The sequence below is a fragment of the Ornithorhynchus anatinus genome, chromosome 2, assembly GCF_004115215.2.
Source record: "Ornithorhynchus anatinus isolate Pmale09 chromosome 2, mOrnAna1.pri.v4, whole genome shotgun sequence".
In the NCBI taxonomy this organism is placed as follows: Eukaryota; Metazoa; Chordata; class Mammalia; order Monotremata; family Ornithorhynchidae; genus Ornithorhynchus; species Ornithorhynchus anatinus.
In genome coordinates, this window is record NC_041729.1 from 26,396,337 (window position 1) to 26,458,179 (window position 61,843).

Here is a 61,843-nt window from a genome sequence, read left to right on the forward strand (position 1 = left end):
AAAGAGGAAAGAGAAGGGAGAGGAAGGCACGGTGAGGAAGTGTCAGAGGAGCGAAGCGTGCAGACTGGGCTGTGAATGGGAGAGGGGTGAGGATAGGTAGGAGGAAGAGAGCCGATTGAGTGCCTTGAAGCCGAGGGGCAGGAGTTTCTGTTTGACACAGAGACGGATGGACGGCACTTGGCGGTTTCTGAGGAGTGAGGAGACGGGCACGGAACAATTTCTTCAGAAAAACGATCTGGGCGGCGGAGTGAAATATGGACCGCAGAGGGGAGAGGCTGCAGGCAGGGAGGTCGGCGAGGAGGCCGATGCCCGGTGCCTGGACCGGAGTGGGTGTGGGTGGAGAGGGAGGGGTGGATGCTGGAGATGACGTACTGTTATACTGGCAGAACTAGGTGAATGAATATTCGTCATGGGTTCTAAGCCCGGCTTCGCCACTTATCTGCCGTGTGACATCATTCACTTCTCTGGGCCTCAGTTATTTCATCTCTAATATGGGGACAGGGACCGTGTCCAACCCGATTTGCGTGTATCCACCCCCACGTTTAGTCCAGTGCCTGGCGCACAGTAAGCACTTAACCAGTACCACAAATATTATCGTTATTATTTCGATGATGATTCATGTGGAAGGAAAGATGTGTCAAAGACCGTAAGACTGTAAGACCTAGACATGTTCCCTGCCCAAAAGGAGTTTACGGTCTAACAAATCTCTTATACTGTACTCTCCCAAGTGCTTGGTACGGTGTTCCGCACCCGGGAAATGCTCAAGAAATACCACTGATTGAAGGAAACTGGCCAGGACGTGGGCTTGCGAAATGGAGGACGGCTGTGGTGTCAAAAGTGACGGGAAAGTCTGGAGGAGGAGAAGGTTTGGGAGGGAGAGATGAGTCCGGTTTCGGATACGGGATGAAGCCGATGCTAAGGAGCTTCTGTATGATGCGGAGGTGGATGGGCAACCACTGGAAATTCTTGAGGAGTGGGGAAATCTGGGCTCGTTGATTTCCTTCAACCGCGCACTTCGCTCCTCTATTGCCGACTTACTCAACGCATCTCGATCCCATCTATCTTCTAGGCAATGCTTTGCCCATGTCTTCCCTCTGGCCTGGAATTCCCTCTCTCTTCCTACCAGAGAAACCACCATTCTCCCCACCTTCAAAGCCTTATTAAAGATCTCATCTCCTCCAAGAGGTCTTCCCTGCCTAAGCCCTTTCTCCCTCTCCCTTCTGCGGGCCCCAAGCACTTAGATCTGTCCCCTTGAAGCACCCGAGAGTCACCTCAGCCTCACAGCACTTAGGTCCATAGCCACAAGTTACTGATTTTAATGTCTGTTTCCCCTTCTAGACTGTAAGATCCTGGCGGGGCAGGAAAATGTGTACTGACTGCGGTATTGTCCTCTCCCAAGCACTTTGTACGGTGCTCTGCACACAGTAAGCACTCGATTAGTATTAGTAGTGTGTTAAGCGCTTACTGGGTTCTAGCACTGGGGTAGATTCAAGTTTATCAGTTTTGGACACAATCCTTGCCCCACATGGTGCTCACAGTCTCGGTAAGAGGGAGTAGGATTGAATCCCCACTTTACAGATGAGGTAACTGAGGCGCAGAGAAGCGAAGTGACCCGCCCGAGTTCACACAACTGACAAGTGACGGAGCCGGGGTTGGGACCCAAATCCTCTGACTCCCAGGCCTGTGCTTCCTCCGCTAGGCCACATTGCTTCGTCTCCACAGCTACTCCATTCTGGGCCTTGGTGTCTTCACGTACCACGATAAAGGTCATTGCCATCAGACATTCCCAAGTTTGGAAGGGAGCAGCCATGGACCCCTCTAGAGCGTAAGCGAAGGGAACGTGTCTACCGACTCTTGTTATGGTATACTCTCCCAAGCGCTCAGTACAATGCTCTGCCTGCAGTAAGCGCTCAATAAGCTCCCTCTCCTTTCTGCGTCACGCTGATTTGCTCCCTTTATTCGCCCCCCTCCCAGAGCCACAGTACTTATGTCCATATCCCTAATATTTTTCTATTAATGCCTGTCTCCTCTAGTCTGTAAGCTCTTTGTGGGCAGGGAATGTGCTTACCAACCCTGTTCTATTGTACTCTCCCAAGCATTCAGTACAGTGCTCTGCCCACGGTAAGCGCTCAATAAATACAATTGATGGAATAAGTGCCAACAAATGATTGAATGTATAACGCTAGGCAGGGCCCTTGTAATTAGAGAATGACCCTAAAGATGAGCTTCAAGCAGAAGCAAGAAATACAGCCTCCAGAACGTGGAGAAATAGTGTAGTACCTGAGCAGTAGTGATGTGCTAATTATTCATCAGGTTCCTGAGCAATAGTAATGTGCTAATTATTCATCAGGTACTAAATTTAAATAGTCGGCCCAAGGATTCACAGTCGGATTCACGGCAGATTTTTGAGTTCTCATTGTTCTCGTCTGTCCGTCTCCCCCGATTAGACCGTAAGCCTGTCAAAGGGCAGGGACTGTCTCTATCTGTTACCGATTTGTACATTCCAAGTGCTTAGTACAGTGCTCTGCACATAGTAAGCGCTCAATAAATACTATTGAATGAATGAATGAATAATGCCTACCTGCCCGCATTTTTTTAACAACATTTGTGAAGCGCTTACTAGGTGCCAGGCACTGTAGTAGATACTCCTTCCCTTATCCTACCCTGTGGAACGCGGTTGGCCTCTAGCCTTTGCTTCCTATATTGCCATAAGCCCCAGAGCTACTTCCTTCCTTTGCACAAACCACCTGAACTATTTTCTATTTTGTTTCACAGACTTACTTCATGATCCGACCACAGCTTTTGCTTTTTTTTTTTTTTTTTAACAGTATTTGTTAAGCACTTACTGTCAAGCGCTGTTCTAAGCGCCGGGGTAGATACAAGCTCATCAGATCAGACACAGTCCCACTCCCACATGGGACTCACAGTCAAGTAGGAGGGAAAGCAGGCATTGAAACCCCATTTTACATTTGAGGAAACTGAGGCCCAAAGAAGTGAAGCGACTCACCTAAGGTCACGCGACAGGCAGGTGGCGGAGCTGGGATTAGAACCCAGGTCCTCCCAAGTGCGGGCTTTTATCCACTAGGCCACGCGGCTTTCCGGAAATTGCGTTGGCACCGTGGACGGCTGGCTCGTCGAGTTCACTTGCCCGTAAGCTTGCATGCACTTGGATTCTGTTCCTCTGCACAGGCCGGATGGAATGGCCAAATGCTACATCCAGGTAAATAAAAATCCATTTTGGAATCATCCCTTCCATCTCCAACCCTTGTTCCCCAAGCCTTTTCTGGGACACAGTGCCCCACCTTCCCCTCCTGCCTCTCCAGCCCTTTCCCATGCTCCGTTCTTTCTCTTCAACTGAGAGCACACCCATAAATAATAATAACTGTGATATCTGTTAAGCGCTCACTACGTGCCGGGCGCTGTACTGAGCACAGGGGTAGGTACAAGCTAATCGGGTTGGACACAGTCCTTCTCCCACATGGGGTTCACAGTCTTAATCCCCATTTTACAGTTGAGGGAACGGAGGCACATAGAAGTGAAGTCACTTGCCCAAGGTCACACAGTAGACAGGTGGCGGAGCTGGGATTAGAACCCAGGTCCTTCTGATTCCCAAGCCCGGGCTCAACATTCTTAGCCCTGCCTTCTTTCCCCAGCCAGAGCTGCAGGAACAGGGTCAGTGATAAAGAGATGTGTGGTGACAGTAGCCATTTGGGAGGGAACAGTACGCTAGACTGTAAGCTCGCTGTGGGCACCGAATGTGTCTGTTACATCCCATCTCTGCCCCTTGTCAGCTTTAGGACTGCGGGCAAGTCACTTAACTTCTCTGTGCCTCAGTTTCCTCATCCGTAAAATTGGGATGAAGACTGTGAGCCTCACGTGGGACAACCTGATTACCCTGTATCTCCCCCAGCGCTTAGAACAGTGCCCTTCACATAGTAAGCGCTTAACAAATACCAACATTATTATTATACTGTCCTCTCCCAAGTGCTTAGAACTGTGGCCTGCACATAGTAAGTACTCAATAAATACGATTGATTGGGACCACACTGCTCTCCAAGTCCATTTCTTTCGGCATCTCCTTGGCTGTGGCCAGAGCTGAGACGCAGTGATCCTAAGCTCGTAATAATAATAATTGCGGTATTTAAGTGCTTACTACGTGCCAGACACTGTAATAAGCACTGGGGTGGATACAAGCTATTCAGGTTGGACACAGTCCCCGTCCCCCATGGGGCTCACGGTCTTAATCCCCATTTTACAAGTGAGGGAACTGAGGGAGGGAGAAGCAAAGCCAGTTGCCGAAGGTCACGCAGAAGACAGGCGATGGAGAGGGAATTAGAACGCAGGTCCTTCTCACTCCCGATCGCCTTGGGGAACGGAGAGTTGTATTAAGTTGTTTCGGTGGCCCAAGAGCTGTGTGCTGGCCACACGGGCTTCAAGGCAACATAATGAGGGCCATGGTCCGGGGTATGAAAAAGTTGAGGGAGTGTGACGGGGCTAGCAGAGAGAGTGTCTCTTAGAAGTTATCTGCGACTGGTCTAACCTAACATTTTCACCGGACGTGTCTACTTGAGGACAGCTCGTTTTGGGGGAACGCTTTTGCGGCAGAACGTTATCTGGACCCTGATTCTACGACACCAACCTAGGCTGGTGACCATCCGATCCCCCAGAGACCGACTGACCAGCAAGATGGCAGGTGTGCCCCACTCATCCTGCCTCAGGCTCCTCCAGAAAGGTTGAAGGTGAGCAGCCCCAGGAAGCAGACGACAGCGTTTCGTACAGCGCATTTCCCCTTCTCACCCGACTGCCGATTAATAAGAGTAATAATGATAAATGTGGTATTTGTTAAGTGCTTCTACATGCCAGTCACCCTACTGAGCGCAGGGGTGGATACGAGCAAATCGGGTTGGCCCCAGTCCCTGTCCCACATGGGGCTCACAGTCTCAGTCTCCCTTCCCCAGGTGAGGTCACTGAGGCCCAGAGAAGTGAAGTGACTTGCCCAAGGTCACCCTGCATGAGGTGAGAACCCGTGACCTTCTGACTCCCCTGCCCGTACTCTATCCACTAGGCCGTGCTGCTTCCAGAGGCTACTCGGGGAGACGGAGGCACAGGAAGGCGGCAAGTGGCCGGGTGTGCGTGTTGTGCGAAGGAGAGGGAGACTGCGACCTGTGAGGTGTCGGGCATCAACCGTCAATCAAGCGCTTGGATCCTCCAATCCGAAGACTCGTACAAAGGAAGTCATTGCACAGGCAATCGGCCTACCTTCCAGAGCCAAACTTACAATCTAAACAAAGTTTAGATTGAATTGCAACCAAAAAAGCAACAGATACCAATTACCCCCACTATTTTTATTCAATTGCAAATATGGCTAATTGCTTTTGCACCCATTAAGCAGCAGGCGGGTCCCAACAACTTCTTTTTCAAGTTGTTTTTCAAACTATCACAGCTTTTTTCATCCGAAGCTGCCCCTAGGGGACAGAGGACCAAAGAAATTACCCCGAGCCCTGGGTTTTGGGTGGGGAGGTGGAAGCCACGAGGGAGTCGAGAGGTACTCGGATCTGGAATAAACTGGTCAAGGCCAAAACCCCCACCCCCCTCCCTCACAATCCTCACAGGCTCACTGGATGGGAGAGACTTTAAGGAGAGGAAACTCTGTACTTACAGGGAGGAAGTGCCCACTAGCTTAGGAAAGCACCTGCCCTCAGACTTCCCAGTTGCCACCCTCAACTCCCCAAATCCTCTTTTTTTAGTCTGTTTTTACGGTATTTTGTTAAGTGCTTCCTAGGCGTCAAGCACCCTACTCGGCCCTGGGGGTAGATAATAATAGTAATGATAATAATAATAGTGATGTCTGTTAAGCGCTTACTACGTGTCGGGGTCTGTACCCCATACGCTGGGCTGGATACGAGCAAACTGGATCGGACACAGTCCCCATCCCACTTGGGGCTCGCAGTCTTAATCCCCATTTTTCAGGTGAGGGAACTGAGGCACAGAGAAGTGAAGGGACTGGTTTAAGGCCATACGAGTGGCGGAGCCGGGATTAGAACCCATGACCTTCTGACCCCCAGCCCAGGGCTCTATCCGCTACGCCCTGCTGCTTCCATTAGATACAAGCTAATCAGATTGGACATAGTTCACAATCCTCTAGGGTCTTACAGTCTATATCTCCATTTTATAGATGAGGTAACCGAGAAGTGAAGTGACTCATCCAAAGCCACACAGCAAAGTGGCGGGGCTAGGATTAGAATCCAGGTCCCCTGACTTCCAGGCCTCCGCCCTATTCACTAATCCACGTTGCTTCTCAAAGATGAACACGATGATCCCCCTCTTTTTTTTTTTTTTTAAGATCAATCAGTGGTATTTATTGAGCACTGTGTGCAGAGCACTGCACTAAGCACTTAGGAAAGTACACTACGACAGATTTAGCAGACCCGTCCCCTGCCCATAACAAACTTACAGTCCACACCCCCCCTCGGCTCCCGTGGCAGGAAATAATTACAGTGCAGACACTAAGATCCCCGTGGGCAGATATCGTGTCCCTTCCAAGTGCCTAGCTCAGTGCTCTGCACACAGTAAGCGCTCGATAAATACCACCGATTGCGTGAGAAGGTGGGCACTCTGGCCGGGCTGCCGCCTCAGTATCTTTCAGATCAGTCGAATCTTGTAGGCCCTCAAACCCGGTAGGAATCTGCAGATTGTCAAGCCTGGGTTCATCGGTCAATCGTATCTATTCAGCCGTTACCGCGTGCTGAGCCCGCCATTCGGGATAGGGGAGAGAGCAAGTAGAATAGAGAGAAATTCAGGGAGAGAAAGATTAAGGGTAGGATTAGAGAGAAGATTATAGTTTAGTGGGTGGAATTATGCTAGAGATAGGATTACGGAAGTGAGAAAGTCACAGCTGAGCCCATGGTGTTTACTGAGCACTTAGCTGAGCACCGTACTAAGCACTTGGGAGAGTACGACTTGGGAGAGGCAGTATGGCGTAATGGCCTGCGAGTCAGAAGGTCACGGGTTCTAACCTTGGCTCTGCCATTTGTCTGCTGTGTGACTTTGGGCGAGTCACTTCACTTCTCTGGGCCTCAGTTCCCTCATCTGGAAAATGGGGACAGACTGCGAGCCTCCCATGTGGAAGAGGGACCGTGTCCGACTCGGCGCCTAGCACAGTGCCCGGCACACAGTTAGCCCTTAACAAATACCCCATTTATTATTATTATTATTATTACAACAGAGTTAGTAGACACGTTGCCTGCTCCACAACGGGCTTACCGTCTAGAGGGGGAGAACCATCCCCAGCTCCTTGGATTCCCGACTTTTGCTCTTTGGCTAGCTCCATTGTGAAAAAGCACAGTGGGGAGAAGACAAACAAAAACCCACCCGAAAAAAAAGGCTTCAGGGAAACTACACTTTGAGGTCTTAGCCGGGGACCAACACTAGATTTTCCTTCTTTTAATGGGATTTACGTGCTTACTCTCTGCCAGGCACAGTATTGTGCACTAGGGTAGATAAAAGAGAGTTAGGCTGGCCATAGTCCCTTTCCTACACAGAGCTCCCAGTTTAAATTGGAAGGAGGATTTGATCTCCATTTTACAGATGAGGTAACCGAGGCACAGTGAATCGCCCAAGATCCCGCAGCGGACAAGTGGCCGAGCGGTGATTAGAACCCAGGTCCTCCGGCTCCCAGTCTCTTTCCATCGGTCCCAACTGCTCCGTCGCCCAGTGGCCCGACGCGTCTTCTAGTTGGGGTGATGGTTTAACGCCCACCAAGGAGCCGATCTACCTGGATTAGCACCGCCTTCCCTGGAACGGTGCCAGTTGCGGAATATTGTTCGATTGTACGGTGCCTAGTCCAGTGTTCTGCACACAGAAAGCGCTCAATAAATGTCACTGACCGGCTGAACTGAGGCGGTTTCTTTTAGAGATGGAGTAGTAGGGCAGTTGTAGGCAGGGCATGCGTCTACCAACTCCGTTACCCTGTACTCTCCTGAGCTCTCGTTACAGTGCTCCGCGTACAGTAAGCGCTCGGTAGATACCACTGCTTGATTGGAAGGCAGGGGCTGAAACTGTCTGCTGGAGTGGTAAGATGGTAATTATGGTATTTGTTAAGCCTTTACCGCGGGCCGGACGCCGTACTACGAGCTAACTGGGTCGGACGCCCACATGGGGCTCACGGTCTCGATCGCCATTTTACGGATGAGGTAACTGAGGCACAGAGAAAGTGACACAGCAGACAAGCGGAAGAGCCGGGATCAGAACCACCTAAGGTGGCCCGGTGGCACTTTTCCAGAGATGAGGGCCGAGGAGCATCTCGGGGCTGACGGGAGTTCTGCCCCTGCACGAGCCAACGGGCCCTAGAAGCCCTAGAAAGCTTGTCTTGGGAAGAACCACCCAGGCCTCTGGAAATCTACGAATTCACCTCCTGGGTGCAGGGCTGTGTTCAGGCGGAAGGCTTGAGGAAGCCTTGAAAATAGGGGAAAATAAAAAATCTAGCAGCCTAACGAGAAGCCGCGTGGTCTAGCAGAAAGAGCACGGGCCTGGGAGTTAGAAGACCTGGGTTCTAATCCCAGCTCCGCCTGCGGTGTGACACTGGGCAAGTCGCTTCTTGAAGCAGCAGCGTGGCTCTGTGGAAAGAGCCAGGGCTGGGGAGTCGGAGGTCGTGGATTCAAATGCCAGCTCAGCCACCTGTCAGCTGTGTGACTCTGGGCAAGTCATTTCACTTCTCTGTGCCTCATTTCCCTCATCTGTAAAATGGGCATGAAGACTGTGAGCCCCACGTGGGACAACCTGATCACCTTGTATCCTCCCGGGCGCTTAGAACAGTGCTTTGCACGTAGTAAGCGCTTAACAAATGCCATCATTATCATTACTTCTCTCTGCCTCGGTTCCCTCATCTGCAAAATGGGGATTTGATACCTGTTCTACTTAAGACTGTGAGCCCGTGGGGACCCGATTATCTTGTGCTCAGTCCAGTCTTTGACATATAAGTGCTTAAGAAATACAACTATTATTATTACTCGAACCTGAGATGTCACAGTCCTGAAAGGAGCCAATTGGATACCCAAATAGTCATCACTCCAGCACATCCCCCTTCAACTCTAGCGAACTCTCCGTGAAGGTGAATAATCTGCCACAGCCTTGACTATTTTTCTTCCTTTAAATCATATTCGTTAAAATAATAAAATAATCTGCCATGGTCTTGGCTATTTTTTTTCTTTAAATCGTATTCGTTAAGCATTGACAGCGCACCAGAAACTGCACAGCGTGCTGGGATACAAGTTAATTAGGTTGGACACAGTTCCCGTCCCACCAAGGGCCCACGGCCTTAATCCCCATTTTACGGATGAGGTGACCGAGGCGGACAAGCCAAGCGCCCCGCCCGAGGCAACACAGGAGACACGCGGCAGAGCCCGAATTAGAACCCAGATCCTTCCGACTCCCAGGCTCGCGCCCTCTCGGCTAGGCCGCCCTGCTTCGTTCTGTACCTGTACCAGTACCCAACCCCCTCAGCATGCCGAGAAGGGAAATGGGCCTTAACGTTTCCACGAACCCGCCACCGCAGAATTTACCATCGGGGCAAAAACCGGCCCCGGGGCAGGCTGGGAGAGAGTCGGGATCAGGTCTGGATTCGGGTTCGAGTCGGCCTGCGGCTCCGGGACGCTCGGTCGTCGAGCCCACCCCGCGGGAGCCGTCGGTCTCCTCTCCTCGCCCCCGACCCCACCGTCCAACCCCTTTCGCCGGCTCCTCCTCTGGGCCGGTGGATCCCGACCTCCGTCCCGCCTCGTCGTCGCGGTCTCCTTCCTCCGCTCGCCCGGCGGGATAAGGGTTTCCGAGATCCCGGGCCGGGCTTCTGAGCTCGGTGGGACGCCCGGGCCCCGGATCGGAACGCGGCTGCCTCCCGACGGCGAGCTGGATCTCTGGCTTCTACGAGAGGGAATGCCGGAGGCCGGGGGCCGAGTTCCTAAGACCCGGGCGGGAGGGCGGGGGGGGGGGGGCAGGGTGATGGTACTGGCCTCCCCCCGACACCTACCAAACTGGGGGCCTGGATCTCTGGTCCTAAAGGCAGAGGGGACTGGCGTTCGAGCCCACTCGGACTCATTCCTGCCACTGTCTCTCCTCCTTCCCACACCGCCGGCGGCGGCTGTCAGACGGCCCCTTCCCGGTGCCCGCCCACCCGTCCTCGCCCTCTCCTCCTTCCCCACCCCCAGGTTACGGAGGTTCCGCTTCCAACCTCTCCCTCCCCGGCTCCCGCCCCTGCACACAGAGAAGTGAGAGGCCGGGAACAGAGCACCAGTCTGAGGATTTAATTAATCAAGATAGGGCATCATAAGGGACAGGCGGAGGATGCCCCTGTAAAAATGTACAAAACACTTGGGGGGGGCCGTAAGGGAGAAAGAGATAAATATGTACAGGGAATCCCCCTGGACTCCCCCGAACCCGCCCCCCGCCCCCCGAGGATGGTTGGGGGTCGTGACTTAAAACGCCCTGACGGCCCCCAGGAGAGTGGGGGGGAGGGCCAAAGGCCTGGGGTCATGACCTGTACCTCCGACTCGCTAACCCCTCGGGAGGGGGGGGAGAAGGGAGGGGAGGGAGGGGAGGAGGGAGGGAAGGAGGGAGGGCCACCTGCCATCCTAGGGAGGCACAAGCTCTGCCTCTGGGCCAACCCAGTCTCTCGGCAGGCGGGGGGAAGAACAGGGCCACGGTCGGAGGTCGTGTCCTCGGACCTCCGGCCGTCCCCCCCGCCGTCCCCCGGAAGGGAAGGGCGCCGGAGCCGGCGGGGTTCGGAACCTCCACCGCGAGGGCGGGCCCGCGGCTCGCTCGTCGCTCGGCTTCGAGACGACCCCCTCGGTCACTCCCACGACCTCGAAAGGGCGGTGACCTCTGCCCACTAGCTCGGGGTCACAACCTCCACCCGGCTGCAGAGGGAGGGATGGGGCGGGGGCGGGGGGGGGGCGGGCGGGGGGGAGGAGAAGAGAAAAACAAAAAAACAAAACAAAACGAAACAAAACGAAAAACCCAAAGGAGCTCCGCCCCTAGCCCCTCTCCCCCCCCTCCCCTCACCTGTCGGCCCGGGAAGGCCCGGGGGGCCGGGGTGGGGATCCGGGGCGGGGGGCGGGCACCAAGGGGGGCGGGGCACCCAGCAGGGCCCCGGGAGGGGTCTTGCTGAGCAGCTGCGGGGGTCCGGGGGGCGCCGGCGGGGGGGGCGGGGCCAGGCGGCCGTAGAGCAGAGGGTGGGCCGGTTCCAAGCCGTAGAGCCGGGCCGCGGCCACGGCCCCCGCGCCTCCCAGCTCTTCCCCGGCCTCGTAGAAACGGGGGGGCCGGGCCAGGCGCGGGGGGGCCGCCAACCAGGGCTCCAGGAACGGGGCGCAGCGCTCCGAGGGGGCCGGGCCCAGGAACGGGGGAGGCCGGGGCCGCTCGAACAGCAGGTGCAGGCCGGGGGCCCCGGGGACCTCCTCCTTCCGCTCCTCCTTCACCCTCACCGGCTCCTTGGGAGGCCGCGCGCCCTCCTCCCCGACCCGCAATTTGGGGGCAGCCGGGGAGACCCGCAGCTGCTGTCGGGAGAACGAGAGGTCCCTGGAGGGAGAGAGCGAGGCGCGTCGGCGGGAGAGCCGCCCGCGGGAGGGAAGACCCGTTCCGGTGAGGGGAACGGGGGGACGGAAGGGGAAGCGGAGGGAAAGGAGGGACCGGACCTTGGGGTTTGGCCGGGGGCGGGGGGAGAACGTACCGGTCTTTCTCCTCTTTGGGCACGGGGAGCTCCCTCCGCTCCACCGGCCGTTCCTTGTCGGAGCCGGGGGTCCGGGCGGCCTCGGGGGGCCGGGCCCAGCTGGGAAAGGCGGGCGGTCCCCGGTGGAGCCGGGCCCAGGGATCGGGGGTGGAGGCGAACGCCGGAGGAGCCCCGGGGCTTTCCTTCTGGGCAAACACCGCCCCAGAATCTGGGAGAGGGGAAGGAGAGGCAGGCCGGCTCACCCACCGGCCGACGGGAGGCAAGGCCGGGCCGGGCGGCGGCCCGCGGAAACCCGGGCCCCCGCCTGGTCTCCCGGCTCCTCCGATCCCAAATGAGGCGCGGGCGTTCCTTCTGCCGCTCCCGCGCACCCCGGCTCCCTTTCCCCCCACCCCAGCCGTCGCCACTCACTGAACGTGGGGCTGCCCAGCCCCCCGAAGGCCCCATTGGAAAGTGCTGCCAGTGGGGCAAAGCTGGTCGGGCGCACAAAGGGATCTAGACAAAAAGAAGAAAGGGGCGGGGGGGGGGGGGGACCGGTCGTCAGGCGCGGGCTCCACCCCACCGTGGGCGGGCACGGGGCAGACGGGCACCGGGTAGCTCTTACCGAAGTGGGTCCCGGGGCCGAGGAAGGATCCGTGGGGTCCCGGGGCCGCTGCGAAGGGGCTGGTGGCCGCGTGGGCCGCACCTGAAGGAAAGAGGGAGGAAGGAAGGGAAGGGAGGGAAGGGGTGGGTCTTTAACGTGTGGAAAACGGGCTGGGGACAGAAGCAGGAGGAAACTCACCTGTGGCAGTGAAGAGGGAGGCTGGGTGGGAGAGATCCTGCCCCGGGGGGAGGCCTCCGTAGGCTCCCGGGAGGCAGGGGAGAAGGTCGTTCCGGAAATCCAGCTTGTGGGGGTCACCCTGCATCAGCTGGAGAAGAGACCGGGCGGGCTACGGTTTCCGAAGCAGGCGTCCAACCCCCGGGGCCCGCCGCCCACCCGGCAAACTCGGGCAACCCGCCCGTCGACCCCCGGCCTCCCCCCGCCCCGGGCTCCCAACCCCCAGGTCTCCCCCTCAACCGAACAGCTAACGGCCCCCGGGCCGTCCCTGGCATCCGACCCCCGGCCCCTCGGTCGGCGAGCGGTCTCTCCGGAGCGCCGACTGTGGGCAGAGCGCCGCTCTAAGCGGCTGGGAGAGCACGCTAGAGATGTACCTTCATCTTCTCCTGGTGCCTCAGGATCATGTAGGCCACTCGCACGTGCATGGCGCACCACTTCCCCGGTTTCTGCAAAGCCCCCGCCGGGGGTGAGAGGGGTCAGCCGCCCCCGACCGGACCGGAACCCCAACCGGCGATCGGTCCCCGGCCTACTCTCCCCTCCCCCGACCTAGCGATTTCTCCCGAAACCCGTCACGAGCGGAGCGGCCCCCCGGCCCGGCCCCCGCCCCCCGCCTCTGTCTCTCAGCCCCCCGACCTCCTCCGACCCCGCAAAGCCAGGCAGGCAGGCTCCCAGCCTCGGCACTCACCCTCATAGGGGGCCGGAAGTGGTCGGGAATCTGGGTAGCGGGGATAAAGTGAGAATGGGGGGGGGGGGGGCAGGCGGAGAGAAGATGTGTGCACCCCCCGCCCCCCCCAATCGATTTCTCCTGCTCCCCCTCACCCCTGAACCACCTTCCCTTCAACTCCCCTACCTCCCCCACTCCCTCATCCCTCTCGGACTCCTCCCCGGGGCCTCTCCTCAACCCCGCCCCCTCGGAGACCCGGCCCCCAGTTACTCGGAGGAGCCCGGCCGTCCACCTGGCCGAAACCCGGGCCTCGCGGCTAGCTAGGCGGGCTGGTGGAAAGGGCACCGGGCTGGCAGTCCGGGGCCCTGGGTTCTAGTTCCTGCTCTGCCATTAGCCTCCTCGGCCAAGTCCTTTAACCCCTCTGGGCCTCAGTTTCCTCCTCCGGAAGACGGGGACAAGACTCCCCTCCCCACTTCGCCGTGTGCTGTTGTGAGGGTAGAGCACGCTAACTGGCGGGGAAGCGCTTTACAAAAATTAATAACCAAAAGCTCTCTCCAAAAAGAAAGACCGATTCCGCTACCTATCTCCCCCGTGCCCCTCTCCTTCCCCCAACCTCCCCCTCCAAGCTCACCTGGGATCCCTTCTGGGGCAGCCCGCTCGGCACCGGCCCCAGGCGGGGGGGCAGCTCGGGGTTCGTGCCCTGCACAGAGACGGGGGTGCTTCGGGAAGGCTGGAAACCGGGGGGCCCGGGGTGGGGCGACAGCCGGAAGCAACGACTGTCTCGTCTTCCGGGGGGGGGCGGGGGGTCGGTTGGGGGGCGCGGGGCTGCGGGGAGGGGGTGAATTTGGGGAGCGGGAGTCGGACCTTTGCAATGGGGGACGGGAGACTCAGAGGGGGGGGTTCCGGAGTCTCACCTTGGGCTGGAACGCCCCTTGTAAGGAGCCAAAGGAGACGGCGGATGGGAGGCCGGGGGGCAGGCCCGGGACAGCGGGAGGAAAGGCTGCCGCGTACAGCTGTGGCGGGACGGAGAAAGGGAGGAGGAGAGGAAAAAAACCACCCATCAGGCCGGCGGGGGAGAGGGGAGTGGGTCAAGAGCTCTCAGTCCTGCCGGCGCCTTCTCCCACACTCGACCGGCCTGCCCAACCGCCCCTCCCACGAGGGACTCACATTATGCCGGAAAAGGCCTTCGATTTTTCCTGGATATTTCTCGAACTGGGGGGGGGGGAGGGGGGGAGAGGAGTGGCCGGTGAGCCGCGGCGACCGTCGGGTCCCCCCGCCTCCTGTAAGAGACCGCCCGCCGCGACCCGCCCGTCCCCGTCCCCGGGGAGAGAGGGAGGGTCTCACCATGTGGGGGCCGTGGTGGGGCAGCAAGCCGGGAGGGTAGGGGGTGAAGTGCTGGTGGGTGTGCTGGTGGGTGTGCTGGTGCTGGTGGTTGTGCTGATGGAACTGGAAGGCCAGGGGGCGGGCGGAGCCCCCCGCCCCCCCCACCTCGGGGGCACCCTGGGCACTCAGGAACCGAGAGCTCAAGTCCTGGCGAATCAGCTCCTGTTCTACAGAAGGCAGGTAGGGGGTTAACCCTCGACCCCACTCCCCCTCCCCTTCCAGGGGCCGGGGGGCACGTCCCCACTCCCAACCCCTCCTCCGTCCCCCACGGCCGCCAGCTGGGGTGACCCCCGGGCCCGGCCTCCAACGCCCGCCCTGCCCGCCTCCCTCCGCGCCATCACGCCTCACCCCTTCCGGACCCTCCTGTCCCCAGTCCAGCCGGGCTCCTCCAGAGCTACCGATCCTCCCCCCGACCCCGTCTGCTCTCCTTTCCCCCAAACCGTCCCCCAAGCCCCAACTGACGTCAACTTTCCCTCTCCGCGCCCCGCCCGCCACCCGTCCCACTTTGGCCGCGACCGCTCTCCTTTTGGAGGTGGCCCTTCTGGAAACTCTGTGTTATTTCCCAAGGACATTAAACGTCCCGGTTTCCAGTGAGAGCAACGGAGTGAACCTGCAGCCCCGCGGCAGCTCCAGTCCATTCTGCCCGGGGGCGGGGGGGGGGGGGCGTGGGCAATCCCTAAGATGTGGGGAGGCAGCGCCGGTCGGTCTCTTGCGGCCCCCCCGGCTGCCCGCCCGGGTAGCGGGGCGAAGTAGAAACAGGAGCCCCCCCCCGCCCTCCGGTCAAGCACGTCGAACCCCTTCTCGGGGAGCTGGCCCAAGCTCCTCACTCACCCACCGCAGGGCGGCCCTGACTCTGTGGGGGCAGCTAGAGGGGGTGACCTTCCTTCAAACCCATCAGCAGCCGCCCCACTACGTAGATATACACACACGCGCGCGCGGCATCCAAGCGGCAGCGGGGTCTGGTGCATTAGAGCACGAGCCCGGGAGTCACCAGGACCCGGGTTCCGATCCCGGCTCCGCCACTCGTCCGCCGCGTGACCTCGGGCGAGTCACCTAACTTCTCCGAGCCGCCGCTCCCTCGTCCGATAAAACGGGGCTCGAGCCCGGGAGCTCCGCGTGGGGCGGGGACCGGGCCCCAGCCCCGTTAGCCCGTCCCCACCCCAGCGCTCGGCCCAGCGGCCGAGCGCCCAACGAAGATCGGCAGCGCCGTCGGCCCCCCCCCCCCCCCCGGCGAGGCTTACCAGAGAGGGCTGCGGCCGCAGCGGCGGCAGCGGCGGCCGCGGCGGCTCCCGGATGTCCTGCCACCTGCAGCAGGGGCGGGGGCGGGGGCAAGGTGGGGCCGGGGGAAAAGAGGGCGGGGTGCGGAGGGGGCGGGGGGGCCCGCAGCCCGGCCGGGGGGAAGCCGTGGCCGGCCAGAGACAGGGGCAGGGAAGGGGTCGGGGGGCGGTGGGAAAGCTGGGCGGAGGAGGAGGACGAAGAGGAGGAGGAGGCCGACGAGGCGGAGGATGAGGAGGGAGCAGCCGGAGCCACGGGTGGGGCCGGGGCTTTGGGGGGTGGCCGCGAGGAGCTGGGGACGGGAGAGAAGTAGAGAAACGAATGGGTCGCCGCCCCGTAGCGCCCCCCCCGCCGCCTTCTCGGACCCCCGGGGAAGCCCCAGGGGGGCAGAGAGCCGTTCCCAGGCCCCTCCGCCGCCCCCTCCGCCCCGTTCCTCCCTCTCGGGATATCTGACGGTCAGGTCCGGAGGCCCGCTCCCCGCCGGACACGGAGACGGGGCGCGCTCCCCCCCCGGCACCCCCCCGGCGGCCGGCCCCTCCCCGCCCCGTCCCCGCCGGACGTCGGCGCGGCCGCCCCGGGGCCCCTCACCCAGCGGCGGCGCTGAGGTCCAGTCCGCTGCCGTAGGGCGACGAGCGGAGGCCGAAGGGGGAGACCCGGAGCTGCAGCTGCTGCGGCGGCGGGGGCGGCAGGCTGGGGGGGGCCGACAACGGAGGCGGAGGAGAGGCCAGGGGCCGGGGGGCGGGCGGGGGCAGCGGCTCCTTGGCGGGGAAAGGCACTAGCAGCGGGTCGGGCCCCGGGGGCTGCTCCTGGCTCCGCTCCAGCCCCGACACTTTGGGGATCACAGAAAGTTTAGCTTCACAGTTCCCATTGAGTGCACCGTGGGGGCCCGAGGCTGGAAGGGAGGTGGGGGGGGGCGGGAAGACGGGGAGAGAGAGACAGAGAGAGACAGAGAGAGAGGAGACCAGTCAGTCCCCGGCGAGGCGGGGGGGGGGGGGGGGGGGGGGTGGCCGCCCCCGCCGGCCGGCTCCCACCTCCCCCTGCCCGGCGGGGATGCCGAGCGGCGGCGGCGGGGAGCTCGCCTTCGCTCCCCGTCCCTCCCTCCCGGGCCCCGGCGGCGCGACGCTCACCTTTGCTGGTCGAGACAGTAAATGACGGGTCGAGGTCGTCGTCGGAGACCTGGGACGAGAGGGTCGGGGCGTTCGAGTCCCGGGCCCCGCGTTCTTCCCCCGGGGCGCCCCTCGGCCCCCCGGAGGGGGTCCGGGCCCCCGGCGTCTCTCTCCTCCTCCCGCCGCCGCTACTCACCCTCTCATCCAGATCGCTTTCTGCGTCGCACTGGGGAAAAGCAGAGGGGGGCGGGGGGGTCACGGACGAGGGACGGGGCCAGCGCGCCCTCCACGGCGGGGGAGACCGAGGGGGACCACTTACTATGTATCCGGCTTCCAGGGAGTGGCGCGAGGAAGCCTGCGGGAAAGGAGGGCGGAGAGGTGAGCGGGAGGGAGGGGGGGGATCGGGGCGGGGGGCGAGGCCGTCTCCCAGAGCCCGGCGGCGTTCCCTCGGCCCCCTCCGGCCCGGGCCGGGGGGCCGGGGGGCCGGGGGTCCGGGGGTCCGGGGCTCGGGCCAGCGTTCGGCCGGTCCCGGGCGTCCCCTCCCGAGGTGGGGACGGGACGGGACGGGACGGGACGGGGCGGGGGGAGATCCGGCTCCGGTTCGTCCCCGAGGGAAAAGGGTCCCGGGGTGAGGGGGGATCCGGGCGGGGGGACGGCCGGGCCGCGCGGCCCACTCCCCCCTACCCCGCGGGGGGTCCCGGGGCAGAAGGGGAGGGCGCGTTCTGGCCTCCGAGGCCACCTCACCTCTTTCCTCCTGCGCTTACTGGGCCGCTTGCGGGCCCGCTCCTCCCCGGGGGGCCGTCCGGGGTCCCGGTCGGAGCTGTCTCCCTGGTCCCCCCGGGCCCCCCCGGCACCCCCCCGCTTCCGCTTCCCCGAATGCTTCAGCCGGTGCTCCAGGCGCTCCGGGGGCTGCAGGGACGCGTCCTTCTGCGGGAGGAGACGGGGCCGGCGGGGGGGGCCGTGAGGAGGGCGGAGAAGCCGGTCCTTTTTCCGGCGGGCTCCCCCCCTCCCCGCCGCCCCCTTCACCTGCAGGGCCTCGAGGCTGGCAAAGCTGGCGATGGCGAAGCCGTCGATGAGGTCCTCCTCCTCCTCCTCCTCCTCCTCGTCGTCGTCGTCGTCCTCCTCGTCGTCGTCGTCCCCCTCGTCGGCGTCGTCCCCCCGGTCGGGGCGGCCCCCGTCCTGGTCGGCGCGTCCGGCGGGGCCCCGGGGCCTCTTCCTGGGCCGGGGCCTCGGCGGGCGGGGCGGGCGGGCGGGCCTCCTTCGCCTTCTCCTCTTGGGCCGCGGCCCGGCCGGCTCCCCGGAGGAGGCGGAGGACCAGGGCCGGCCGGGGGGCGGCGGCGGCGGCGGCGAGGACGACGAGGACGACGAGGACGACGACGACGAGGACGACGACGACGAGGACGACGACGACGAGGACGGGGCGGCGGGCGGCGGGGCGGCCAGCAGGGCCCGGGCAGGGGGGTCCCCGCCGCCGCCTCCCCCTCCTCCCGCCGCCGCCGGCCGCCGGCCCCCGCCCCGCCGCCGCCGCCGCCGCTCCCGGTCCCGCCGAGAGCAGCGGCGCTGCCGCCGCGGGGGAGGCCCCCCGTCCGGCCCCCAGCACGGCCCCGGGGTCGGGGTCGGGGCGGCGGCCGGGGCCGCGGTGGGGGCTGCCGTCTCCATGGCGACCGACCCCCCGGCTTCAGCCGCGCATCCGGGCCGGGGACGAGCCCCGGAGAAGGACCGGCCGCCGCCGCCGCCGCTGCCACGAGTCCACGGGGCGACGACGGGCGGGCCGCGGGGGGGGGGGAAAGGACCGGCGGACGACGCCGGGACCCCGGGCTGCAAGTTTGGCGGCCTGGAGGGGCCGAGGACGACACCCGCCCCGCTTCGGCGGCCGCTCCCAACCTGCCCGCAGAAAGGACCGACCCTTCGCAACAAATAAAACCCCCCCCCGAACAACCGGCGCGGGGAGGAAGGGCGGCCCGGGAGCCTTCGAGGGCCCTTCCGAGTCCTCCGGCCTCCCCTTCCGAGGGCCTCGCCGAGTCCTCCGGGAACAAAGCTTGGTTTTCTGGGGTTTTTTTTTTCCCTCTTTCCGCCCCCCCCCCCCTTCGAGCCTTATCGAAGGGGAACGGGTCCCGAGCGGGGGAGGGAAGAAGCCATCTTTCCCCTCAGCCTCTCCTCCGGAGTCGACGGGGCTTCCACGGCGCCGACCTGCCGGCCTCCCCTTTAAGACGGGCGCCCGGGTCCTCCGACCGGGCCGGCCTCCCCTTTAAGGGCATTTAAAGGGGCCGCGTCCGGGCCCCGGCTCCTTCTCCGGCCTCCGCCTCCGGTCGCCATGAGCGGCGCGAGGCGGGGCGGCGGGGCCGCCCCGAAAATCCCCGGACGCGAAGCGGCGGCGACGGCGGGGAGGGGGTTTCCGTTCCGCCGACGCAAAAGGCCTCTCTCCTCCTCCTGCCGCTCCTCTTCCCGGCCTGCGCCTTTAAGGACCCGGGGGGCGACGGTTGGGGGGAGCCGGCGCGCCCCGCCGCGCGCGCGCCCGCCCGCCCTCCTCGTCTCTGGGTCCGGACTCTCGGGGCTCTCGCTCTTCTCGCCTCCCTTCCCCTTCTCCTTCTCCTCCCTCCTCCTCCTCCCTCCCCGCCCCGCGGGGCCGGGCGGACATTTGATACGTCGGACGGAATTGCGCGAGGGGCAGGGCGGGAGCGGCGGCCCCCTCGCCCCCTCCCCCCGGTTCCTCCTCCGGCCTCTCCCATTGGCCGGCTCGGGCCCTTCCTCTCTCCCCGGGCTCCCATTGGCCGCCGCTGACCCGAGTCTGCGCCCTCCCCCTCCCCGAGTCCTTCCGCCCTCTTCTGCTTCGCGCTGATTGGGCCGCTCCGTGACGTCATCGGCAGGCCGCGAGAGCGCGGCGCCCGTTCGGCCGCGCGCCGCGGCCGTTGAGCAGGTTGAGTCGCCTTTCGCCGGCCGCGCGCTAGTTCGCGCACGCGCGGCGGTTGGCGCAGGCGCGCTCTCTCCCCGGCTCTACTTTTTTTTTTTTTTTTTTTTTAGGCCGGCGCAACCCGAAGCGGAATCCCTCCGCCGGGCGATGCGGCCCCGGCGCTTTACTTCGTCCGCCGCGCCTGGTGGGAGAGGAAAATGAGTGCTTCCGACCCTTCTGCCCCAACCGCCTCCAAAAGCGGATTCGTAGCCCGATCTTGAGGGAAGACGTCCTCCTCCCTAAATGTCCAATAAAAAGTTTGAGAAGGAAGCTGTCCCCTCGGTGGCCAACCTGAACTTGTCTCTCTCTGTGGCCAAATGGTATATTCCAAGCGCTTAGTACAGTGCTCTGCACATAGTAAGCGCTCAGTAAATACGATTGAATGAATGAACTTTGAGAGCTGGGGAGGAATTGACCTTCTCACCGTCCCTTCTGCCCGCAGGAAGCGCTCCATCAATACCATCGATCGGATCGATGAAGACGGGCCCGGAAAAATGCGTTTTCCCAATGGTTGGCCCGGCTGCCTTGCCAAACTGAAGGAAGGCAACTTGGCCTTCCCTTAATAATCATAACGTTGGTATCTGTTAAGCGCTTACTATGGGCAGAGCACTGTTCTAAGCGCTGGGGGAGAGACAGGGTCATCAGGTTGTCCCACGTGAGGCTCACAGTCTTCATCCCCGTTTTACAGATGAGGGAACTGAGGCATAGAGAAGTAAAGTGACTTGCCCACGGTCACCCAGCTGAGAGGTGGCAGAGCTGGGATTCGAACCCATGACCTCTGACTCCCAAGCCCGGGCTCTTTCCACCGAGCCACGCTGCTTCTCTTCCTCTTCTCCCAAGTGAACGTCACACTTCCAGGCCTTCCGGGGTTTAATCCCAGCTCCAGCAGTGAGTGGGGAAGAGAGAGAGAGAGAAGGCGAGCGCAGAGGAGACGAGAAGCATATCCAAAACTTTATTAGAAATATAGAGAATCAGAAAATGATACCCCACTGGCCTTGGGCTGCGTGGGGGGCGGAGGGGGAGGGAGGGGGTTTCCTTCCGGGGGACTGGGAGGGTGGACGGCGGCGGCGGTCCTCCGGGAGGCTGGACGCTAGCCGTCGTCCTCCCGGAGGCTGGGTGGACGGCGGCATCCGTCCTCCCAGTCTTCCCGGAGAGTGGGAGGGGAGAGAGTGGTTTCCGTTCCCCCGGAGACCGGGAGGGTGGTCGGTGGCGTCCGTCTTCCGGAGACCGCGGACGGTGGCGTTTGTCCTCCCGGAGGCCCGGAGGGCGGACGGTGGCGCCTGACTTCCAGAGACCGGGAGTGCGGACGGTGGCGTTGTCCTCCCGGAGACCGGGGGGGTGGACGGTGGCGTTCGCCTTCCGGGGACCGGGAGTGCCGACGGTGGCGTTTTGTCCTCCTGGACGCGGGGAGGGCGGACGGCGGCGGCGGTCCTCCCGAAGACCGGGAGGGTGGACGGTGGCGTTCAGCCCTGGACGGCATCCCCATCCTCTCGCAGCAGCAAGTCGTCCAGCTCTTTCAGCCGCTGCTGCAGCAAGGATTCCAGATCGAGTCCGGGGGCCGGAGGGGAGGTGGGGCCCCGGCCCGGGGCGGGGCGGACCCCCCGGGAAGGCCGGCGGGGTCGGGGGAGGCTGCTGTCTCGGAACTCCACTGCCCTCCGCAGCTTCCGGGAGCTCGTGAACACCAGCGATCCGTTCCGTTCTCGAGGCTCCTCAAAGATCGTCTCGAAGGACCTACCCGGGCGGGCGGGGAGGTCAGGCCTTTTCGGAGGGCTCTTCGTCCGGCCCTTTCCCCCCCATCCCCCAGCAGCCCCAACCCTACCCCGATCTCTGTCTCCGTTCTCGCCCGGCTCCTCCCGGCCCCCTTTCCCCCGGCTCTCCCAGCGCCCCTCACCGTTTGGCTGTGGGGGACCGGTAATTCTTGTTGGTGTAAATCTCCTCCAGGCTGAACTCCTTCTTGTTCAACCTGCCAGAAAGGAGGCAAGGGTCAGAATCCACCTTCCTCGCCCTCAGCTCCCTCTCCATCAGACTTGGTCTCTGACAGAAAATAATGATAATCGTGGTCTTTGTTAAGCGCTTGCTCTGGGCCAAGCCCCGGCCGTACCTGTAATCTGTTTCTTCACTCACGTCTGTCTCCCCCTCTAGACCCTAAACTCATCGTGGGCAGGGAACGGGTCTGTTAAACTGTTATCCTGGACTCTCCCAAGCGCTCAGCAAGGCGCTCCGCACACAGTAAGCGCTCAATAAATACGTCCGACTGACCGAATACTAAGCAGCGATCGGATCGGACAGGTTGCCCCGCTGCTGGCCTAGCGCAGAGTGCTGCTGTGGGAGCAACGGAGCCGCGGGAAGCTTCGACGGTATAAATGGGTCCCGCGGGTTTAAGGAAAAAAAAACTACCAAAAACACAAAAAAAAATGACAAAAGAAGAAGAAGAAAAAAAAACCAACAAGAACAAAAGAAAAAAATCAACAACAAAAAAAAGCGACCCCCTCCGCCCTCCGCCTGCCCTGTCTGTGCGAGGTGCTGCGCCGAGCTCCTGCCCGGCTACTTGCACGCTGCGCTCCGGGCCCCCGCGGGGAACGTGACTGACAGGGAAGGGAGAGAGGTGCCAGTGGAGCCGAACAAACCACTAGCGCTAGAATCAATTCCTCCACGCAGGTTCTGGGTCCTGAAGTCTCAGGACCGAGGCTCGTCCGTCGTTCCCGACGGCGGACTCCCGTCGCGTTAGCAAAATAACGGCGCTTTCAAGGAGAGGAGAATTAGCCCCCAGCCCGCTCCCGCCGTCCCGCCCCCGTCGGGAGTCCGGGCCGTTTGAATACCCGGACGCTCCGCCGAAAGACGGCTCCCAGGTAAACCCCGGAGCGACACGGGACACAAACCAACGGGTGACTTCGGGGGCGACACGTGATTTAGCGTCCCGGTCCGAAGAACCCCGAGGACAGGAGGAGGCAAGGTCGCTCGAGAGATTTCCGTAGCCGGAAGGACAGCCAGGCGGCGATGGCCCATCTCCCCTCTACTTCTCCCCCCTGCTCACCTGACCGGTCGGGGTAACCCCATTGGGGTGAGGCTCGGCTGAGCCCGGGCCAGGGTCCGCCGGATCCGGAACCGGGAGACCTTCCCCATAGCCTGGAGAGAAGGGAGTTACGGAGTCAGACCCCTGCCTCTCCAACCCGGCGTCCGTCATGCCGTCCTCCTGGTGGCGTCAACGCTGGCCTCGGCCTCTCTGCCTCTACCTTGGTCTCGGAGTCGGAGAGCCCCATGTCCTCTGGGGTCGGGTGTTCCTCCCCCTGCGGGGAGCCAGCCCTGGCCAACGAGAAGAAGAAGGAGGAGGAGGAGAAGGAGAGGAGGAGGAGGAGTCTCGTCGTGCTCCTCACCCTTGTTGTCCCGTTCCCCCCCTTCCTTTCCCTCCCCAGAGTTCTCCACGTCGGACGCCTTCCTCCACGATTTCGAAGCCAGCCGTCCCGTGCCCGAACCCTAGGCCGCCGGCGCCGACCGCCCCGCGCCTCCCTTCCCCTCCAGAAACCGGCAGAAAGGGGGAAACCTAAGAGCCGGCGGGGTCCGGGGTAAAGTCGGGAGACTCCGAGGGAGGTGGGCTTAAGGGGAGCGGGGAGACGACGGGGCTGCGGAGCTGGGGGTTACCTGGGTTGAGGCGGGTCGGGGAAGGAGGAGGTGGTGGAAGCGGCGGAAGGAACGCAGGCGCAGACGGCAGCGGTGATAGTGGGAGCGGAGCCCGGTCCCCCGAGGGGAAAGACTTCTTTGCGGAGACAGGGCCGGGAGGCCGGGGGCGCCCGGGCGAGCTCCCCACCCCCGACCGTGTGCCGCCGGGGCCGGGGCCCGACGGGCCGGGGCGGGGAGGCCGGCCAGGCGTCCCCTTCCCCCCCCGGAGCCCCCAGGTCCGGGCAGGAGCGGCTGCGTCCCAACGGGGGCCGGGGAGCCGCGGGGACCCCGGGGTCCCGCGTCCGCCACTGGCGGATGGAAGGCCGGGGACTCACCGAAGAGCCTCCGGGCTCCTCGCCCCTCCCGGCCTCCGAGATGGCGATCTTCAGCTCCAGCTTCACGGGGGCGGCCGGGGGCGGGGACGCCGCCGGGGGAGCGGGAGCGCTGGGGGCCGGGGAGGTCTTCACGGGGGTGAGGAAGATGTCGGCAAAACTCTCCAGCTTGGAGCGGACGGAGCGGAAGAGCGGGGCCAAGCCCCAGGGGCCCAGGCGGGGCCGCAGGAGGCTGGCGGGCGGTGGGGACGGGGACTCTGACCCAGGGCCTGTGGGGGCGACGGAAGGAGGGAGGAAGCCACGGGGTCAAAAGGTCCCTCCCTTTCTTGCTTCTGGGCCAAGTCCTAATTAGAGTAATCATCATCTTCATCATCATCTTCGTGGTATTTGTTAAACGCTTACTGGGTGCCAGGCACCGTACTACGCGCCGGGGTGGAGACCGGGTTGGAAAGAGTCCCTGTCCCGCTGGGGCTCCCGGTCATAATCCCCATTTTACAGATGAGGGAACTGAGGCGCGGAGAAGTGAAGCGACTTGCCCAAGGCCACACGGCAGACAAGCGGCGGGCCCGGGATCAGAACCCATGACCCGACTGCCAGGCCCGAGCTCCATCCACTATGCCGGGCTGCTTGTGGGCGGGGGTCGTGTCCGTCACACTGTACTCTCCCAACCGCTCAGTACAGCGCTCTGCACACGGTAAGCGTTCAATAAACACGACCGACCGACTGACTGGTTTAGGAGACCGATCCCTGCCCCTCCCCTGCCAGGGAGCGGTAGAAGGGGAGGGCCTCGGCCCGGTTCGACTTTACCACCCTGCCTTCTCGCCCCCAAACTCCCCAAACCCGGACGGCCCCCTCCGTCTGCAGACCGCTGATTCCCAGGGGACTGGCACGGGCCCTCACGTCATTAGAGCCCCATCCCCGAGGGGACGGTCGTCCGCCGACACCGGAGCCCGTGTTCCTGGGAAGCCCCACGTGAAGGGGTCTTGCGTGAGACCGATGCCACGCCCTCCCGTTTCTTCCAACATCCCAAGGGGCCGGGTGCCAACCCGCGCCGGGGGAGAACCGACTGCCCGCGGACCTGCCCGTCTCAGGCAGGCGAAACTCTGTCTCTCCTGGGGATCCTCCCTGCTTGCCCAAAGCCCGCCCCTTCCCGCCGAGCTCGGCCCAGCTCAACTCGAGATACTCCGCAGCCGTCTGAGTTAGGGCCGTGTCTGGTTTGCATTTCAGTCGGGGTGAACCCGGACGGCACCCAGCAGCAGTGCATTATTCCAGTCTAGTCTGCTTCACCTCCCAGCCCAAATACCCCAGTAACCCTTTCCCAAGTCGAACCTCACCCAATGAGACAGGAAGGCTCTTCAGCCTCCGTCTGGCTTCCACGGTTCCTTCAGCCCCGGCATCTCTGAGCCCCCGTCCTGTCCCTTTGCAAGTTTCGCCAAAGTAAACTCAGAGCCAGCCTGGAATTCTCACCTCAGGCTGTCACTCAAACTACCCTTTGGCCACCAAGCTCCCCCTTTTCTTTTGGTTAGGTGGGACGTCATTTGGGGTTTGTTGGCTTATTTGGCCCCAAACCAACTCCGTACCATGGTATTCATTAGACTGGTATTCACCGATTAGACTGTAAGCCCGTCAATGGGCAGGGATTGTCTCTACCTGTTGCCGAACTGCCCAATCCAAGGGCTTGGTACAGTGCTCTGCGCGTAGTAAGCGCTCAATAAATACTATCGAATGAATATTCATTAAGCGCTTACGAGGTGCCGAGAGGCGGACTAAGCCCTGGGACCCTCCGGCCCAGATGGGGCTCCCAGCCTGGGTGTATCGGATGGGTCCTTTCCACAGTTATACAAAAGCGCCCTCATTTCTCTCCTGGGCTCTTTCTTCCCTGGCGATTCCCGGGAGACAGCCCTCTGCGGTCTCGCGGTGCTGCCGCCCAAACTCCCCACCTTCCCCGGAAAGGCGGCCGACGGGCGTGGGGGTGGGGTTCTGGAGCCCACCTACCTGGCGGACTACAATCTGAACGCTCCCCGGAAGAGGCCGCCAGGAACGCTCCAGCCGGGGCCCGAGAGGAAGGTACCGATGGGTGGGGAGTCGAGAGGAGATCGACTCTGAAAGTCGAGGAGGAAGCAAGTCACGAAGGCCACGGCTGAACCCAGTCCTCGAAGGCCTGACCGGGCCCCCCGCCGGATGAGCACCTCCCTACGCGCCCCCCGCCCACCTCCCCAGCCCCATTAATCACCTCCCGGCATCCCCCATCTTTTCCCAGCCCCCTCACCTGCTACAGGTTGGGCGGCCCAAATCCGCTGGCTCCTTCCGGAGGGTCTGGGGAAGAAATACGAGCCCCTGAGGCGTGGGGAGGAACATCGCTCACGCCCCCTCCTCCTCCCGGGCTTCCTACCCCCAGCCCCTGGCTCCCCGCTTAAAACCCGGGCAGCCCGGCCGGCCCCCATCCCTTCTCCTCCCTGTCCCGACCCAGGTGTCCGGGGCTCCCGTTTTCTCACAAATAGCTCCTGGGTCTCGGCTGTGGGGCGGAGCGTCGCGATGTCCTCCAGGACCACGGCCAGGACCTGGCGGGAGGCCTTCTCCAAGGGGGAAGGGCCCCTGTCCGCCCCGGGGCCGGGGCTCCCCAGCTGCAGCTGTCTCCGCCGCCTTCTCGGTGTCCTACCGCCCCTTGGGGTTCGGTACAGCGGCTCCCGGCAGAGGGAGTGCCCATCGGGGGGGCTGGAGGGAGAGACACATGGGGTTGGGGGACAGTAAGAAGCCCAGCTTCCGCCTCCCCGAGGCGATGACCGCCTCCTCCCGGGGGCCGAGTCTGGACCCTCTCTCCAGACCCTCACTCACCTGGTTAAAGGATCCCAAGGGGAAGAGCCGGTCTGGGTGTCGGGGGGCCGAGGGCGGCCGGACTCCGGGCGGTCGGACTCCAGGCGGCCGCTGCGGCGCCGGGGGGTCAGGGCCGCCTCCGGGGGCGGCCCTTTGGACTAGGGAGGGGAGACGCGGAGAGACGGAAAGTCAGAAAAGCGAGGGAGTGGAGCTGGGGGAATAGTGTCTGGGGGTTTCTCTCAGGGAGGCAAGAGTGTGAAAAATCCCAAGGGGCATCACTTCTGAGCGCAGACTGCAGGCACCTAAACTTAGGGAGGGACGGATGGACATGCTGAGGCTGCGTGGAGGAGGAGGAGGAGGAGGGAGAGGAGGAGGAGGAGGAGGAAGAGGTGGAAGAGGAAAAGGAGGAGGAGGAAGAGGTGGAGGAGGAAGAGAAGGAGGAAAAGGAAGAGGAAAAGGAAGACGACGACCAACTTATAGGACTGGAGAAGCAGCGTGCGCTAGGGGAAAGAGCCCAGGCCAGGGAGTCGGAGGACTTGGGTTCAAATACTGACCGCCGCCCCCCACTTGCCTGTCGCGTGACCTGGGGCAAGTCACTCAACTTCTCTCTGCCTCAGTTTCCTCAACAACTGTAAAAGGGGGACGAAACACCTGTTCTCCCTCCTGCTTGAGACCGTGAGCCCCGTGTGGGACGGGGGCCGTGGCCCACCTGCCTAGCTCGCATCGACCCCGGCGCTTGGAAGAGCGCTCGGCGCACAGTAGGCGTCGCGATCACTATGAAGATTAGGACTCGTCGAGGAGGGTCCGGTTCTGCGGGGCAGATCCGAGGCCCCACGTTCCCTCCTTTCTCCCCTCCTTCCGGCACTCACCGTGTGGGGGACCGACACGTCCTCTAGCACCACGGCCAGGACCCGCTGGGAGGCCTTCTCCAGAGGCGAGGGTTGCCCCCCGGTCCTCTGCGCCAGCCCGGGGTTGTCCGGCTGCAGCCGCCGCCTCTTCGGGGAACCGGTTTCCCATGGGGACCGGACCAGTGGCTCTCGGCACAGGGAAGGGGCCCCGAGAGGAGGGCTGCGGGGTGGGAAATAAGCAGGAAAAGCGGGAGACGTCAGCAGGGCTCAGTCCAGGGTCCCCTTTCCCACCGGTCCTGACGGGGCCTCTGGCGAATGCGGCGTCCCGGAGTCCCCCTGGACCTGCCGCCCCCGATCCCCCTTTACCTTAGGGGCCGACGGAGGTCACCCTGAGGAAGGATGGGCAGAAGGGGCCTAGGGGTCAAAGGTCACACTCTCACCTGGAGTCTTGGGGCCAGTCCATGGGGGTGGCGGCGACTTCAGGGTGCCCTGAGGTTGTGGGGGCGGGGAGGGGGGGTCCCAGGCTCAGCCCCTGGCTGCGGCCTGGCAGTAGGGGAGGGGAGGGGATGAAGGCCTGACCCTTCCCTGGGACAATCCTCCCCTGCAGGACGCCTTCATTGCCGGGCCCAGCGAGCCTCCCGTCAACCGGGCCCCGCTCCTGCTCCTACCCCCGCCTTTGGGGGGTTCCTCCCTCCCTCCAGATCCCTCCACATCCCATCCTGTCCCGCTGCCACCCTGAATCACCTTCGGAGATTCCTTCAGAGACCTCCTCTCTCCTAGACCCCTCTTCTACAGCCCCGCCTCGGATCCCCTCAAAACCGTCCCCTCTCCCCGGTCCTCAGGGACTCTCCCCCTTCTGCTTCGCTTCACAAATCCTCCCCGCTTCTGAATGCATCCCCTCAGGACCCTCCCTTTGCCCCGCAGTCCTTTTCTTTTTCCTTCCCCTCAACAGATCCCGAGGACGGGGGTGTGTGGGGAGGTCCGTCCGGCTCCCTCCCCTCGTGGGGATGATTTTCCGAGCTCGCCCTTCACCGGGTTTCGGCGACAAGCTCCGTCCCCCGCCTTAAATCCTCCATCCCGGGCTCCCCTTGCCCCCCGACCCCCGGCTGATTGGCTCCCGGGGTCCCTACCCGCTCCGCGAAGCCCTCCCTCTCCCCACCAACCCCCCGCGCCCTTGGGGGAATGAAACGGGATCCGTCCCGATCTTCCCTTCCCTTCTTTTCCCTTCCCTTCCCTTCCCTCCGCCTCCTCCCCCCGTCCCGCGCGCTCCCGCGCGCGCCCCCGAGCGCCGCTCACCACCGCCTCTCCCCGCTCCCCGGCGTCTCCCCCATCCGGCTCCTTCCCCGCCCGGCCCGCCCCCGCCTCGCCCAATCGCCGCGCCCCTTCTACCCCCGGCCGCCCGGCGCCGACCAATCGGCGGGCGCCGTCTTGCGGGGTGGCCGGCGAGGGGCTGAAGCCGCCGCGGCGGCCATCTTATCTGTGGGCAGGAAGCCAAAACGCCCGGCCCCGGACCCTCGGCGGCGGGGCTCGGGGGCAAAGCGCGAGGCGAGGGGGGTCGGGGCGGCACCTCCGAGGGGGCGGCGGTTCTTGGAGGGCCATTAAAAGCGGCCCGCTGGGGCCGGAGAAGGGCGGCGAAGTCAAGAGGGCGCCATCTTTTTTGAGGGCAACGACGGTACCGTTGTTGGGGAGCCGTGCTAGCCATCGCCTGCTCCCGCGCAGGTGCTCGGGCTGCCCGTCGCACCGTTCCGGCCCCCTCGCTCCTGAATCGCCTTAGAGCCGGAACCTAAAAATAATAATAATCATCTTGGTATTTGTTAAGCGCTGACTATCTGCTGTTCTAAGCGCTGGGGGGAGATGCACGGTCATCAGGTTGTCCCACATGGGGCTCCCAGTCTTCATCCCCCTTTTACAGATGAGGGAACTGAGGCCCAGAGAAGTCAAGTGACTTGCTCAAAAGTCACCCAGCTGACAGGTGTCGGAGCTAGGATTCGAACCCACGACCTCTGACTCCCAAGCCCCGGCTCTTGCCACTGAGCCACGCTAGTCACCTAAAGCCAGAGATCCAGGGATTAAAATCTAGTTTGATCAATAAAGTTAGAGATTAATAGTGATGATGGCATTCGTTAAGTGCTTACTATGTGCAAAGCACTGTTCTAAGCGCTGGGGAGGATACAAGGTGATCAGCTTGATCCATGTGGGGCTCACAGTCTTCATCCCCATTTTACAGATGAGGAAACTGAGGCCCAGAGAAGTGAAGTGACTTGCCCAAAGCCACCCAGCTGAGAAGCGGCTGAGGCTGGATTTGAACCCATGACCTCTGACATTTTACAGATGGGGTAACTGAGGCCCAGAGAAGTGAAGGGACTTGCCCAAAGTCACACAGCTGACAAGGGGCGGAGCCGGGATTTGAACCCATGACCTGAGTCCCAAGCCCAGGCTCTTTCCACTGAGCCACACTGTCAAGCCATCTTCAGGGGCCCAAACTGGGGGTTGGGGCGGGGTGGCTGGTAAGGGGCTCTTCCTCTGCCGCCCAGGGTCAGAGAGGAAATAATAATAATAATAATAATGATGCTATTTTGTTAAGCAATTACTATGTGTCAGGCACCGTACTAAGCGCTGGGGTGGATACAAGCAGATGGGGTTGGACCCAGTCCCTGTCCCTCATGGGGCTCACAGTCTTAATCCCCCTTTTACAGATGAGGTAACTGAGGCACAGAGAAGGTAAGTGACTTGCCCCAGGCCACTCAACAGACAAGTGGCAGAACAGGGATTAGAACCCATGACCTTCTGGCGCCCAGGCCCAAGATCTATCCACTATACCATGCCGCTCTCCAAAATCCAAGAAGATTCCCAACCTGGACCCGTCCTCGTGGGTCGCCCCAGAGAGGCTGGCAGGGCGGCAGAGCAGGAGAATTCAGTAAATACCGTTGATTGATTGATTGATTGATTGATGGGGGAAGGGGCAGCAGAGATGGCGGTGACGTTTCAGTATGTGGCCGTCCATTTCTCCCCCCAGGGGAACTGTGGGGGGGCTGGGATTCTGTCCAGAAGACCCCCTACGAGGACTTTATGTGGAGAGCTGCAGGATCCTCCTCTCCCTAGGTAAGAATAAGGTTGGTATTTGTTAAGCGCTTACTATGTGCAGAGCACTGTTCTAAGCGCTGGGTTAGATACAGGGTGATCGGGTTGTCCCACGTGAGGCTCACAGTCTTCATCCCCATTTTGCAGCTGAGGTAACTGAGGCACAGAGAAGTGAAGTGACTTGCCCAGAGTCACACAGCTGACAAGCGGCAGAGCTGGGATTTGAACCCATGACCTCTGACTTCCCATCCCGTGCTCTTTCCACTGAGCCATGCTGCTTCTCTAAGAATGTAGGCCAAGCTCCCCCATAACCCACTGTTTAGACCTTAGCTTTGCCCTTTTCACCTGGGAGGATATTAGGGCACCTCTCTTCATGGATTCCCGTTCTCCAAAGGCCTGGTTCTGGCAGAAGAGTAATTCCTGAGGAGGAAGGTCCAGGGCCTGGCAGCCCTCTAGGAGCTCTAGGCCGTGAAGTTGTTGTGGGCGGGGAATGTGGCTACCAACTCTATTGTATTGTACTCTCCCAAGTGCTTAGTACAGTGCTCTGCACACAGTAAATACTCATTAAATACCACTGACGACGAGGAGGGGATGCTTCCTGGGTTCATGGAGCCCTCCCACTTTTACCAGTGTTGGGTGGAACTAAGATCCTGAACTAGCTCTTTGTTGTCTGTCTCTCCCACTTAGACTGTGAACCCGTCATTGGGCAGGCATTGTCTCTATCTGTGGCCAAATTGTCCATTCCAAGCGCTCAGTGCAGTGCTCTGCACATAGTAAGCGCTCGGGAAATACTCTTGAATGAATGAATGAATGAATGAATGAAATGAGGTTTAAGACTGTGAGTCCCACGTGGGACAGGGACTGTGAGCAACCTCATTAACTCGTATCTACCCCGGCGCTTAGAATAATGCCTGACACACAGTGAGTGCTTAACAAATACCATTAAAAAACTCCCAAACTAATAGATTCTAAATCTTCGGGGTCCTGAAAAAGGAGAGAGACCAAGGAACGCCCATGTACGGTGAGATGAGGGAGACAGTGTAAGTTCTCAACCTACCCCCACTCATTCATTCATTCATTCATTCATTCAATCGTATTTATTGGGCTCTTACTGTGTGCAAAGCACTGTACTAAGCGCTTGGAAAGTACAATTCAGCAATAAAGAGAGACATTCCCTGCCCACATCGGGCTGATGCCCTCTCCCTTTTCCCCTCTCCCCATCCACTCCTGCCGCCTGCATTTCTTCCAGCAAGGTAGTCTTCCAGTTGCAAGCCTTATCCCCCTTCTCCTTCCGTATTTTTTCCTCCAAGGGGTCCTGCTATTGAAATTTCCTTATCCTTCTCCCCAGGTTCTCACCCCTTGCTCTTCCTTCCCCTTCCTCCATGCCCTGTAGCTGGGTTTGTGGAAGAATTGTGTTCCAATCTGAAGGCAAAAGATGGGAAAAGAAGGCCCGAAGGACTCCCGGGCCCAGACGGAGGCCTTTTCTAGTTGCCCCAGCTATGACCCCTCGATTCGGTACAATGGGATCACGCACGACCAAACAGAAGCGCCATATTCCTGGGAGGAGGAAGGTCCCCGGTAAAGAATAACCACATCCCCGCACCAGGTGCAGAGCGGCTCAACTTCGGGGACGGAGTTCTTATCTCACCAAGACGGGGGTTAGGCATCATAAAGCGAGGACAGACCTAGACATCTGGACTGTGGGAAAATACTGGACTCGGTCGGGAGGGAACTTTTTGAGGCGATAACGTCTCCGTAGCCCCCTCCTTCTACCGCTGTGCTTGCAAAGCTCACGGCCGAGCCCCCCTTGAGGGTAAACCGGGCCGATTTATAAAAACACTCTGCTTACCCCTCGCTATCGAGACTCGCCACGGACCTTCTGGTGTCTGCTCACCCCCCACGATTGTTCCTCAGAGCTATGGGGTCTCCCTCTGTTGACTGGCGTGTGGCCATCCACTCTTCCGGCTTTTAAATAAACCTCTGAATACTTACCTGGTATCGGCTTGGAGTGGTGGTCCTGACTCTCGGGTATCGCCCTGAAATCCCCTTACACTCCCCCCGCCCCCCCGCAACTGCCTCTGGGTATAGGAGAGATTGAAGCCAGGGTATCAGTGATTATTTTATTGGGGTTTAAGGTTGGCACCTCGTGGCCAAATCTTTTTGCTCCTAGTCCACAGAGGAATTCCCTGTCCTACTGTGTCCAACCTGCTTGTAGTGTACCTATCCCGGTGCTTAGTACAGTGCTAAACACACTGAAAGCACTTAAGGAATATCCCCATCCTCCCCGTCTCCCAAGCCCATAACCTCAGCATTACTCTTGACTCATCTCTCTCATTCGACCCACACACCCACACCTGTCGGCTCTACCTTTTCAACACTGCGAAAGCCCGCCCTCTCCTCTCCATCCAAACCGCTACCCACATTGATCGGAGCCCTTATATCCCACCTTGACTACTGCGTCGGCCTTCTCACTGACCTCGCTGACCTCCCCGTCTCCTGTCTCTCCCCACTCTCCAGTCCATACTTCACATTGCTAAAAAAATGTTCTGTCTCTGTCTCCCCACTCCTCGAAAACCTCCAGTGATTGCGCGTCCACCCCCGCACTTTTCAAAGAGAAGGGCCTTTTCGTCGGCTTTAAAGCCCTCCATCAGCTTTCCCCTTCCTACCTTATCTTGCTGATCGCCTACTTCGCCTAGCTTTCACACTTCACACCTCTATCATCAACCTACTCACCGTTCCTTGATCTCCTCTACTTCACCGCCGACCCCTTTCCCACATCCTCCCTCTGGCCTGGAACTCCTTCCCCCTTCGTATCTGACAGACCACCACTCTCCCCATCTTCGAAGCCCTCCTAAAATCGCGTCTTCTCCAAGAGCCCTCCTAAACCCCCATTGGAAGCAGCATGGCCTAATGGATAGAGAATGGACCTGGGAATCAGAAGGACCTGGGTTCTAATCCAGCTCCACACCTTGTCTGCTTTGTGACCTTGGGCGAGCTGTTAACTTCTCTACGTCTCAGTTACCTCATCTGTAAAATGGGGATTAAGACTGTGAGCCTCTCGTGGGACAACCTGATTACCTTGTATCTACTCTAGTGCTTAGAACGGTGTTTGGCACATAGTAAGCGCTTAATGAATATCATTATTATTATTATTGTTATTACCCCAGTATTTAATACAGTGCCTGGCACCTACTAAGTGCTTAACAAAATACCATAACCCCCTGCCCCCCAAATCTAGAACTCCATGCAGGCTAGTTCAGATGTGGGGATGGGTCCCCAGGTTTTTATATGAGGGCATAAATGCTGTTTTTGTTTCAATTCCCTGCCTTTTGGGCTCCTGCTGCAGCATTCGTTCATTCATTCAATCTTATTTATTGAGCGCTTACTGTGTGCAAAGCACTGTACTAAGCCCTTCGGGAGAATACGATAGAACAATAAAGAGACACATTGCCTGCCCACGCACGATAGACTCATGGCGTGCAGTCAACAATCAATCAATCCTATTTACTGAGCACTTACTGTATGCAGAGCGCTGTACTGAGTGCTTGGGAGAGTATGATATAACAGTAGCACAGAGTTGGTAGATGGGTCCCTTGCCCACAGTGAGCTTACAGTCTAGAGGGGGAGACAGACATTAATAGAAATAAATAAATGATGGATACAGACCTAAGTGCTGCAGGGGCAAGGGAGAAGTGAATAAAGAGAGCAATTGTAATAATAATAATGATGAGGGTATTTGTTAAGCGCTTACTACGTCCCAAGTGCCGTTCCAAGCACTGGGGGAGACACTTGTCAGCTGTGTGACTTTGGGCAAGTCACTTAACTTCTCGGTGCCTCAGTTACCTCATCTGTAAAATGGGATTAAGACTGTGAGCCCCATGTGGGACAACCTGATTCCCCTGTGTCTACCCCAGCGCTTAGAACAGTGCTCGGCACACAGTAAGTGCTTAACAAATACCAACATTATTATTATTATTATTACAAGGTAATCAGGTTTTCCCCTGTAGAGCTCACAGTCTTAATCCCCATTTTACAGATAAGGTAACTGAGGCACAGAGAACTTAATTGACTTGCCCAAAGTCACACAGCTGACAAGCGGTGGAGCCGGGATTAGAACCCATGACCTCTGACTGCCAAACCCGGGCTCCTTTCACTGAGCCATGCTGCTTCTCTATTAAAATTGTAACATTGTAGCTATGACTCTTGAGATTTCTTTCCTGAATCCTGACTGACAGTTCCGGGTTCACGATCCGAGTTGGAATTTGTGTGATTTTTCCCTGTGTCCCTTACCTCACCCTTGTTCCCAGGAAAACTCATTTGGCATTTTTCAGCCCACACTGGCTTGCTTTTGTGAGGTTTTCCTTGATTTTTTCCCTGTTTCTGCATCTGTCAGAGCTTGGTGTCATCTGCGAACTTTAACACTTTATGGCAGCCCTTCCAGATTAGCGTCAGTGCCGTTCTCCCTTCTCTGTCCTCCACAGTGGCCACTCATAATAACCGAGGTATCCACTGAGCGCTCAGTCAGTCGGTCAGTCCATCGTTATCGGTAACTGAGGCATGGATAAATGCATCGACTTGCCCAAGGTCACACGGCAGACAAGTGGGGGATCCAGGATTAGAACCCGGGTCCCTCTGACTCCCAGGTCCATGCTCGATCCACCGGGCCACTGGGAAAGGCCGCTGAGCCACTAGGAAAGGAGGGTTTAGTCAGGGAAGGTCTCTTGGAGGAGATGTGTCTTTAATAAGGCTTTGAAGGGGAGGAGAGGAATTAATTGTCTGTCAGATTTGAGGTGGGAGGGCGTTCCAGGCCAGAGGCAGGACGTGGGCCAGAGGTCGGCCCCGGGACGGAAGAGACGGATTTACAGCGAGAAGGTTAGCGTGTCACGAGCGAAGTGTGCAGGCTGAGTTCATGTAGGAGAGTTCCCCCTCTTGCCCACAGTGAGCTTACAGTCTAGAGGGGGAGACAGACGTTAATAGAAATAAATAAATGAGGGATATGGACCTATGTGCTGCGGGGCTGAGGGAAGAGTGAATAAAGAGAGCAATTGTAATAATAATAATAATAATGAGGGTATTTGTTATAGGTTATAGGATTTGGGAAGTGTTTAACCCTTCTACGTCCCTAAATGCAAGGGATTTTTAGTCACTTAGAGAGATCTCAGGGGCCAGAGAGGGTGGAGTTTGATCCCCGAGGAAGAACCTTCCCCCTTAATTATATGGCAAGCCCGGAAAATGCGCCAGGAGTTGGGTGGATTAAAGGCAGTGATAATAATAATGGCAGTATTTGTGAATCACTTACTAAATGCCAAACAGTGTGCTAGACTGTAAACTCGTTGTGAGCAGAGAACGTGCCTACCACCTCTGTTGTACTCTCCCAAGCACTTAGTACAGTGCTCTGCACCCAGTAAATACCACTGATCGATTGAGCTAAGCACCACGGTAGATAATCAAGTCGGATACAGTCCCGGCCCCACATAGGGCTCACGGGAGAACAGATATTGAATCCCCATTTTGCAGATGAGGAAACTGAGGCTCAGAGAAGTTAGGGGACTCGCCCAAGGTCACGCAGCAGGCAGGCGGCAGAGTCGCAATTAGAATCCAGGTCCTCTGAACCCCAGGCCCCGGAGCTTTCCACTAGGCCACGGAACTAAGTCTCGAATGGAGGTTTGAGGTAAATGGTGAGGGCCTGGGGGTCTGTGGAGAAGTAGAACTGAGAAAGCAGGTTAGAGGATCAGGTTACTCCTTGTAGAACTAGACAGGACAAAGAAACAGAAAATGAGAGAAACTGAAAACAAAGAAAACCCCCAAAACAAACCCAGCTTGGATTTAGACCATGTCCAACGAGGGGCATCTAGTCTTAATCCCCATTTTACAGATGAGGCAACTGAGGCCCAGAGAAGTGAAGTGACTTGCCCAAGGTCACACAGTAGACGAGTGACAGAGCCAGGATTAGAAGCCAGGTCCTTCTGACTCCCAGATCTATGCTCTATCCCTTAGGCCACACAGTGCTCTCTCTGCACAAAGCAAGCTCTCGGGAAATACGATTGACTGACGGAAAACCGAAACACAAAAGCTCAGCTCCCCTTTATCCCTTCTATCCCTCTAAACGTCCTCTTCTTCCTACCTATCTCATGGAAGTCAACACCACCTCCTTCTTCCCCATCCCACAGGCTCACGATCTTGGTGTCATCTTGGACTTTCTCTCACCCACCTCCACACTTCCAGTCTCTCTATGTTCCGCCGGTTTTCCTCTCTCCAGTTTCAAAAATCCGCCCGCTTCTCCATCCTTATAACCTCCACCCTCGTAAACACTCCCTTCACTTCCCTCTCGTACTAATGCTTCAGCCTCCTTACTGGTTTCCCTGTCTTTGGCCTCTCCCCTCTCCAGTCAGCCTGCCTGCCTATCTGTCAGGGGTTTTTCCCGAATGCTTGCTGTGTGCAGAACACCGGACTAAGCACTCGGAAGAGTACAATAAAACAGAGTCGGTCGACACGATCCCGGCCCACAAGCCGATTTCGAATTCTGGGGAGGCGGGGAATGTTTCGGCTACTTTTTCTAGCTCCTTTCCCATTTGGGGTGAGGACTACGCTCCTAAATGGGGCTATTCAGACGGCCCGCCCCGGCCGCCGCAGAAGCCACTCGCCGCTCCTTCAGCAACCGAACAACCGACGTTCTGTGTTGCCGGCTTCCACGGGACTTCTGTTTAGGGTAGGGAAGGAGGCGTCTGCCATCGGCGGGGCATGCTGCTATTGCGGGCTCGGAGATTTCCTGTTCTGGGATCACAGACTGCACCCATTCTCCCTGCCGGTCCCCTCGTACCGCGTGCCGTAGGCCACGTGGGCAGGGGGGTGAGAGGGTGCGGATGGTTCAGCGCAAACCCTCGCCGCTATTTTTTAAAATGGTATTTGTGAAGTGCTCACTCTGCGCCCGCCGAGGTATTAAGCGCTGAGGTAGATACGAGGTAATCAGGCTGGACGCAGTCTCGATCGGTCAATCAGTCAATCAATCACATTTATTGAGCGCTTCACTGTCTGCAGAGCACTGTACCGAGCTCTTGGGAGAGCACAGACACATTCCCTGCCCACAACAGGCTGACAGTCTAGAGGGGGAGACAGACATTTATATAAATGAATGAATCTTAGATCTGCGTAAGTGCTGTAGGGCCGGGGTGGGGGTGGGGGATGAATAAAGGGGCTCCCAGTCTTCATCCCCATTTTACAGATGAGGTAACTGAGGCCCAGAGAAGTGAAGTGACTTGCCCGAGGTCACGCAGCAGATAAGTGGCGGAAGCAGGATTAGAACCCAAGTCCTTCTGACACCCAGGCCTGTGCTCTTTCCACACTGCCTGCAAGCCCACGTCAGTCAGTCAATCGGATTTAAATAGCGTTCAGGTGGGAGACAAAATCCCGGTCCTTCGAGGGGGGGCTCACAATCTATGAGGTGGGGAAAAGCTGGTCACCCCAGTGTTTAGTACAGTGCGTGGCACACTGTAAGAGCTTAACAGAGAAGCAGCGAGGCTCGGTGGGAAGAGCACGGTCTTGGGAGTTAGAGGTCAGGGGTTCTAATTTCAACGGCGCCACTTGTCTTCTGGGTGACCTTGGGCAAGTCACTTCACTTCTCGGTGCCTCAGTTCCCTCATCTGTCAAGTGGGGATGAAGACTGGGAGCCCCACGTGGGACAGCCTGATTACCTTGTATCTACCCCGGGGCTTGGCAACTAGTCAGCGCTTAACAAATACCACCATTATTATTATTATTATTATTAATAGATGGCATAATAACAGCATTCGCTACTAACACCAACCTTCTCACTGTACCTTTATCTCTCTAATTCGCTGCCAACCTCTCGTCCGCATCCTGCCTCGGGCCTGGAACGTCCTCCCTCTTCATATCCGATAGACAATGACTCTCTTCACCTTCGAAGCCTAATAGAAGGCCCATCTCCTCCAAGAGGCCTTCTCTGACTAAGCCCTCCTTTCCTCTTCTCCCTCTCCCTTCTGCGTCGCCCTGACTCGCTCCCTTCATTTACCCCCACCTCCCAGCCCCACAACACATGTCCATATTTGTAATTTATTTACTTATATTAATGCCTGACTCCCACTCTAGACCGTAAGCCCATTGTGATCAAGGAATAAGTCTTCTGTATCGTTGTATTATACTCTCCTGAGCGCTCACTACAGTGCTCTGCACACAGTAAGCGCTCAATAAATATGATTGACTGACTCCCACTCCCTTCTGCATCTGAACTGTCCCTTTGTTCATCCCCACCTCCCACAGCACTTATATACATAACTGTAATTTTATTTATTTATATTGATGTCTTTCTCCCCAACTCCCATTTTCGGCAGGGAATGTGACGGTTCACTGTTGTGTCGTACGCTCCCCGCAAGCGCTTAGTATAGTGCTCTGCACACAGTTCGAGCTCAGTAAATTCGACTGGATGAATGAATGACAAATAATTAGGTGGACTTGTTCGTCCAGGGACAGAATCATTCATTAATTCATTCATCCATTCAGTCGTATTTATTGAACGCTTACTGTGTGCCCAGCGCGGGACTAAGCACTTGGAATGTACAATTCGGCAAAAGATAGAGACGATCCCTGCCCAACGACGGGCGCTCAGTCTAAAAGGGGGAGACGGACAGCGAAACGAAACAAGTCGACCGGCATCAGTACCAGTCCATGGAAGCGCTCGGTACAGTGATCCTCACCGGTAGGCGCTCAATTAGCACGATTGATTTTAGAGGGCAATACAGAACGGGGAAGGGGAAAAGAGGAAGAAATAGGGAATATATATAGGAGGGAAAACTCCGGAATCCAGATGTGTGCCGCCCACTCCCCGCACGTCTTGGAAGAGGCGCATTTCGGCTGGACTTCTTGCCCCCCGTGGGAGCGTTTGCTCCACTGAGAGCTGCACGGAGGATGTCTTTCAAGGGCCCGCTGGAGCTATCATTCCGGTCACCTCATTCCAACCTCCAGCTTCCCCTCGTGTTTTGGCCGCTCCCTACTCTCCTCGCCCTCCCTTACTCCAATTCTAAAAGTTTCCGTGGCTTCCCGTCGGTTCTCATTTAAAACCAAAACCTGCCCGTCGGCTACGGGGCTCTCTCTCGCAGCTCGCTCCCTCTTACCTATCTCGTTCTCTTCTGCTCGTGCTCTTGGCAAACTAATCCAACGCTTCCTCCCTCTCTCGATTCTCTCCTCCCCAACCCAGCCTGCAAGGCTTCCCCCCCTCCCAGACCCCTCTCCTTCTCCCAGACTCATCAAACCGTGTCCCTCCCTTCTTTCAGAGACCTCTTAAAAAGGTCGGGGCATTCTTTTAGCCACCTCGGGATGCATGTATTCGCCTTTTTGCCGCTTACTTACATCTATTTTTTCCACCCTTTAATAATAACGGTTAGCAGCGAGGCCTAGTGGAAAGAGCACGGGCCTGGGAGTCACAGAACCTGAGTTCTCATTCCACCTCCGCCGCCTGCCTGCCCTGTGACCTTAGGCAAGTCGCCTCGCTTCTCGTTGCCTCGGTTCCCTCCCCTGCAAAATGTGGATTCAATCTGCCACGTGTCAGCTGTGTGACTGTGGGCAAGTCACTTCACTTCTCTGTGCCTCAGTTACCTCATCTGTAAAATGGGGATTAAGACTGTGAGCCTCATATGGGACAACCTGATTACCCTGTATCTACCCCAGCGTATTATTATTATTACCTGTGCTCCCTCCTACTTAGACTGTGAGCCCCAGGGGGGAACTCGTATCTACCCCTGTGCTTAATGCAGTGCTTGGCACGTAGTAAGTGCTTAACAAACACCACAATTATGGTAATCGTCTTTGCTAAGAGGTTACTCTGTGCCAGGCACTGTTAGAGTCATCAATTAAGGTCTCTGGCCTCCCCCATTAGGTCGTTAGCTCTTTGACCAAAGGGATCGCATCTTTTAAATCCATCGGTGGTATTTACTGAGCTCTCTCTGTGTGCAGAGCTCTGTACTAGAGAAGCAGCGTGGCTCAGTGGAAAGAACCCGGGCTTGGGGGTCAGAGGTCATGAGTTCTAATCCCGGCTCCGCCAAGTGCCAGCTGTGTGACTTTGGGCAAGTCACTTCACTTCTCTGAGCCTCAGTTACCTCATCTGTAAAATGGGGATTAAAACTGTGAGCCCCACGTGGGTCAACCTGATCACCTTGTATCCCCCCAGCGCTTAGAACAGTGCTAGGCACATACTAAGCGCTTAACAGATAACCACCATTTTTATTATTATTATTATTATTAATATTGCTGGTAGACATGTTCCCTGCCTACAAGGAGCTTGTAGTCTTTCTATGTTTCCCTGCTGCCTCACGCTGTCTCCTTTCACCTATCGGACTGTTATTACTCAAAACATGATTGTTCATCTGTCTCCTGACAAGCCCAGTCTAAGACAAAAACCTTGATGAAGCACACAAGGAACTAACGGGTATATTAAAAGACTAACACACCTTGAGCGAGGCAGTCGAACATATCCTACACATTTTAATCATAAATGGATAATGATGGCATTTGTTAAGCGCTTACTGTGGGCCAGGCACTGTACTGAGCGCTGGGGTGGATACAAGCGAATGGGGTTGGACACAGTGCCCGTCCCACATGGGGCTCACAGTCTCAATCCCCCTTTTACAGAGGAGGGAACTGAGGCCCAGAGAAGTGAAGCGACCTGCCCAAGGTCACACAGCAGACAAGTGGTGGAGCGGGGATTAGAACTCGTGACCTTCTGACGCCCAGGCCCGTGCTCTATCCGCTACGCCGGGCTGCTTAGTTTCCCGCCCGCCAGCCCCCGGAGTTTATCCGGTGGATCCCCAAGTTCTCCTTGATTTCCGGCCACCTCATCCCAACCTCCAGCTTCCCCTGGCTTTTGGGCTAACTATTCTCCTCGCCCTCCCTTACTGCAATTCTGAAAGTCGGAGGGTGAAGCAAGACGGCTAAAGTGGCCCTTCCCAACCTCTTATGGGTAGACGCTGGCAGTTGCTGTCGGTACCCAAAAGGGGAAAGCTGTTCTTTAGGTGAGGGCCACGGTAACTTCAAAACAGAACCGATCCATCAATGGTATTTATTATTATTATTATTAATAATAATGATGTTGGTATTTGTTAAGCCCTTACTGTGTGCAGAGCACTGCTCTAAGCACTGGGGTAGATGCAGGGTCATCAGGTTGTCCCACGTGAGGCTCACAGTCTTAATCTCCATTTTACAGATGAGATCACTGAGGCCCAGAGAAGTGAAGTGACTTGCCCACAGTCACACAGCTGACAAGTGGCAGAGCCGGGATTCGAACCATGACCTTTGACTCCCAAGCCCGGGCTCTTTCCGACCGGGAGCCCCAAGTGGGACGGGGACCGTGTCCAACCTGATTATATTGTACCTCCCCCAGCGCTCAGAACAGTGCCTGGCACATAATAAGTGCCGAACAAACACCATAAATTAAATCATTGAGCGCTTACAGTACGCAGAGTACTAAGCGCTTGGGAGAGTACACTACAAAAGAGTTGGTAGATACATTCCCTGCTCACGACGAGCTTACAGTCTAGAGGGGGACGAGAGACATTTATATCAAGGAATAAATGACGTGTAGGTAGGGCAGGGCAATTCGGGGGCGGGGAGGACTGACTCCCTCATTCAAGCAAGAAACCATCCACGCGTTTGCGCCCTATTTTTCTGCCCCTCTGAGAGGAGGCGGGAGGCCTTGAATTCCCACCGCTGGCTCCGCAGCCTCTGGGAGGCCTTCCCTGACTAAGCCTTCATTTCCTCTTCTCCCGCTCCCTCTGCTTCGCCCTCGAATTTGCTCCCTTTATTCACCCCTCCCTCAGCCGCACAGCGCTTACGTCCATATCCCGAATTAATTTATCTCTATTAACGTCTGCGCCCCCCTGCCCCCCAGCTCTAGACCGTGAGCTCCTTGCGGGCAGGGAACGTGCTTCCCAACTCTGTTCCACTCTCCCTGGTGCTTAGTACGATGCTCCGCACACAGTCGGTGCACAGTCAACGCCACTGACTGATGGATTAAATGATGGATTATGGTGTTCCTGGGAGCGAGGAGAGAGAATATTAAGGCGAGAAGGCTTGGGGGTGGAAGAGGTGAATCATGAGCTGCTAGGAAATAGGTCACCGAGGAGGCGGGGAGATGTTTAGGTATTCGGTGCTGTGGCACCTCTCCCTGGACAAATGAAGCACTGATTATATGATTAAAAAACTCCTCCTCTTGACCCTGTTTACGTTCACCAGAGAACTACCGTTTGGCTGTCCTGCGCTCACTCATTCGCTCGCCCGCTCCTTCGTTTACCACCCTGCTAAGAGCTGAGGACAAATCCATCGGTCAATCAGTGGGATTTATTTGAGCACGTACTCCGCGCAGAGCACTGTACTGAGTGCTTGGGGGAGTAGGATATAATCGTTAACGGCCATGTTCCCTGCCCACCGTGAGCTTACAGTCTAGAGGGGGACATCCATATAAACAAATCATTTATAATATAGAATTCAAAGAGTACAGTAGAGGCTAAATAAGCCACCGAGGTCTTGGCCTGCAGGTAGTTTACAATCCACATGGGGGTTGGGGTTGGAGATCGATTGATTCAGTGAGGATCGATTTCATCGGTCGAGGCGGAGCACCATAAACACGGGAAGGCGTCAGGCAGACCCAGAAGAATGTCAGAGAGCTGGGGCCCGGAGTACGGGCGGGCATCGTAAAGGGGAGGGGAGAGCTGGGGGAGCCGGTGACGGGGGGGAGAAGAGTCGCCCAGGGCCACGGAAACTCACCCTGAAGGGTGGACGGTGCCGGGACTGGACAGAGGAAAGGGGAAGCCATCCAACGTATCGGAGGGAAGGGGCTAGCGCGGACGCGGTCGCTCCAGACTCTTCGCCCTTACGTCCGTTATTCGTTTATATGAATGTCTGCCTCCCCCTCTAGACTGTAAGCCCGCGGCGGGCAGGGAACGTGTCTATTCATTCTGTCGGGTCGTACAGCGCTCCGCACCAAGGAAACGCTCAGTAAATACCGCTGGACCGACTGACCGACGCTAACATCCGGCACGATAACCGTGATATTTGTTAAGCGCTTATTACGGGCCAAGCACCGTACCCAGACAACCTAACCGGGGCCCGCGTGGGGCTCAGGTCTAAGGAGGAGGGAAGCGGTTATTGAATCCCCGCGTCGCCGTTGAGGGAACTGAGGTCCAGAGAAGTGAAGTGACCTCTCTGCTGTGTGACCTTGGGCAGGTCGCTTCACTGCTCTGGGCCTCTGTAAGAAATGGGGATTTAAGAGCGTGAGCCCCAGGTGGGGCAGGGATTGCGTCCGACCTGGTTGACTTGCATCTACCCCAGTGCTTAGAACGGTGCTCGGCACATAGCGTTTAACAAATACCAACACTGGGGTAGTTACCAGGTCATCAGGCTGTCCCACGTGGGGCTCACGGGCTTAATCCCCATTTTACAGATGAGGGAACTGAGGCCCAGAGGAATGAAGTGACTTGCCCAAGGTCACGCAGCAGCAAAAGTGGGAGGAGGCGGGATTGGAACCCAGGTCCTCCTGACTCCCAGGCCCGGTCTCTAACCATTAGACCACGCTGCTTCTCAAGGTGAATGGGCGGGCCGTCGCCTCAGAGGGGATGGGGGAGGGGCCGGCCCGCCTTCTCTCTCTCTCTCTCTCTCTCCCCCGGGCGTGGTCGGGGGAGAGAGAGGAGGTTCCGCGGACCAATCAGAGAGCGGTCTTTGGGGATGGGGCGGAGCTTCCCCGCCCGCCGGCTCCTCCCCCTCCCATAGGCACCGCCCCTAGCAGATGGCTCCTCCCCTCTCCTCCCATTGGCTCCTTCACACGGCTCCTTCCCTCCTATTGGCTCCTTCCCTCCCACTGACCCCGCCCCCTTCGTCTGGCTCCATCCACCCCTGACTCCGCCCCCTTGACCTGGCTCCTCCCCCTCGCTCCGGCTCCTCCCCTCCTCCCGACCCCGCCCCTTCACCTGGCTCCTTCCCTCCTATTGGCTCCTTCCCTCCCACTGACCCCTACTCCCTTGACCTGGCTCCTCCCCCTCGCTCCGGCTCCTCCCCTCCAACCGACCCCGCCCCCTTGACCTGGCTCCTTCCCTCCCATTGGCTCCTTCCCTCCCACCGACCCCGCCCCCTTCGTCCGGCTCCTTCCCTCCCATTGGCTCCTTCCTTCTCACGGACCCCGCCCCCTTGACCTGGCCCCTCCCCCTCCCTCCGGCCCCCACCCCCCTCACCTGGCTCCTTCCCTCCCATTGGCTCCTTCCCCCCTATTGACCCCGCCCCCTTGGCCTGGCTCCTCCCCCTCCCTCCGATCCCTCCCCTCCCATTGGCTCCTCCCTTCCCCTGGCCCCGCCCCCAAGCGGCCCCGCCCCCCCGGGGGCGCCCGTCCTTGTCGGCCGGCCCGGCGGGGAAGGGGTGACCGAGAGGCGGAGGAAGGTCCGGGGGCTCCCGTGGCGGGGAGGCCCAGTCGAAGCCGCTCGAGGGCGGGGGTCGCGGGGAGGCGGCCGCGCCGGGGGCGGAGGGGGAGGGGCACGTCCGGGGGGCCGCCGCCGTTAAGGGTCCCGCATCCCCGGGGGTCCCGTCGGTCGGTTAACCGGGAGGGCGGGAGAGGCCGGGGGGAAGCGATGGCGGCGGAGCGCGGGGCGGAGGCCCGGCGGGCGGAGGGGCGCTAAGAGCCGCCCCGGCCCAACGCTCGGAATCGCCTCCGTTGCCCTTCGGTCGGTGGTACCGGGGACCGGTCCCGGCCTCGGGTCCGCCTCGGCTCCCTCCGCGCACACTGTTAGGACGCAGCGTCCAGAGCCAGAAAGGGAGTCCTCCAACCCAGGCCGGGGCGGGGGGGCGGGGGGGAGGGGGTCACACAATCACACAAACACACAGTCACACACTGCTGTCCCCTAGCCGGACACGTTTGCTCTCTCTCACACACACACGTGCTGTCCCCTTCGGGGGTCACCTTCTCTCCCTCTCACAGACACACACACAGTGGTGTTCCCTAGCGGGTCACCTTCACTGTCCCTCTGTGTGTCTCTCACTCACACAAACACACATACACACAACACGTGCTGTCCCCTTGGGGGTCACCTCTCCCTCTCACAGACACATACACACGTGCTGTCCCCTTGGGGGTCACCTCTCTCCCTCACACACACACACACACACACACAGTTGTGTTCCCTAGCGGGTCACCTTCACTGTCCCTCTGTGTCTCTCTCTCACACAAACATACACACAACACGTGCTGTCCCCTAGTGGGTCACATTCTATCTCTCCCCCCCCCCCCACAAACAAACACACACACATAAGTGCTGGCCGCTAGCGGGGTCACCTTGTCTCTCCCTCTCTCTCTTACACACACACACACACACATGTGCTGTCCCCTTGGGGGTCACCTTCTCTCTCTCACACAGACACACACACAGAGTGCTGTTCCATAGCGGGTCACCTTCTTTCTCTCCCTCTGAAACACAAACTCAAGCACGCACACACAGTGCTGTCCCCTAGCGGGTCCCCTTCTCTCTCTCTGTCTCTCACACCCACACCACACACACACACAGTGCTGTCCCCTAGTGGGTCACCTTCTCTCTCACACACACACATAAGTGCTGTCCCTTGGGGGGGTCACATTCTCTTCCCCCCACCCACACAAACACACACAAGTGCTGTTCCCTAGCGGGTCACATTCTCTCTCACCCCCCCCCCCCAAGCGGTGTCCCCTAGGGGGTCACATTCTCCCCCCCCCCCCCCCCGCGCACTCTGCTTTCCCCAGCAGGTCACCTTCTCCCTCTCACACACACAGACACACACGCATAAGTGGTGTCCCATTCTCCCTCACAAACACTCACAAGTGCTGTCCCCTAGCGGGTCACACTCTCTCACACACACACATAAGCAGTGTCCCCTAGGGGGTCACATTCTCTCACACTCACACATGTAAGCGGTGGCCCCTAGGGGGTCACATTCACACACACACACACACACACACGCAAGTGGTGTCCCCTAGGGGGTCTCATTCTCTCTCACATACACACATATACACACACACACACACACGCAAGTGGTGTCCCCTAAGGGGTCACATTCTCTCTCATACACACACCCACACCCACGCAAGTGGTGTCTCCTAGGGGGTCCCATTCTCTCTCTCTCTCTCACACACACCACACACACACAACGCAAGTGGCGTCCCCCTAGGGGGTCCCATTCTCTTTCTCTCTCACACACACACACACACACAAGCGGTGTCCCCTAGGGGGAGGTCCCATTCTCCCTCACAAACACGCACACACCCGAGTGCTGTCCCCTAGCGGGTCACCCACACACACGTCAGTGGTGTCCCCTGGGGGGGGGGGTCCCATTCTCTGTCTCACCCGCGCACACCCGCAAACACACACACGCACGCACACGGACCGGCGCGGCCCTCCTCCCCCCGGCGGGTCCCCCCGCGGCCCTGCGGCGCCCGACCGGTCCCGCACAGGGTTAAAGGCACCGAGTTCCTCCTCCCGCCCGGCCTAGAGAGGCCGCGCCGCCCCGGCCCCGCCGCCCCGCCGCCCTCCCTCCCTCCCTCCCTCCCTCCCTCCCTGCCGCCGCCGCCGCCGGACACTTCCTGGGCCCGGGGGCCGCAGGGCCGCAAGGCCGCAAGGCCGGACCTCCTGCAGCTCGAGGGTCGTTGCTCCCCCGAGGGGCAAAGGGGAGCTCCTTGGAGGGGCCTCGGGAGAAAGCCCCCTCCCCGCCCCCCAGGACCGGCCGACCGTCCGTCCGTCCGTCCTCGCGCGGGGATGGAGCAGCGGACGGCCCAACCGTGGGGGCCCGGCCCGCCGGCCCCGTGGACGGGCCTCGGGACGGCCGCTCAGGTGAGGAACCCAGGGCGGCCACCGACCCCCCCGCCGCCCCGGCCCGGGGGAGCCCGGGCCCGCCTCTCCCCGCCCACCCGCCTGCTTTTCTTCCCGCAGGGATCCTCGGCCACGATGACGAGGAAGAAGACGACGAGGAGGAAGAGCGAGAGGTGGAGGGAATAGAGGAGGAGGAAGAGGAGGCCGAGGAGATAGCGGAAGAGGAGGAAGAGGCCGAGGACATAGAGGAGGAGGAGGAGGAAGGTGAGGAAATAGCGGAGGAGGAGGAGGAAGAGGCCGAGGACATAGAGGAGGAGGAAGGTGAGGAAATAGCGGAGGAGGAGGAAGGTGAGGAAACAGCTGAGGGAGGAGGAGAGGAAGAGGCCGAGGAGATAGCGGAACGAGGAGGAGGAAGCGGCGGAGGAGGAGGAGGGAAGACGCGGAGGAAGCGGAAGGAGGAGGAGGAAGAGGAGATGGCTCCGCGGGAGGAACTTCGGGGACGGAGTCCGTCGAAGAGATACCCTTTGGGATCCAGCCCCGGGGTCTTCGAGTTCCAAGGACGCCCGGGAGCTGTTCCTCGACCCCGAGGCCGCCGGTCCCCTCCCACCTGGCCCTGGGGCCCGACTTCCTCGACCCCGCCCGGGCCGGCCTCTGCGAGCGGGCCCTGGAGACCTGGCCGCCTTCGAGGCGCCCCCGGGGCCCCCGCCGCCCGGGCCCGGGGCGGAGGCGGGCCGGCGGCGGGCGCGGCGGGGGGCCCGGGGCGGCCGGGCCCCCGGCCCGCCGCCAACATCTGCGGGAATCTGCGGCAAGAGCTTCGGCCGGGGGCTCCACCCTGATCCAGCACCAGCGCATCCACACCGGGGAGAGGCCCTACAAGTGCGGGCTGTGCGACAAGGCCTTCTCCCAGAGCTCCGACCTCATCAAGCACCAGCGCACCCACACCGGCGAGCGGCCCTACAAGTGCCCCCGCTGCGGCAAGAGCTTCGCCGACAGCTCCTACCTGCTGCGCCACCCAGCGCACCCACACGGGCCAGAAGCCCTACAAGTGCCCGCACTGCGGCAAGGCCTTCGGCGACAGCTCCTACCTCCTCCGCCACCAGCGCACCCACAGCCGCGAGCGGCCCTACTGCTGCCCGGACTGCGGCAAGTGCTACAGCCAGAACTCCTCCCTGCGCAGCCACCGCCGCACCCACACGGGCCAGAAGCCCTACAGCTGCCCCATCTGCGGCAAGGCCTTCTCGCAGCGCTCGGCCCTCACCCCGCACCAGCGCAGCCACACCCGCGAGAAGCCCTTCAAGTGCCCCGACTGCGGCAAGAGCTTCAGCCAGGGCTCCGTCCTCAACATCCACGCCCGCACCCACCTCCCCGGCCGCTCCTACAGCTGCCCGGACTGCGGCAAGACCTTCGGCCGCTCGTCCACCCTCATCCAAGCACCAGCGCTCCCACACCGGGGAGAGGGCCCTACAAGTGCGCCGTCTGCGGCAAAGGGCTTCTGCCGCTCCCTCCACCCTGCTGCAGCACCACCGGGTCCACACCGGCGAGAGGCCCTACAAGTGCGCGGACTGCGGCAAGGGCTTCTCCCAGAGCTCCGACCTCATCCGACACCAGAGGACCCACGCGGCCGGGAGGCGCTGACCGGCGGGCGGGGCGGAGCCCCCCCGCCCCCCCGGGGGGGGCCCCGGCTTCCGGGAGGGAGGGCCCGGGGTCCCGGCGGAGGGGACCGAGGACTGGGGGGGCTGTCCCGAGGGGGTTCCCCGGAAGCCCCGAGAGCCGAAGCGAAGAGCGTTTGCCGGGGAGGCGGCGGGGCGGGGCTGGGGGGGGTGCCCTCCCCCGCCTCCCATCCCCTCTGGAAACCTAGAGGGGAGGCGGGGGGCGGGGGGAGCGCTGCCCTAAGGAGTCCGGGAGAAGAGGGGGCCGGAGGGGGTTGAACGAGTTGGACGGTGCCGCCGGCCGGAGTCCCGCAGCGGGCCGGCCGGGGCCCGCCCTGGGGCCGTACGTAGTTGACTAGGTAGCGTAGGGGAGGAGGCCGCCGGGAAGGGAACGGGGGACGGGACTCTTCCCCGCCGGACGGACCGGGAGACCGGAGCACGGGGAGGGGGAGAGGGGAGACGGAGCCCCGAAGTCACTCGGAGCGGCCGGGGCGGGGCCCGGATCCGGGCGTCCGCCCCTCTCGGCCTCCGGGCTCCCCGCTCCCACCCGGCCGGGGGAAGTCGGGCCGGGGAGAGGCCTGCGCGGGTTTCAATAAAAAGCCTCCACTGTGGAAACGGAAACAGCCGCTCGGCCTCGTGCGTCGTCGCCGGGAGGTGGAGAAGGCCGGGGGTCCCGAGGCCAGCCCCGGTCAGCGGGGTGGGGAGGGCGGCGGGGGGAAAACGGCGTCTCGCTCGCCATCCAGAACCTTCCGGGCGGGGACGCCCGGACACCGGCCCGCACGGGGAACGGGGGGTTCGGCTCAGACGCGGCAGCCGACCTGCACCCGTGAGGAGGAGGCGGGGAGAGGGGAGACACGCAGAGATTCCCCACGAGAACATCCCTTTGGAGTCGTATCAGACCCGGTGGCGACGCTCGTGTCAGAACCTTCGCGTCCGGGTACCCGCACCCACAGATGAGTTGCCACGACTTTGCCGTCCCCCGTTACCTTCTAAAATAATCCTCTTAAATGGGGGTGTTGGAGCAACCGGGTGAGTGGCAGTTGGAGAGGGGGAGGCCGGGGGGAGCGCCCCAGGCCGGGGAGAAGGCAAGCAGTCCGTCAGGGAGAGTCCGGAGGGAGGACTCGGCGGCACGGGTCATCCCCCGCCGGAGTCGCCGTGCCCTGACCTCGCCCTGCGGCGGGGTGGGGGCTCGGGACCGTGACCGGGCCGGCCGGGCCGCCCCTCTCCGGCTTCCCGAATCTCTATCCCCGCCCCGATCCTGCTCGGCCTCGGTTCCCGGCCAGACGCTCCGCCGTTCTGAGGTCCTCACACCTCTTGGCGGAGTAGCCCCCCGGCTGGAGACCGGCGTCTCGGACACAGGCCGGTCCGCAACTCGTCACGCAGATCCACAGCCCGCTCACCCCTTCCTGTGGTCCCAAGGCTGGCTGGAAACTCAGTGGAGTAGGCCGAGGGTTGGAGGTAGAGGTTTCTGTGGGATTCTCATTCTTACTTTTTTTTTTTTTAAATTGAGTAAATGGTATTTCACTGCTTACTGTGTGCCAGAACACTGTACTAAGCACTGGGGTAGATACAAGCTAATTAGATTGGACGCAGTCCCTGTCCCACATAGAGCTCACAGTCTCAACCCCTACCGTGTTATTATTAATCGTGGTATTTGTTAAGCACTTCCTATGCGCCAGGCACTGTACTAAGCACTGTGGTAGATTGGATACAGTCCCTGACCCCCGTGGGGCTCACGGTCTCCATCCCCATTTTACAGATGAGGTAACTGAGGCACAGGGAAATGAAGTGACCTGACCGAGGTCACATAGACAAGCGGTAGAGCCGGGATTGGAAGCCTGACCCCCGGGCTCCCACTCTTTCCACTAGGCCATGCCGCTTCCCCCTAGTCCACATTCTGATTTTCTTCCCGGTGCCAGGTGAGGTTGCTCATGGCGGAGCCAGACTCCTGCGGTCACTCGTTAGGCAGAGCGAGCGGGAGCCCCACGGCTTCGAAGGAAGCATCGGAGCGCTGCCTGATTGGCCCATAGGCTCCAGCCGCCAGGGCCCACTCGATCGGTCATCAATCGGTCGTGTCTATCGAGCCCTTACTCTGTGCAAGAGCGCTGTACTAAGCGCTTGGGGGAGAACAATCGACGAGAGTCGACAGACGTTCCCTGCCCCCGGCGAGCCTACGGTCCCTCGCCTGTGCCCGTCCGACAACCCCCGGGTGGAAAGAGCCCGGGCCCGGGAGCCAGAGAAGCCTGGATCCCCCTCCCCGTTCCGCCACTTGACAGCTGGGCGAACTTGGGCAAGTCGCTTAACTTCCCTGTGCCTGAGTTTCCCCAACCGTAAAATGGGGATTCATTTTACGTTCTCCCTCCTACTTAGACTGCGAGCTCCCGTGGGACAGGGACCGTGTCTGACCTTTGTGTCTACCCTAGTGCTTAGTATACCGCTTGGCCTATTGTGAGTGCTTAACAAATACAATTTTTTTAAAAAAAGAGCTGGAACCCCATCATCTGGCCTCAGGGGAATTCAGAGAGATTTGCATTTGTCCACAAGCGGAAGAGGGTTTGGCGCTACCCCTTGCTTGCCCTGTTGATGGCATTCGGCCCCGCTTACCCCACAGTCCTTCGTCCACAGCGAGCTGCGCCCCCGGCCCTGGCATGTTCTGGCCGCCTCCCCCGACCCCCTCAGACCCCGATCTCGCGCCCTTTCCCTTCCCCGCCAGAGACCAGCTCTGTTTCCAGCCCCCCGAGGAGCCCTTTTGCTTGTCCTTCAGTCACTCATTCCGTCCAGTACTATCTATTGAAGGCTTACTGCGTGCAGAGTACTGTACCTAAATGCCTTGGGAGAGTACAAGAGAACAATGTAACAGCTTGGCTGGGAGTCAGAAGGTCGTGGGTTCTAATCCCCACTCTGCCACTTGTCTGCTGCGTGACCTGAGGCACGTCACTTCAGTTCTCTGTGCCTCAGTTACCTCATCTGTAAAATGGGGGATCGAGATTGTGAACCCCATGTGGGACGGGGGACTATGTCCAACCCGATTTGTGTGTATCCCTGCGCTTAGTACAGCACCTGGCACATAGTAAGCACCTAATACCGTAATTATATAGCAGATACACTCTTTGCCCAGAATGAGCTTAGAGTCTAGAGCCGGCGTGCTCGTCTCCGAGTCCTGAGCTTTACAGGTCTCTTTATGGCCTCGGCCTCTGATCTGGCCCGGCTTGGATTGGTTTGGCTCGGCTTGGTCTGGCTGGGGAAGGACCTTTATTAGGCTTCTGGCCTGATTGGACAACCCAAGAGCTTTAACAAAGGCCCGATCCAGAGATGGGTGACCCAGGATATTCCCCCAATCTACTATTCCCTCTAAAGTTGCCATTTTAAAAACCAGACATGAGGAGCGGCACGACCTAGTGCTTAGATCCCAAGCCTGGGAGATAGAAGGACCTGGGTTCTAATCCCAGCTCCGTCTGCTCTGTGATCTTGGGCAAGTCACTTCATTTCTCTGAGCCTCGGTTCCTCTCCTGGAAAACGGTGGATGAAGACGGTGAGCCTACGCGGGTGTGTCCAACCCGATTAGCTTGAATCTATCCCATTGCTTGGTACGGGGCCTGGCACAGCGTAAGCGCTTAATGGATACCTTTAAAAAATAAAGATATCTGAAAGAAATTCTCGCTAGAAGAGACCGTAGCTTCTCCTGTGAATCGATGCCTTATCGTGGCAGGAGAGTTTGCGTACTTTGATGAAGCTTAAAGCTAAGCCATTGAGAGATACTCTCTCATCAGGGTTACCCAGAATGAAAAGGCCTAAGCCGAAGGGTCAGACAATGTCAATTCACCTGGGCTGAGCAGCAGCGGCACGGGAAAGAATCAAAGGCGGATGATCGAGTGATGGAAATGTCGATAATACTTGCCGTATTTGTTAAGCGCTTACTCTGTGCCAAGCACTGTACGAAGGGCCGGTGTGGATACAAGCAAATCAGGTCAATCCCTGTCCCACGTGGGGCTCACGGTCTCGATCCCCGTTTTACAGATGAGGTAACTGAGGCCCGGAGAAGTCAAGCGACTTGCCGAAGGTCACACGGCAGATGTGGCAGAGTCAGGATTAGAACCCATGACCTTCTGACTCCCAGGCCTGAGTTCTATCCACTATGCCATGCTGTTTATCAAAGACAAGGGCAGAAACTCAAGTTTTCACCGTGTGGAAGAAGGTAATGGTAATCCACTTCCGTACTTTTTACTAAGAAAACTATGGATATTCGTACCAGAGCAACTACGGATGAAGATGGGATGCGACTACAAATGAAGATGGGACATTCTGGAGAAAATGTGTCTGTGGAATTGCTACGGGTCAGAAACGAAGGCATTTGACAACAGCAAGAACCCTTAGTCACCAGAATCAATATGGGTAGAGGTAGATTCTCCTTTTCTAGGTAGGCAAGAGGGGCCCTGGTCACCAGACAGGGCCCTGGGGTGCCATGGTAATTTTGCTTATCTTGCCTAGGCACACCTCAACACCAGGGTCCTTGGGGATCATAATGATAATTATGATCCGTGGCTCAGTGGAAAGAGCACGGGCTTTGGAGTCAGGGCTCATGAGTTCGAATCCCAGCTCTGCCACTTGTCGGCTGTGTGACTGTGGGCAAGTCACTTAACTTCTCTGTGCCTCAGTTCCCTCATCTGTAAAATGGGGATTAAGACTGTGAGCCCCACGTGGGACAACCTGATTCCCCTATGTCTACCCCAGCGCTTAGAACAGTGCTCGGCACCTAGTAAGCGCTTAACAGATACCAACATTAACATGATATGTGTTAAGCGCTTACTAGGTGCCAGGCACTGTTCAAAGTGCAGGAGTAGATAGGAGGTAATCGAGTTGTCCCACGTGGGGCTCACAGTCTACATCTCCATTTTCCAGATGAGGTAACTGAGGCACAGAGAAGTTACGCGACTTGCCCAAAGTCACACAGGTGACAAGTGGCGGAGCTGGGATTAGAACCCACGACCTCCGACTCCCAAGCCCGGTGGCTTCTGACTCTATCCACTAAGGTCCCCTGCTTCTGGCCATAATAGTCACTGTAGTATTTGTTCAACGCTCACATTGTGCCAAGCACTGAACTGAGAGCGGGGGTAGATACAAGGTAGTCAAGTCGGATACAGTCCCTGTCTCCCTGGGGCTCACGATCTAGATAGGAGGGAGAATAGCTAACAAAGTCCCATTTTACAGATGAAGAAACTGAGGCACAGTGACTGGTGGAGACCCCGATCTTCCTCCGTCCGCGCTGACTGCTAGCTCGCCTCTCTTTCCCCCGTGTCACCGGTTCCTCGTTCTTTCCAGCCACCTTTAGCTGAGAATCATCTTCCCCAGCCCCTCCTCTCCCTTTCTTCTCTCCCTCTCCTCACCCCTCCGCCTCCACCTGCTTCCACTCTCCTACTCCCTCCACCTTTCTCCCTGACTTTCTCCTTTAATCCAAGAAAAAAAAGAATCAATTTAAAAGGCAAAATAAGCTCCACCTCCCCCGAGTTTCAATTAGCACCCCCCCAATACATAATAATAGCAATAGTACTTGGTAAGCGCTTACTATGTGCCCGGCAGTCTTCCAAGAGTTGGAATAGATACAAATTAATCAGATTGGACCCAATCCCTGTCCCATATGGGGCTCACAGTCTTAATCTCCATTTTACAGATGAGGTAACTGAGGCCCAGAGAAGTTAAATGACTTACCCAAGGTCACACAGCAGACGGGGCGGAGCTGGGATCGGAACCCAGGTCCTTCCGACTCCCAAGACTCCCATGTTCTGTCCACTTAGCCATACTGTTTCCCAAGATACGTGTCCCTTCAGATCATCGGTGTCCGGTGAATCCGTGCTGTGTCTTCCTTATCTAGGCTCTAGGGAAGCAGTGTGGTCTAGCGGCTGGAGTCCGGGCCTGGGACTCAGAAGGACCTGGGTCCTAACCCCGACTGTACCACTGGTCAGCTGTGTGGTCTTGGGCAAGTCATTTCACTACTCCGTGCCTCAGCTCCCTCATCTCTAAAACGGGGGTGAAGACCTTGAGCCCCATGTGGGACACGGACTGTTTCCAATCCTATTAGCTTGTATCTTATCCCAGTGTTTAGTACGGGGCCTGGCACAGAGAGCGTTAACGACTACCATCAAAAGACTAGGGACTGGCTTATCTAGCCTCTGGGTATTGCCAATGCGATGACAAGCCGATAGCGGACGATACGTCAATATTACCGGCCCCTGCCTGGGATGGTGTAGGGACAGATCTGCCCGGAGGCGGGAGGTTGGCCGACTTGTCCGTTTCTCCCCCTACGACCCGTCACCGCGGATCTCGAAATTCTCCACGGAGGACTAGAGAGAAGCGGAGGCGGAGAGGGAAGGGGGGAACCGGAGAGATGGATTGGAGGGAAATCCGTGTGGATGGGGTCGCGGTCGAAGGTGGGCAGCCGGAGCAGAGCGGGGGTGGAACCAGAGCGGTGTCCGAGCGGGAAGGTGAGCGGCAGAAAACTCATCACTTTGGCAGGGGGTGGTCCAACCTGGGCCACGGCTCCGTCCGGGCTGCCCGGCACACCGGCGGGAGCCTCTGACGGCCCTCCGCCCTACCGGGAGCCCTCTAGACGTCAAGCTCATTGGGGGCCGGGAACGGGTCTACCCGCTCTGTTCTATTGGACTCTCCCAAGAACTTAGCACAGTGCTCCGCACACGGTAAGTGCTCAATAAATACCGTTGATTGATTGAGCCTACAGCCTCAGGAGCTCAGGGCCCCAGGCCTAAAGGCCCAGCTTGGCGTAGTGGATAGAGCCCCGGGGCTGGGAGTCAGAAGGCCATGGGTTCTAATTCCGGCTCGGCCATGTGTCTGCCGAGTGATCTTGGGCAAGTCACTTCACTTCTCTGGGCCTCGGTTCCCTCCTCTGTAAAATAGGGACTCAAAATCCATTTTCCTTCCTATTTCAGTCCATGAGCCCACAGGGGACAGGAACTGTGACCAACCCACGTTGCTTGTATTCAACTCAGCGCTTAGAAGAGTGGCTGGCACAGAGTAAGCACTTAACAATTACCACAATAATAATAATTACTATTATCAGTTCTGGTCTGAGGGGCCTGAGCCTGCGGGAGTCACAGACGCCCTCCCCTATCTTCTCTTCTTAAACTGACCTCTTCCAGGGTCTCAGATTTTGGAGGGACAAGATCTATCCTCAAAAATACTAAAATGGGATGTGTCCCCCCCCCCCAAAAATTGCAATTGTTTCCACTTAAAATCAGAAGCCCTGGTCATCTCACGGATTTGTAAAACCCCTTGAGGGACAGGGACCTTGTCTAAATTCTCACTTGGGTATTCTTTCCCGCACTTAGAACAGTGCTCTACACTTACATTAAGCGCTTAATACATACTCTACTACTGCAGCCTAGTGGAAAGAGCCCAGGCCTTAGGAGTCAGAAGACCTGGGTTCTATTTCCAGCTCTGCCACTTACCTTCTGTGTGACCTTGGAAGAGTCACTCTACTTCTCTGGGCCTCGGTTCCCTCATCTGAAAAAGGGGGAGTCAATCCAGTTCTCCTTCCCACTAAGACCGTGAGCCCCACATGGGCCCTATCTTGTATCTACCCCAGTGCTTAGCACAGTCCTTGCCAGCTAGAGAAGCAACATGGCTCGGTGGAAGGAGCCCGGGCTTGGGAGTCAGAGGTGGTGGATTCTAATCCCGCCTCCTCCCCGTGTCAGCTGTGTGACTTTGGGCAAGTCACTTCACTTCTCTGGGCCTCACTGACCTCATCTGGAAGATGGGGATTTTAAGATTGGGAGCCCCACGGGGGACAACCTGATGACCTTGTATCTCCCCCAGCACTTAGAACAGTGCTTGGCACATAGTGCTTAACAAATACCAACATTATTATTATTCCTATTATCATTATTACTGATGTGGCAGCTACCACTAAATGACCATTCCTTCAATCTTATTTCCTGAGTGCTTACCTGCGCAGAGCACTCTACTACACGCTTGGGAAAGTACAAATACAAGAATTAACGGACACATTCCCTGCCCACGGTGAGCTTAAAGTCTAGAGCGGGGAGAGAGACATCAATTCAGATAAATAAGCTACAGATAGGTACACAAGTGCTGTGGGGCTGGGCCGGGGAATTACTGCTCTCTTCCTCTGGTCTTTAAAAAAAGTAAAGAACCACACTGAGAGGTGACAGGCCCCGGGGAGGAGTCAGGCAAAGAGAACTCACCGATTCCTTGGAGAAAACTGACCAGGAGATCCAGAGCTGAACTATGAGGAGGAGCATGGCCCAGCGGATAGACCACGGGCCTGGGAATCAGAAGGGTCATGGGGTTCTAATCCCCGCTCCGCCACTTGACTGCTGTGGAACGTTGGGCAAGTCACTTTACTTCTCTGTGCCTCAGTTACCTCATCTTTAATATGGGGATTGAGACCGTGAGCCCCATGTGGGACGGGGACTGTGTCCAACCCGATGTGCTTGGATCTACCCCAGCGCTTATACAGTGCCTGGCACATTGTCCATTCCAACTGCTTAGTACAGAGCTCTGCACAGAGTAAGCGCTCAATAAATACGATTGCATGAATGAATGAACAAACACTACTATTTTTATGGGGAAAAGATTGGCCCCGTCTCCGCAAGCCAAATGGGAGACCAACCGCCAAAACTTAACTATGTGTGGGCAGGGAGCCGGGCAGTTAATATTGTACTCTTCCAAGTGCTTAACACAGTGTGCTGCATAGGGTAGACGCTCAATAAGCATGATGATTGGACTGATCGATGATTAAAACCAATAGCAAGCTGCCCAGGACGCTTTCAATCCAAGGTGTCATATTCCCTTTATCCACCAGGTGGAGGAATAAAGTTGTGAGCTACCTCGAAGATAATACTAATAATACTACTAATAACATTTGTTAAGCGCTTACTATGTGCCATGCACTGTTCTAAGCGGTGGGGAGGATACAAGGTGATCAGGTCGTCCCACGTGAGGCTCACAGTCTTAACACCCATTTTACAGATGAGGTAACGGAGGCCCGGAGAAGTGGCTTGCCCAAAGTCACACAGCTGACAAGCGGCAAAATCGCGATTTGAACCCATGACCTCTGACTCCCCAGCCCGGGCTCTTTCCATTGAACGCCGCTGCCTCTCTGCTTCTCAATAATTCTTCTTAAGTCCTTAACTGGGGATCACATGGGGATGGAGAGTGGCTGAAGTCAATCAACCAATGGTATTTATTGTGCTTACTATGTGCAGAGCACTGTGTTAGCTTTTGCCAGAGTACAGGATATTATAGTTGGTAGCCACAATCCCTGCACACTAGTAGAAGCGGGGAGGCCTATTGGATACGGCACAGAGCTGGGAGTCAAAAGGAGCTGCGTCCTAATTCCCTCGCTGCCATTCGTCCGCTGTGTGTCCTTGGGCAAGCCGCTTCGCTTCTCTGTGCCTCAGCTACCTCATCTCTAAAACGGGGATTAAGTCTGTGAGCCCCATGTGGGCCGGGCACTGGGTCCAACCTGATTAGCTTTTCTCTACCTCAGTGCTTAGTACAAGGCCCGGCAACTATAAGTGCTTAACAAATATCGTAAAAAAAGGAGCTTACAGACTCGCAACAAGGTGAGTGATGTTGATGGATGAATTGTTGATACTAAAACAAGAGGTTTCAAGTGTATTAATCTCAAGGACCAACCGTCAGCAGCCTTCTTTTTTTTAATGGTATTTGTTAAGCGCTTACTATGTGCCAGGCACTGTTCTGAGCATTGCGGTAGATACAAGGTAATCAGGGTGGACCCAGTCCCTGTCCCACCTGGGGCTAATAGTCTTAATCCCCATTTACAGATGAAGTAACTGAGGCACCAAGAAAGTGAAGTGACTTGTTCAAGGTCTCACAGCAGACAAGCGGCAGAGCGGGGATTAGAACCCAAGTCCACCTGACTCCCAGGTCTGTGCTATAGCCACTAGATCACACCGCATCTCTGGACTGTGGTATAGGCAAGCACTTGCTATGTAGCAAACACTGTACTAAGCACTAGGGCAGATACAAGATAATTAGGTGGGACACGATCCCTGTCCCCCCTGGGACTCCCAGTCTAAAGTCTAATGGTATTTATGCAAATATCACAATTATTATTATTGCTTATTGAGCACATACTCAGTGTAGAACACTGTTCTAAGCACTTGGGAGAGAACAACTGAGTTACACAGATGCTATTCCTGCTCTCAGAGAGCATTCCCTCTAGCCGGGGAGCCAGACATTAAAATAAATTGCAAGTTTGGGAATCAATCGATCAGTTGTACTTACTGAGTGCTTACTGTGTGCGGTAACTATGTGTGAAGAAATATACGTTAACGCTATGTTTTCAGGTGAGGGAGTAGCTACGGGTTTAGAGGTTGGGGAACTCAAGTGCATAAGGAAGCAAAAGAGGGAAATTGACAGGAGAGGTAATGATAATAATAATATTAATGGTATTTGTTAAGCGCTTACTATGTGCCAAGCATTGTTCTAAGCGCTGGACCATTCAGGGAAGGCTTCCTGGAGGAAATGGGCTTTGAAGATGAGGAAAGCGGTGGTCTGATGGGTATCAATCAAGCAATCATTCAATCGATGGCATTTCTGTAAGCTGGTCCTCTAGACAGAGAACTCGTGATGGGCAGGGAACGTGCCCGCTAATTCTGTCGTATTGTAGTCTCCCAAGCGCTTAGTACAGCGCTCTGCATATTGTAAGCACTCAATAAATGATTCATTGAGCACTTACTGTGTGCAGAGCACTGTACTATGCACTTGGGAGAGTTCACTACACACTCCCTACCCACCACGATAGGAAGGGGCAGGGAGTGGAGTTCGGGGCCGGAAGGAGGGCATGCAAGGGATCTGCAGGTAGAGCGAGGCCCAGGGCGTAGGTTAGTGAGAGAGGAGCGACTGTTGGGGCGGCTGGGTTGTTGCGGAAGCACCAGAAACCCCATCTGGTTCAGCTGGGCTGTCACCCTCTTCCTCCATCTCAGCCGGTGTCGTGGATAGAGCCCGGGCCGGGGTCAGAAGGTCATGGGTTCTAATCCCGGCTCCTCCGTTTGTCTGCTGTGTGACCTTGGGCGAGGGACTTCACTTCTCTGGGCCTCAGTGATCTCATCTGGAAAATGGGGATTGAGACTGTGAGCCCCACGTGGGACAGAGACTGTGTCCAACCTGATTTGCTTGTATCCACCCCAGTGCCTGGCACATAGTAAGCACTTACCAAATACCACTATTATTACTGTTAGAACAGGTGGCCATCCCAGCAGCCGCTCTGCCTCACTAGCCTTTCCGGGTCTGGGTGGTGGAGATCACTCGAGTTTCTGATCTACTGGGGACCGGAGCAGTGGGGAGAGTAACTGCCCTCTCCGTCTTCTCTCTCCCCTCTCTCCTGTGTGCCAGGCACTGTTCTAAGTGATATAGGCTCATCAGGTCCTCTAAAGGGCTCACAGTTGAAGTAGGAGGGGGAACAGGTATTGAATTTACATTTTACAGATGAGGTAACCGACGCACAGAGAAATGAAGTGCCTTGCCCAGTGTCCCCCAGCAGGCAAGTGGAAGATCTGGGATTAGTACCCAGGTCCTTTGACTCCCAAGCCGGGGCTCTTTACAGGAAGCTGTGATTTTTTTTTTAAAATGGTATTTATTCAGTGTTTTATTATGTGGCAGGCACTCTACTCAGTGCTGGGGTAGAAACAAGTTAATCAGGTTGGGCACAGTCCCCATCCCACCTGGGGCTCACCATCTTAATCCCCATTTTCCAGATAAGGTAACTGAGGCCCAGAGAAGTGAAGTGATTTGCCCAGGATCACCCTGCAGACAAGCGTTGGAGCGGGGATTAGAACCCAGGACGTTCTGACTCTCAGACCCGGGCTCTATCCACTGGGCCACGCTGCTTCTCTGATGTGATGGCAGGACTTCCCAAGACCACCCTTTCTCCACTGCTTTCAGGGAGTTTTGGTCTGTCTTTGCCAACAACCCCTTGACAGTTATCCAGTGTAAAGAGTTAAGCAAACACATTTCCCTCCTTCTCCCTCACGAGGGGATTACTTAAACCCTAAAGGTGGACAAGCACAAGAGGATGTGGTTATTGCGTGTCTGTCTTCAGGCTGGCGCATGCGCGATCGGACCCTCCTTGCGGTTGGGGAAAGTTGAGGAGGTCCCCTGAACCCTGATTTGAGGGAGAGGTTGCGGAGAGGACTTGCGGGGAGACTCAGAGCTGCTTGGGGGCCCCCGGACATTCTTGAATATGACTGATAAAAATACTTATCATCTGGGTGCCAAGCACTGTACTAAACTCTCCAGTAGATACCAGACAATCGTGTCCCAACACAAGGCCCTCTCCCCGCATGGGGCTCACAGTCTTAGTAGGAAGGGAGAACAGGTGTTGAATCCCCGTTTTACAGTTGAGGAAATTGAGGCCCAAGGAAGTTAAGTGGCTTGACTAAGGTCACACATCAGGCAAGTGGCAAAACTGGGATTAGAACTCAGGTCTTGTGACTCTCAGGCCCCGGGCTCTTTCCATCGGGCCACACGTGTCTCATCCCCTACCCCTTGTCTCATACCCAGGCCTGGTGAGCAGAGTCCTTTCAGATGCAGTGACTTAGAGGCCTGGCTTTAAGCCCACAGCCCCATAGGGGCCATAGGGGCCCCTGCCCAGGAACCCTCTCCTCGTCTTTTTTTTTCCCCATGGTATTTGTTAAGCCATGTGCCAGGCATTGTACTAAACTCTGGGG

The 61,843-nt window shown here is 58.6% G+C and overlaps 3 protein-coding genes across 3 annotated transcripts; 1 reads left to right on the forward strand and 2 right to left on the reverse strand.

Annotated features, from left to right (window-relative positions):
* Window positions 1-11,033: 11,033 nt before the first annotated feature.
* FBRS (fibrosin) lies at window positions 11,034-18,317 on the reverse strand (the record flags this gene model as incomplete). The annotated part of the gene is made up of 18 exons (XM_029057677.2): window positions 11,034-11,565; window positions 11,717-11,924; window positions 12,125-12,208; window positions 12,318-12,398; window positions 12,495-12,621; window positions 12,905-12,976; window positions 13,216-13,245; window positions 13,826-13,894; window positions 14,109-14,207; window positions 14,362-14,406; window positions 14,539-14,744; window positions 15,819-16,144; window positions 16,441-16,744; window positions 16,980-17,028; window positions 17,155-17,184; window positions 17,278-17,313; window positions 17,703-17,885; window positions 17,985-18,317. Coding segments are annotated over 18 exons (2,799 nt in total), but the record flags the coding sequence as incomplete, so codon positions are not given.
* A 2,521-nt stretch (window positions 18,318-20,838) lies between these two features.
* Window positions 20,839-28,807, reverse strand: PRR14 (proline rich 14). The gene is made up of 12 exons (XM_029057684.1): window positions 28,304-28,807; window positions 28,000-28,102; window positions 27,581-27,779; window positions 26,733-26,869; window positions 26,393-26,612; window positions 26,167-26,213; window positions 25,893-25,999; window positions 23,548-24,166; window positions 23,142-23,211; window positions 22,943-23,034; window positions 21,800-21,871; window positions 20,839-21,639 (listed from the first exon to the last, which is right to left on the reverse strand). Exons 2-12 carry the CDS (start codon window positions 28,020-28,022, stop codon window positions 21,372-21,374), a joined length of 1,854 nt encoding a protein of 617 aa, XP_028913517.1. The 5' UTR covers window positions 28,023-28,102; window positions 28,304-28,807; the 3' UTR covers window positions 20,839-21,371.
* A 19,418-nt stretch (window positions 28,808-48,225) lies between these two features.
* On the forward strand, window positions 48,226-49,193 carry ZNF768 (zinc finger protein 768; the record flags this gene model as incomplete). Its single annotated transcript, XM_001515974.5, is given in 6 exon segments — window positions 48,226-48,288; window positions 48,290-48,478; window positions 48,480-48,896; window positions 48,898-48,924; window positions 48,926-48,958; window positions 48,961-49,193. Coding segments are annotated over 6 exon segments (870 nt in total), but the record flags the coding sequence as incomplete, so codon positions are not given.
* Window positions 49,194-61,843: the final 12,650 nt, after the last annotated feature.

Bases quoted from the DNA above. Each gene is read 5' to 3' on its own strand.
- PRR14 (XM_029057684.1), bottom strand. From the start codon at position 28,022: ATGGACTGGCCCCAAGACTCCAG. The intron at 26,870-27,580 runs GTGAGTGCCGGA...TCCCCTCCCTAG, and splicing joins ACGTGTCGGTCCCCCACACG to TCCAAAGGGCCGCCCCCGGA. The intron at 23,212-23,547 runs GTAACCCCCAGC...CTCGTTGGCCAG, and splicing joins CCCGACCCGCCTCAACCCAG to GGCTGGCTCCCCGCAGGGGG.